This window comes from Saccostrea echinata, unplaced genomic scaffold (genome assembly GCF_033153115.1).
Source record: "Saccostrea echinata isolate AGI-Se365-2 ecotype Australia unplaced genomic scaffold, CSIRO_AGI_Sech_v1 ptg000002l, whole genome shotgun sequence".
Classification (NCBI taxonomy): domain Eukaryota; kingdom Metazoa; phylum Mollusca; class Bivalvia; order Ostreida; family Ostreidae; genus Saccostrea; species Saccostrea echinata.
Window position 1 is genome coordinate 28,509,540 of NW_026889751.1, and position 62,801 is coordinate 28,572,340.

A 62,801-nucleotide genomic window follows, 5' to 3' on the forward strand; every position below is an offset into this window, starting at 1 on the left:
GTATACACAACGCTATGAGTATCTTTTCTCGGTTGATTTAGTAATTGACCGCTTGCGTGTTTTCTAAAAGCTTAGGTAGCTGCTATCTGACATGCAGATTACATGTGGAGTTTGTACATTGGGAAATACTTTGATCCTTACGCCACCAAGTGAAAAAAGAATATCCATGGTTGGTTCCTCAAAACATTGTGAACATCGTATATATCTCTCAAAATCGTGTCATACAAATGTTAATATTACACTTTAAAGAATATCTTAATCACATCACATACCATTAAGAAAAATAAGCTCACAACATTTTTCCAAAAATAATTATGAATATGACATTGCATAAAATAAAGCATAGTTATGTTTACCAATTATGTAATTCGAATGATTCTTGAATACATGCACGCAATCATTCAAAACTTATATCTTCACGTTCATAAAAAATATATGAGACATCACAAGTATATGAATTCTTGAAGATTTTAAAACAAACAAAATTTTTCCTACCTCTCACTTTTACAGAAGTAAATATGACTTCTTCTGTATCCTTTAAGTTTTATCTATCTGATTTTAACATTTGATATCCTTCCTCTGCCAGGTCTGCTACATGATACAGCACCCTATCTGTCTAGTCTGGATACCCCTTCTTGTGCAATTTTCTACAGACCATCTTATTTATTCCTTTACTTTAACTTTTTTGGTATCTTTTGTGTGGAAAGACTGCTCATAGCTTTTAACGAATTAAATTTAATTTTTGCACTATAATTACAGGAGTATTTTCTTTCATGGGGGATTTAAATTTTGTTCTTTAATTTCTGAGGAACGTACAACCCAATAAAGATGGACTCTGTTAGTAGAGATAAAAAAAAAACTTAACAATGGATAATCATCAAATCGTTTTTTTCCCCTTGTCAATCCTAATCTATGGTTTTATACCTTTGGCAAGCGGTATTGACTTTTTATTAAGGTTACGTTTTATATTTATTAAAGTCAAGCAGTATTGTGCACTTAACGTTTCTTTTATTCCTAATAAGATTTTTTTTACTAAACCTACTGCAAATTGGCTGAAGTTGTACCAACCCTTTACCAGTCCACACAGTGTATATAAATATACCGAATCATTGATTACAAAAAGGGCTTAGAGAGGTGAGACATAATCTATTAGGGATCAAGTAAGAATGTTTTGTGTTGTTTATTCTGAACGTCAACATTTACGTACTAGATAATTTTAATGAGTCTCGACTCCACTATCATTGCTAAGTCAATCATTCATTAATGAGATTACGATTCATTCTTTTAAATACCTCTTTTAATGTGTTAAATGTGTTGTTACAAGATTTTATTTGTAGCTACTGTTTCTTCTCGGCACTTGAGTTTGAGTTACGGGTCCTTAAAAACCGAGGCCCCGTGTATCTATCTCTGCTTAGTGGTCCTGAGTGCCGAGCACCTGTATATGGTGACGTTTCATATGAGTGACATAATCTTGCAAGGGACACTAAACCACAACAATTGATCAATCAATCAAGATTTTATTTCATTACAACAGTCTTTTTTAGGGGTTGGTTGGGTATTATTAGTGTATTATAATATACATTGAAACAATGAAATAAGTGAAGATAACGAACAGTGTTCGATCTTTTATAAAAATCAATACTAATCTGTGAACAGAGCATGAACCCTCTAGAAATTCCAGAAGTGGGCTCAGATGAGTATCGAATAAGTTGGGAGATGTAAACAAAATATGCAAGTTATAGCTGAACATTACTACTTAATTAGGGAAAGTTGACGATGGAAAAGCTGAAGTCAATTCAGTTGTTAGTTGATCCCTATCTTCTATAGTCAGAAAACATCCAAATATGTAACATATGTGGCAGATTCAAGTTTACTGATATATTAAGTCGACATAGGAATGGAAGTAACTATTGTTAATAAATTGATAATACATCGTCGATATATCTAAATGTCGAATTGAAGGCCACAGCAAGTATTTTCTTCTCATGTAGACATTTTTGAATAAACTCTGCTGTATAGGAATGTAAAAACAGGTCGGCTTATAAAGGGGCACAATTAGTGCCCATCAAAACTCCAGCAGTTTGTTGGAAGACCTGGTCTCCGAAGACTACATAAATGTTGTCATTGAGGAACTCCAGCATCCTTTTAATATCGACATCAGAGTACTTGTGAGTAGAATCAGAGTGATTTTAACAGAGTAATTTTGTTGATGACCAATCACAAGATAGTATATTTCCGACTTCCATTTTTTATTGAAGACGCAGTTTTCTATGGAAGCAAAAAACCTAGTTTTTATTTAATCGCGGGGAATGGTTGAATAAAGTGTAGAAAAGTCGTATTTTTCGATGTTGCTGACTTTTGAAAAAAATGCGATTTTAAATTTTCTAAAAGTTCTTTCGAGTTCTTGAGAATCAACCTCTGATTTACACCACTTCTAGAATATGCTATAGCACAGTACGTTTGAAGTTTCTCAAATATTTTTGTAAGGAATACTAATGGTATTTCGTGAATCGTTTGAGCCATTTAATGCATGCATTATATCATGGGCTTCAGTCCATATTAATACCAAAAGTTATATTTGTTTCTTAATTTAAATTCGACTTATTTTTTTTTCAGTGTATTTTAAACTCTTAGATTTGATTTTCGTGACATCCTTGACTCAAACACCCTGAACTAATTGTCGTTATAAAGAATGTGTAATCTTGTATTTTACAAACATATTTTCTTCTTTATTATTTTTGTAATGAAATTCGATTGCTGTTGCTCTGAAGCAATAAACACAATTCACCTGTTCACTAGTTAGATACGTTTTCTAAAGCCATCTGTATGTCCAAGACTATCCGTTTCATGGCTCTTCCATCAGTGTAACGGATCGATAATACAATATTTAAAGTACTTTCATCTGCTTTTCCTAAATAATATACACATGTAAAGATACAGATATAAACAAAAAAAATGCTTTATTTTTTCTATTTTTAAAAAAAAACATATACTAATGGTTGCAATCATCGCAGAAAAAAAAATGCACAACCCATTTACGCAGGAAATATATAATACCGGGTTGTATTTTTTTTTGTGCAATGTTGGAAGCGTTCATCCCCGTATATATATATATATATATATATATATATATATATATATATATATATATATATATATATAAGAAAGTATACATGGATGTTCATTGTTTTTACCTCTGTGAACGTAAATATTTAATGTCAATAAGTAATTAAAATAAACATCCTTGATTGACAAGGTTAATATTATCAAAATGCCCGCGTATCTTCTTGAGAAAAAATGAAATGTTATTTTGCATTAATATGTTAATATACAATCCACCGTTAAAATCACAATGAGACCCGTATGGAGACTTGTTAATAGTAGTGTTGTTGTAATGTATTGAAAATAGTATAGATTATAAATGATGAAAATATAGAACTAAACTTTTTATTTAAACTTTTTTGATTCAAGAGGAAACGTGAAAATTGTAGATTTGTGTTTTAACAAATTTACTGTATATTTAATAATAACAATTTAGGATGTAGTTACTCCACAAAGAAATTAAAACAATAGTGAGTACATTTTTACTTAAGTACATTTCGAAGCTTTCTTATGGCCCATTAGCCAATAATCACATGAGGCTAGACATATTATTTTTGAACATGGTCTTTGTACATCACAGACACGTGGTCGTTAAAGTCGACAAATTTCTGTGTTTTAGAGCATAATAGCACCACACATTGATTATTTCCACTTTGATTCTGCACTACAAACCATAAACCGTAGAGAGACTCATTTAAAGCACACGTTTGTAAAATGAACCAAGCACTTTTGTTTGATCGAGGTCGACAAAAATCTGATCAGTTATGGACATCTGCTTTTTTTTTTTACTTCAATACGGGAAATCTGTTAAATTTAATTCACGTTCTTTATTAATTTAGTAACTGTTAGAGTACGCAGAGGTAAGATCGTTCTTTTCAGGTTCAAATTTTATAATTTATGAGAAATAAATAAACAACCTTCCATAATCTTAGTTAAATTAAAGGATCAATGTTAATTAGAAAATCTTGCAACATGTATGATTTCTTAAGAATGTTATAAACACATTGTTGTCTTCACTTGATATTTTCCGTAGAATTCATATATGTGATAAAAAACTTGATAGGTTCCTGGTTTAGGACCTTTAAAAAAATGGAAGCCATTAAGAATTAAAACTGCGTTGCTAGAGTAATTGATGTCATTTGTTGTAATATGTTTAGGTATATTGTGATAACACCTTAACAGGTGTACTAACTGCCTCCCCCTCCTTACAAATGAAGAATAATTTGATTTTACAATTTATCTTCCAGTTTCTTTTTGTTTATTGCATGCAAACCATAAAACACCTCATAGATTGATTGATTGTATGTTGCTCTACGTCCCATTCGAGAATTTTTCACTCATGTAGAGACGTCACAATATACCGGTGAAGGGTAGAGTCATTGAGCAGTGAGAGTTCTTTATCGTGCAAACGCCTACAGTGACAGGGGACCTCGGTTTTAAATCTCTCTAAAAGGCTCGTGACTTTTACTTCTAATGCCGGACGCTTGGCAAAGGAACAATCACTACCTATGTTTACGTCTTAGGTCTGACGCGGCGCAGCGAACGAGAATCGAACCCGGGCCTCCCGATCACGAGGTGAACGCCCTACCAGCAGGCTACCTATCTGTAACACCTAATTATACAATATGTGTTTGTGAAACACTGATGCCCCCGTATGGCAACTTATAGCGAAGGTTAAACTTTCTCAAATGCAAATCAAATATGTTGGTACCCAAAGTAAAGTCTTGTCTCGAGGAATATACCTGTGAAATATGGAAGCCCCAACAGCAACCATTGAATAGATAAGGAGAAGATTAAAATTTTCCAAAAGTAAGTCAAACATGAAGGTTAAGGTCAAATGTTCAAAATTAATGGTATCCAAACGAAGGTCTTGTCACAAGGATTACATTATATGAAATATGAGTACCCTAACACCACTCATTCAAAAGTTATGGCCAAGGTTAAAGTTTTTCAAACTCCAAGGTCTAAGGGTCAAAGTTGTTGGTATCCAAAGAAAGGTCTTGTCACAAGGATTACATATATGAGGTATGAAAGCCCTAGCACCAACTGTTCAAAAGTTATGGTCAATGTTAAAGTTTTCCAAAAGTAGGTCAAACTCCAAGTTCAAGGTCAAAGGTAAAAGGTGTTGGTATACAAAGGAAGGTCTTGTGACAAGGATTACACATTGAAGTATTAAAGTCCTAGCACCGATTGTTCAAAAGTTATGAACAAGGTTGAAGTTGGGTAAAATTTTGCAAAACTGGGTCAAACTCCTAGGTCAAGGTCAAAAGGTCAAATATGATGGTACCCAAAGAAAAGTCTTATCACAAGGAGTACTCATGCGAAATATGAAAGCCATAACTCCAACCAATTAAAAGTTATAAGCAATGTTAAAGGACAAACGGACAGACGGACGGACAGGGCAAAAACTATATACCCCCGAATCTTCTATTATGGGGACATAAAAATTTCCAAAGTATACTACAGAAAATATACAGAAAATATATAAATGTAACTTTTAGGTTAAAATGGATATTTTTTCCAAAATCAATAACATCAAAATTATGACTTTTCAACTCTTTACACAATCATTCTTCACAATCAGTTAAAGACCGAACTTTTTGACGTCAAAAACATCATATACAACCGCTTCTTTGATAATTATGTCACTAGGAAATTTTCATATCTTGGTATTGTTATTCTATTAATCATTCTGATTATACTCACAAATACACAGACGTTGATATTAAAAGATGTTGGAGTTCCTTAGTAACAATATTTATGTAGCCATAGAAAACCAGGTCTTCCAAAATTTTGTTCGAATCCGATGGACACTTACCATGCTTCTTTGTAAGTCGACCTATTTTTATATTATTATGACTCAGAAGATATTGAAAAAAATCTACATGATAAGACAATCCTCTTACTGTGGCCTCAACTTCCCCTGTCTATGTAGTAAAATAATAATGTCTCCCATGGATATAGAACATAGGAACATGTTCTGAGAACGATCAATTTTTAAACTGAGGTAGGTTAATGACAAAAGAGATGATGTTTCAGGACTTTCATCACTCTCGTATAAAGTCAGCATTTTGCAAATTCTATGGTCGTAATTTGATTGATTGATTGTATGTTGCTTGACATCCCATTCAAGAATTTTCCACTCATATAGAGACATCACCATATACTGGTGAAGGTCTTAAAATTTAGACCCTCGGCACGCAGGGCAATTAATTAAGCAGTGAGGGATCTTTATCGTGCCAACGTCTACAGTGACACGGGAACTCTGTTTTAAATCGTGATCGTGACTTTCATTTCTAATGCCGGGCGCTTGGCAAAGGAACAGTCACGACCTATGTATACGTCGTAGGTTTGAATCGGCGTGGCGAACGAGAATCGCACCCGGGCCTCCTAATCACGAAGTTTACGCCCTACCACTAGGCTGCCGTGACCGGTGCTATGATCGTTATAATGACATTGTTTGCAAAACACAACTTATGGTTGGGTCGGTTTTTTGTTTGTTTTATTTTTAATACATATTTCCTACCAACTGTTAAGCCATTGTTTTAAATAAGTTTACCGATTATGACTTAGGATCCCTCCGTTTACCTGATAATTCAGTGAGCTTACATTGGGTTTGACGGGTCGACAGGAGATGCTTACTCCTCCTAGGCTCTTGATCCCATCTCTGGTGTTTCCAGAGACTCTGGGTCTGTCCTAGTAACGATTAGTATTGTATACAGGGTTTTCAGATTGATCACTGTTCGTTCTCTTTACCTTTTTTACATTAAACTTTCTGTAAGTTGTGGGAGTTGAAAAATCAAGAGCAAAAATTCCAAATAAACAGGTCTTTAATGTTATGTTGTGTTTCATGCAATAAATGTGAAAGGGAAGAGGCAAGATTAATGAGTTTATATTAAAAATAATTTCTTAATATAAGTATCTGTTGACTATGAATTTTATCAATCGAACACAATGAAATTCTAATCTAAATCTTTGAAGTACAGCACGTTTAATTATAAATAAAACAATTATAGTAATAAAGGTATATAGCTTTGTTTGCTGAGTTAGATATTGACTTTGTGTAAATGTTGCACATGTTGCCTCAGTTTTGTCAGCATACATGACTGCACTTTGTTGATTTCTTTTCTATATCATCAAATTCTGCTGACAGCATTGACCCGCGATCAACAGATGTAAGTAGATTTTGTAGGTTTATTTAGTCAGCTAAACTTTATTTTCAATCGAAATTATTCTTTGTTATAAAGAAACATTCTTCGAATGATGTTATGGTTTCAATATAAGGGATAAATTCTTTGTTATTACATATTCTTTTCATGTCGGTCTCAACATTATTTCAAGACAGAAATTAAGATTCAGAAAATTGTATCTTATTTTCAATTGTGTTAAAACTGTTTCATGATTAGATGCATAAAGACTTGATCAAAGTTGAATGCGTATGAAAGATAGTGGAAAAGATTGCGTAAAATTATCTTGTCAAGAAATTCAGTTATTACTTACGATTTTCTTTAATATATTTATTTTTTATTAACATCTTATTATATTTTGAAAAGATAATATGCATTTCTATGAGTACGAAGCCAAATTAACAAAATCCGAATTTTTGAGAAAGGCACATGTATAAATTGTCAAATAACATATCTGAGAGGCAAGAAGCGTCAAAAAGTGATGATGTTATCATAGAAAGTTAACTCAAGCGTAATCTTCAGATCGTTTGCGTATACATATCAACATATGATTTATTCGTTGTGAGCTAATTATACGAAGTTAAACAGAACGCCCTCTTTATTTCCTTTTCATCGTATTTATTTTATAGATAACGATATTTTTGACACACACGAAGTTAATAAAAAAAAGAAAAACCCAAACAATACACACCTAACGAAATCGTATTGAGAGAGAGAGAGAACAAGTTGTTACAAGGGAAGATTCTTTTTGCTAACTACTGTTATCTGCAGAGCATTATTATTTTTATGTTCAGACATTTCACTTTATCGAATTCTGAATGGTTGAGAAACTTACGGTGATTAGATAGAAAGTACCCTTGTTAAATACAAAGTTACAAGGAATGGTTAGTTTTTCTGATTACAAATTTAATATCAGGTATTATTTGGGCACACTTTCGTTCATTATAGACATTAGTTCCATGATCTCCAATATGTCCATCTAAATACTCTAGTGAGGTTTTGAAATCCAATCCTTAAATTTCTTTTGGGGAAGAGGAATATTAGCATCTATGTTTTGATTTCTAAAGTAATACCGCTTTAAATGTACGAGAAACAAAATACGTTAATGTAACGAAGAACAACAGCTAAAGATTTGAGCACTAAATTTTTTATTTGTGAATATTTTGTCAGCTGTATGCAATGCAATATTTGTCTTTTGTATGCAGTGCAATAATTATTGTTATTGTAATTGGGTGAAAGACAGAGAGAAGGCTAAACAGTTATTGAATTCAGGCTTTACGTAATTGAAGTAATGTAAATCATGGACAATTTTTCTGTACTGAGAAAACATTACGGAATTTATTTTGTAAACACCTTCAGGTGTGTGAAATGTCAGATTACTAAGATCTCCACAAACATTTCTATCTTGTTTAAAAAAATATTTTGCAGTCTCTTAAAGAAAAGTCGTTATATATCTTTGTCATCTTAAACTTCTAGAAAATTATTTTTAACTTCGAAATTTCAATTACATAATTATATAACTATACTCTTTTGTACTCCAGTCCAAGGGTATTTTATAACAAACAAGACAGATAGAATGGAACCTTGAGACTACTTCCGAAATCGTTTTTTTAACACTTTGACCTGGGTAATGTTTGTTTTATAATAAGCTGTATTATTAATATCAATGCTGGTTTATAATTAAAAAAGTCAAATTTTTAAAGTTTATTTCATTTGACCTTTCAAATCCACCATCAAGTAAGAAATTATGAAAACAATAAAGTTAGAAAGATGTTGACAATTTAAATGATATATAGATATTTTTCGCCCGATCTATGAGTACACTAATATTTTTTACAATTGTTTCAGATACTTGCCTTTCCGAATGACTAACAGACATGACGTCAATTGGTGTTTTGGCCTTTTTATTTTGTTGCATCTGCCTGCTTGATGCTTATGCAGGTAAGAATTTTTTCATTGCAAAGTATTTTTTTTGAGAAAACAAAATTTTGGATATGCATTAAGACAGATCCTGTCTGTTGTTTTAGCTTTAATTTTTGGGATTCACATTTTTGATTGAAGCACAATTATAGCAACACATCTTTTGGATCATTGAATTATCTCACGTATTGTGTTTTATTTCTTTAATTTCTGAATTCTTTCAAAAAGACACTCAACATTCATTTCGTCGTTATTTTTATTATTTTTTTTTTAGGATTTTATTTTTTATTTTTCAAAACTCCCTCTATTAATTATTTCAAAAAAATACATACATGTAGTTTGAAGGTTATTTTTTTTTTAAATTACTAAGTAAATTGATTCTAATTTTAAAATACAAACACAAATATATTTTTCGGCAAAATGATAACGTAGATAAATTTATTTAGCAATCATACCATTCAGTTGGTCATGTACAATATAGTTATCAATATATCTGCTGCTTTCCTTAAAAAATCGTACAATAAAGTATGTTTCAACACAAAAAAGAAATGTATATTTCATGGCTGGTTTGGTTTATTTACCATTTACAGGGTATCGGTTCCTTTTCGGCTAGTTTTATAACATGTCTGACACTTTTATAGAAATGAACCGTTTAAAGAAAAAATAAGTTTCAGATTCTGAAACAAGTATAAAAATGAAAGTTGACGCTAAATACTTTGAGAGGGCAGACTTCGTGTTGGGTCTAGAAGCGTTCAGACATGCAAGGCACATTTTTATGTTACGTAATTCAATATGCATCGCAACAAAGGCTATTAATATTTTCAGAAGTCCAGATGGAATTTGCTGTCGAGATAATTTGATATTTTTTCCCACTGCGTTTCAATAAACGTAAACTACTTTGATTTTATGTGAAATTGAAGGAAATAGGGGGAATGATAGCACTTTGAAAATGATTTGGGAAAGTCCAATTACAACAAAACCGCTTAATTTTAAACATTCTATTGAATTAAGCACACTCTATCTGTTGCATGTATAGCACAATATATTTCTTACCTAACGATGCTATAGGAAGACCTTGATCAGAGATTAAATTTTTTTCCTCGAATTCAATTGAACCAAATATAACATTGATATATCTTTGGAAGGGTATTAGAAACCACCATTGTTTCATTCATAATTCAATCATGTCAACATTAAATTGCATAGTATAACAATTTTCAAAAGATGAATATCATTTCAAAATGAATGAGTCTAAATCGATTTATATATTGCTCAATATTCCTAGTTTTATAGTCTCTTAAAGTGGATATGTTAATTCTGATTCAGGATTTTTTTTTAGTTTTGAAAGTGTTATTTATGTGTAAATCACACAGACTTGTTACGTCGGCATTTTTCATAAAGCGCAATAGCGCTTCAGGAAAAATTCCCTATGTGCAAGGCTGTGTGATTTACACAATAATAACATTCACAAACTAAAATCCATTTTTTACATTTACATTTTAAATGTTTAAACCTAAAAAAACACACTCAATATTTGAATTTTTTGCTGCCTTTTATCGTTATATTTTCATTGACGGAAAGGACAAAATAGGCTAAGACCCCTTTTGGTCCCTAGTTTGGGGTGTCTTTTAGAATGATACAAAAGTTTATCAATTAAAAACCTGTTGTCACCCCTGCCTCAAAATTAGTATTGTTTCTAAGTTATGGGATACACAGAGGTCACAGGAAGGTCAAAAATGTCAATTTTCGAATTTTCTCACTTTTATGCAAATTTTCATCGATTTTACAGCACATTTTGGTTCAGAAAAAATAGAGCACAAGCTTGCCTATCTACCAAATTGATATATTTCATACACTAGTATCAGATGCATCTTACGTATAAAAATCTCAGATAGGCATGCTTGTGCTCTATGTTTCCCGATGTGAAAAGTAACTTAAATTTGACAAAATTCGGCCAGAATTGAGGAAATTCGGGAAAATGTCTCACTCCTGCACCCTCTTGTGGCCTCCGTGTAAGCTTTGAATCAAATTTAGTGCTGGCTTTAAAACAAACATCATTTTAAGTTCTTAATTACAAACTATCACAATTTTAACTGTGTTCTGATTTTTACATCAAATAAGGGGACAGTTACGTCCGTTACCATACCTCGTCTTTTATTGTGACGCTTTTTACGTTTGTATATTTGTTTACATACTGTGAAATCACTAATTTTCTCGGGGAGGGGGTTAATTTTTTTTGTTTTCGAGGCATGGAGAATTTATTACCACCACGAAATGTAAAATTTCATATGCATTAGTGTCAAACATTCACCAACCACGAAATCTAATCCCCACAAACCAATATTTTTTTATCAAACCTCGAAAATTTGACCCAACGAAGATATGTGATTTTACAGTGTATTGCATTAGATAAAGAAAGGGAGATCCGGAAACACTGACATCTAAATTTTGAAAAATGCAATTATATTAATTGAAAGATAGGTATACAAGAGAATGCTTCAATTTTTGCAATTGAGTACGACTTTCTTTGTTCTCAGTCTCTCTCAAAGCCCTTATTGCTATGTACAAGGGACCAAATGGTCTTAACATTAGAGAGATAATGCTACAAATGAAATTCTTAAAGCAGCGAAATAAGAGTATGAATAGCTTTTCATTTATGATTGTATGGATAAGTGGCAAAGAGAAAGTCATAATATTAAAAGTAAACTAAAACTTGTATGAATAGACTTAGATTATTCTGCATATAGTAACTATTGACACAAATTTTATATTGAAAATATAAACATATAACCTCAAAATACTGAAGTTACGAACTCAGATAAACTGTCACTTACTGTGGAATCATTTTAATTCGTAGGAGGCAATGTTCATGGAAATTCAACTTTTTTTGTTCTTGGGGATGTAATTTTGAAGGTAATTGTACATACATTGTACATGTACACAAAGTTATCGTTCGATGAGATAAAAATTGGTGGGAAAGGGGTGAAATCCTGGAACATTATTCCTCATGAATAATGATGATTTTATAGTATTAATGAAATCAGGAATTACATGAAGTATCCAAGGATTGACCCCAAAGTAATGTCACTCTTTAATAATAAGAACTCATCCACAATACTTGATGTACTTATGCCTCTAACTTTTTTTGACTGTTGAGTAAAACTTTAATTTAGATATCTGTAATATTTTATAAGATACAAACTTAAACCCGTTCTTAGGTTTAGCCAGTCGCTGAACCACAAGAAAATAATGATAAAAAATAATTTAAAAAAAAAACATTCGGAGGCCTTTAGTATGCTGCTTTCCTGAATTCATTTTCAGTTCATCCAAACATCTAAGTTTCTGACAGCCGTTTTATTTCCGTGCTTTGAAATAATCTTCGCAGCCAACTTGCACCAAAGCATCGTGCATTGAGCTGTACATTAAAATTATTTAGACTACGCAGGTGAGTTAAGACTAAGTATAGGCATTTCGATGCAAATAAACTAATTAATGTGCCTAAGGACTATATCTATTATACAGAGAAAGTTAAAACTTATTGTCTAATGCATACTTGGTACTCACGACATGAGACAACCAGTGCACATTATGACGTCACATTATGACGTCATTGTTCTTTACTACACAAGATTATAATGTACATCAACAAAAATGCTTCGGCGCAAGGGCATGCTCTATTTTATTTAACTGAAACAAGGTATATTTAGAAGCAAAATATTCCAAAGATTGCTGGTATTGCTGCACAAATATCAACAGCTCACTTGTAAACGTTTTAAGTTGAATCAGGGTAAAAATGTACAGTCCGGTGTAAGTTCCCTCAAATTCCGATCAAACGAGAAAATGCCTAGGATTTGTGCAGCAGTTTTATAAATCTATAGAATATTCTTCTCAGCATTATACATTTTTATGTAAAAATAAAAAGAGTAATCCCTTGCGCCGAAGCTGTTTTGTTGATGTGTTTTATTACCTCCAGTAGGTAAGTTCAATGACGTCATAATATGACGTCATAATGTGTACTGGCTATAACATATCCTGGGTACTAATTATGCATCAGAAAATAAATCAAAACTTTCTCTAAATAAAAAATATACCTCTTATGTGTTTTTATTAGCTCATTTGCATAGAAACGCCTATACCTAGCCTTAACTCACATGCGTACTCCACATTCAATCTGTTGTAAATTGATCTTCTCATGTACCGTCGGTTTCAAGAGCAAATGACGCTTAAGGTTGCCTGATTATCCACTCACTTTCTTTCTTCCTTGCACCTATCTATCTTTTAAATTCCATTTATAAGGTATTTTATGAAAGTTTTTTGTTTATCATTATGAAATAAATTATTTCCCTTTTTAGTAGTAAAAATTTCTCTGGTTAGGGTTTGACATTTAATCAGGTATCAAACTTTTTCAACATTTCCAAAATGACGAAGAAATGAGTGGATAACCTAAACGCCATCACTCTTGAATTCTAGGCTACAGCAGAAGGTTTTGCACAGGGAATGAAAATGAAACTTCAAATAATAATTTTAATAAAACAACTCAAAGCAAGACACATACTAGAACGATGGCATTGAAAATGGTTTAAGAACCCTCTATACACTGTCCACTAAAGAGTTCTGATTTGTGTTTTTTTTATGCAGACAGAGTAATCTGCCCTCTGATCAAGAATAAAATGAATTGAAATGCACAATTTATTACTTAATTTGTGATCAAATCAAGCATTCATAACATTTTAATAGGCCAAGTTGGATATATTGAACACTTCATTTGTAGATATTTTGCCCACTCATGTAAACAACAGTGATTTCTGTTAATCAGTACTTCATTGTCTTTAAACATTTTCCCTTGGGTAAATGCAAGGTACCCAAAGGAATTCTTGTTTTGTCATTTCCGTAAAAATTGATCTTGAAGATTATTTTACATTTATGATTGTGCCATATATAAAGTTAAAGATATGTATTATCCCGACAGTTGTTGTAGTTGTTGTATGAAATGAACCGTGATAATTCTCAGAAGTCCATTTAAACAGTACAAAGAGCCAACACGGACCTCTGAAAACAGAGATGGCATTAGGAGTTATGGAGGTGTAAGCATCCACTATCAACCGGTCACACCTGCCATATGCTCCTTGTCATTATCGGTTAGACGTAAAAATTCGTAGATAATTCAGTGTGAAAATAATGGCCTAACAATCTGGATGAAAAACGTTAGTCAACATTTAACTTAGAAACAGATTGTGTTTGAAAACACAACTTGTCAACTTTAGAATTTGTAAAATTCTGACTTTACGCGATTGTTGATATTTATGCATCATCCAAATTATTTGTCAATAGCCTGTCTCATTTTAGAAACTGTCCGTTTCTAGAACATGCTCTTGTACAATCAACTTGGAGACATAAACTTTAGTTGTTAGTTTGTCATCCATCTCCTTTTCTAGTTAAATATCAAGATATGAAACAGTATGTCAGACTCTGCAGTGTCTTGTATTGCGAGTTCAAAGGGATATATCAAAACAACTTAAGAAACGTATGATAATAAACATTGTTTATTGATAAAACGTAAAAATATCTAAATGTCGATCAAAAATTAATTGTACTCAGAGCATGCTCTTGCGTATCGAATCAGTTGGGAGACATAAACACCATATTCAGGTGATGTTGAAAGAAGTTCTTCCTTTCATGTAGAAGTTTTTTTTAATAAATCCTGATTCATTTAAATGGAAAAATTGATCTGCAAATAAGGTGCACAATTAGTACCCATGAGAATTCTAACAGGTAGTTGGAAGACCCGGTCTCCGAAACTACATAAAAAACGAGCATCTTTTCAATATCTAGTGTGTAGAATATGTAACACTTTTAACTTTGATAAAGAAAACCATCGAACAGAATTGTGTACCGCTAATGATGAGGTTCAAGCTTGCCCAGTGGAAACTCTAGGAATGTGTGTTTTATATGCTCTTAAAGTAGAATACGAACTTTACAATAGCTATAACTTTAAATAAGTTATATAAGATTATATTTAATATAATATCCAAACGATGTATTTGCTTACATGCAAATTTGATTGTTAGTCTCTCATTACACCATAAACTGTATATGCCAACATGATTGGAGAAATCAATGAATAGATGTAGTGTTTCATATTGTAGGGTATATTTGATGTAACAAATCATCATACCAGCAGAGATTTATACATACATATGTATTAGTAATTGTTAACTCAGTAAGCAGAAATCTGAATGAGATATCTACAGAACCTGTTGATGCTGTCTGATCTCTTTGATGTTATTGTTTGTAGATGTGATTTGTATGAATTCCTCCCGTTCTCAGATGACGGACGAGCAGAGGTTATATAAGAAGCTGATGTACAATTATGATAGAAACACAAGGCCCGTGTACAACGCCTCTCACTCTGTCCACGTCAACATTAGTATATCACTGACCCAGATATTTGACCTGGTGAGCACAATCAAGTGTTTTAATCTGCTTGTTTAGAGAATTATAAAAGAGTTAGGATTGCATGGCAATCTGGTCAAAGATTATGACACTTTTCTTAAATGTTAACAAAATACCATAAGTATTAGAAGTAGAAATTCAATTGAAAATCATCAGATATTTGACCTGGTGAGCACAATCAAGTGTTTTAATCTGCTTGTTTAGAGAATTATAAAAGAGTGAGGATTGGCAGTCTGGTCAAAGATTATGACACTTTTCTTAAATGTTCACAAAATACCGTAAGTATTAAAAGTACAAAGTTCATTTGAAAATCATTACCAGAAAATCCATAAAATTTTCATGAAATGTGAAAGAAATATGACATTATCATGATTAGTGAGAAGGATACATGATACTTTAAGGTTGCTAAAAAGACAGTGGAAGCAGAAATAAAAGATATAAAAGAGCTAATCTTACCATTGATAAAAAATTAAAATTAACCTCTAAGAGATATTCGCAGCATGAGTGGTTAATCAAGATATATACACATATGCTATTAATTTTACATTGTGTTAGGTATCTTCATTAATGATTTGTTTGGTTTCTATGTTTATGATTTCTGCTACTTGCACATCATTCAACATTATATTTGGTTACTCAATTTGCATGAGCATTACTGAAAAATGTACGTTAAGCAAACAAAATAACAATTTTTTCGTGCAGTGGTACTTTTGTTTTTGGTGATAGCCTATCATTGTAAAACATGTAAAAATAATACTAAGTAAGAGTGATTTTGATTGAATAATACAAACTGTAGTGATAATCGCCAGCCAAGGATTTTTCTTATAATGTTTAAGGTTTGTTTTTTTATATCTATAAAAGTCATTTCACTTGCATAGCCAATATGTAAAACTTTCCAATCTAAATTATGATAAAGTTATCCAACCCTTTTTTTCAGAAATGAATGAAGTTGTTTTTTTTTCTCAACATAATTGATCAGAATCAGACATGTCTAAAACTGAAATAGCTATCGTATCCTATTAACTTCTCTTCTGTGTTTCAATAAAGAAATTGAAGCCTTTGATAGCCGAACATCACAAGTTTAATAGATGGCAGTGGGCAAAAAGTAATAATGATAATCCAGTTTGCTTTACCGAGTTAGAAGTGATTGTTCCTCATCAGCCACTGGGATCTCTAAGCTTCATATAATATGATCTATATAATATAATATATTCATGAATGTTACCTATCTGAATTTTCACAAGCAGTTAAAATTGCATGGACCATTCAAATAGATTTATAAACTTAATACTAGAGTACTAGTTTTCAGAAGTGTAGACAGTTGTATGAATAAACTGACAAATATTAGAAACAATGAATATTCAAAATAGAAATTAACATTACACTTTCTATTTTAACTGCCAATTTCATCTATCGCATTTATCTCTGAAAGGAGGGTTCAATAAAACGAAGAATGATATACAGTTTCCTATAGGTAAAGAACTCCGTGTTATTTTTGGCACAGATACGAGTCTTCTTTCTTTCAGAAAGAAATCTCATATAAATACACTTTAAGTTCTTGTTTTAAGCAGTGTTTTATGCACTTTAGGGGGATAATTGTTTTCCAGTTTTTTCGCAGAGAATGAGAAATCAAGATGGTACCTTAACTTTCTAAATAATTTTTTTTATATTGTAGGATGAGAAAAATCAAGTCCTTACCACCAACATCTGGCTGGATCAGGTAATTGGTTGCTCGTAACATTTAGTTCCAAACTTTATTTATGATTTCTTCTTTATATGTCATACTTTGTATCATCATATAAATGTAAATCTGCATGTTGTTGAGGGTAACACTGAAAAGTTCCATCCCAATAAAACCAGTGTCAAACGAGGCGCAGCAAAAGATGACAATTATTTTCAAGGGGTGAAAATTTTCAGTGTTAGCCTCAGCTCCATGCAATTTCTATTATATTATACTGAATGTTTTATACAAATAAAATTGAAGCGCGTACATAGATTCTGAGCAGTCAATATATTTTTTGAACATCACCCGTCGTCAACAATGTTGACTGACGCTAAATTCTACCACGCTGGAGGGCGTGGTTTCCTCTTTCAGAGGGTGAGAGAGGTAACACTGTTTTTTAGATAAATGTTTCTCGACAAATAATATTTAAGTTATTTACATGATAATATGATATTCCGTTTTACTGTTGATTTCACGTAATCACGTGACGGTGTGATCCGACTTTCCACATTTTCTGAATCCATATCCCAATTCTTTAAAATTGATGTTGTATACGTACTACATAGTATTAATGACGTTCTTTCTTGCATATCCAGAAAAGTTTATTGAAAGTGTCTTCTTCTTAATACAAAACGTCGTATGATTGATCCCTTATATTTCCTTTTCATAGTTATCTAATAATAAAGGTTATATACACTAGACAAAATTGCTAATGCACCACCAAAGAAAATTTAATATTTAACTTTTCAAAACTTGGTTATGCTGTATTTTATATATAATAAAGGGGTATATACACTAGACAAAATTGCTAATGCACCACCAAAGAAAATTTAATATTTAACTTTTCAAAACTTGTTTCTGCTGTATTTAATATATAATTATGTAACTTAAGGTAGTATAAAATAGATAGGCCAAATTTTTCCTCAAATTTAATTTTTTTGAAACTTTGAAATTTTGTTCTAGGATACAAAATCTCTCTTTACATATAATTTGAAAGAAATTCCACCGCACATTTTTGCCCACATAGTTTGAAATATGCACTATCAGACCTCTGTAAGAAGATATTGTACTTTAGAATGTGCATTTTTTTTGAATTACCGATTGATCTATTGCAAATTTGAGTGATGCTTTTTTCATAAACACAACCTTTCTATTACTAACTTTCAGTAGCTTATATTGATACCGGTATATTTAAGTAAAATTTGACGAAAACATAGAACATACATAACCCAGGAATTGAAAATTCACATGTAAGTATGCTACACTTTAAGTTTTCTTAAGAAAAATTATATTATTCATTTTTTACAAAAAAATCAATAGATTGATTGAAATGGAATCCAGATTAAAATGTGTCAAAATGGGGATCATTGAACCGACTGTTTCATGCACTACCTTAAGTAAAAAATGAGGCATTTAAATGTCTTAACTAATAAATAAATACAATGTTAACTGCAGCGTTACCATTTCATAGAAATAATGAAATAGAACGCACGCTTTTTTGGAATAATAATTTTCTATTTTTATTCTTTGTATTTGTGTTCTTTATGTTTGTTCTAATTAAAAAATCGTTTTAAAAAAACACACCCTGTACGGCGTTTGACCCTGTAAGAGCGTGCAAAAGCAGCCAGTATAGTGTCTGCAGGGGGTTACTTTGGAGAAATAAAAAATCAATACAATTAAAAGATTATTCATTTCTCTAGTGAAAATTTGTTTTAAATAGATTAACAAACATTAAAATGTTTACTATAGATAGTCACGGCATTAAGTAAGCACCACGCGACAATTTCAAGATTGATCCACAAAATTTGGACAACCGGAAGTTGGGTGGACTAGGTATGGATACCGAGGCACTGGATGACTACTAGGCGATATGATAGTTAATCGTTGTATATTACCTGATTGTTAACTGAGAGACTGCTTCTGTTTGCAACCCCATGGACCACCATCGATTATCATCAACTTTGTATCTGGGCAAAAACGGTAGTCAATTCCACTGTATTTGAAAAGATGGCATATTAGATATACTAGTGCCGATTAGGCAAATGTTCAAATCACATATAAAGAAAAACAAGTGGTGCGTTAGCAATTCTGTCTAGTGTATATAATAAATTTATCATTATAACAGTCACTTGCTCCGAAAAGCCGGATCAGGTCTCGTTGACAGGCGCGGATCATCAGATCAACTCTGGAGTCCTTTGAAGACACAAAAGGTTCACAAGTTAAACCTAATTTTTAAAAAAAGCAAATTAAGCATATTTAGAAAATTTCTTTTTCATATAAAAGAGAGATATCCCTAAGGACCCTGGATGTAAAAATTAAATATTTATTTTGCAAAGTAAAGACTGATTTTTAAACTTTTTTGCGAAGAAGATGAAGCTTTTTGACATAAGAACGAGACAAAATGGCGTTAAAAATCAATGTAACATGTAGTTAAATGTTTATCCCTTGTTTTAATAGAAAAAGATTGTGGCTCAAACATACCCAATGTGAGCTTTTCTGATCGAAAAGTATCCGGTGTCTGTCTGTCTGTCGTTAATTTCAATCAAACTTGCCACAAAGCATCTTTGGGGAAAGAAAACCTTTTTTTCACATGAAGAGTCAAACCCTGTTTCCAGGGAAGATACTTAAGAATTAATGTAAAGGAGACGGGAACAAGGAGAGAAAAATGCCTATGATCAAGAAAGTGAAAAATGAAATACATACAAAAAGTATAAGAACAATATTCAAATATTCATATTATGCTTAACAAAAACATGAAGCAAGGACCTTAAAAATTCAATTTTATGACACAAAATATCCTTATTTTTCCGAGAATTACTTGAAGTTCAGTTAATCAAATGTCATATCACAAACAAGTTTTGTCGTTCGCGTGGCGCAGTGGTTAGATCGTTTGCTCTAGAGTCGCGGAGAGAGGTGTTGATCCTTACGTTGCGGGTTTGAATCCCACTGCGGAACGTACAGCCCGGTCCTTTGAATGAGACTGTATAAACCGAGATCCCGTGTCGCGATAGGTGCTGGCACGAAAAAGATCCCTCACTGCTCAAAGACAGTAAGTGCCGGGCACAGGTCTAAATTTGCAGCCCTCCATTGGTGAGTGATGGCGTCTCAATATGAGTGAAAATTCTCGAATGGACGTTAAACAAACAAACAAGCTTTAAATACCGCTATCTGTTATGAGTTGTGTGCTGTAGTGGTGAATGTGTCAGTCTCTAAGAAAAAGCCGATACTCAGGATTTTTATGGCATGGGTTCAATTCCCAACAAATCCTTATTTTTTACCAGAGAATATTTTTTTACTGGGAGAATTTTCAGCAGAAAAGTTTTGTTTGTCATAGTTTCATACCTTATCAATAATAAGAACTATGCTCTAAATACTAAGTTCATAAATTTATACATTTGAATCTAAAGGCATTTCGCCAATGTTGTTTTCTCCTCCTCTTTATTCATCTTCTCAAGAACAACTTGGCCAGAAAAGATGAAACTTATGTCAAAGTTTCATTACATAGTGTAGATTTACATGTAAGTTTGTTCGAATCCTGACCCCTGGAGTAGGGTGGGCCACAACAGGGAATCAAACTTATGCATAGGAATATACTTGTATAGGAAATATCTTTAAAAATCTTCCCTAGAACAGCAAATCCACGATTAGTCATATTGATTCAGAAGCACCCTACCCTCGGTAGAGCGTTCTCTCCGTGATCGGAAGGTCCTGGGTTCAAACCTCACTGACCTAAGTCGATAAAAAATTGGTAGCAACTGTTCCTTTGCGAAGCGCTCAGCACTTGCGGGTCTTTTGGATGAGAACTTAAAAACCGAGGCCCCGTGTCACGACAGGCGTTGGCACGATAAAGATCCCTTATTGCTCAATGGCCCTGAGTGCCGAGTAAAGGTCTCAATTTGAAGCCCTGCACCGGTATATGGTGACCTCTCTAGATATATATGAGCGAAAATTTCTCGACTAGGACGTAAAACAACAAACAATCGATCAATCAATCAGATACATTCTCAGGTATTGTAGATTTACATTTGTTCAAATCAGGACCCACCCGGGGGGATTAGGGTTGGGTTATAAATGGGGGTCAAAGTTACACATAAGAATACATAGAATCTATCTTTAGAAATCTTCGTCTCAAGATCAGCAAATTCATGATCAGTCATATTAATTCAGAAGCATCATCATGAAGTGTAGATTCATTTTTTTTTTTCAAATCATGATCTCGGGAGGTTTTGTTGGGCCACAACTGGGAATTACAGTTTTACCCCGGAATATATAGGAAATATCTTTGAAAATCTTCTCAAGAACAGCAAAGCCATGATTAGTCATATTAATAAACATATGAAGAAGCATCCCTGGGTAGTGTAGATTCAATTTTTTTTTAAATCATCACACCAGGGGGTAAGGTAGGACCACTTTCATATTTCAACTTTTAAATACTGAACTGATTTCTTTATTCTAGCCAAAGTGCATAGCTTATCGATGTAACCAATTGGCTTTTGTTTATTAAAGCAGTAATTATGATTTAAATACGCGTACGTATTGTATTAAACTTAAAATATTCGTCCTTACATTACGTTTTATATTACACGGGAGGATGAATGAGAAATTGAGCTGGGACCCGGCTGATTATAACAATCTCACAGTGGTTCCTAATTGACACGTCATTACATAATGTTTTACCGGTATATTACACGGTTGAGTGGATGAGAAATTGAGCTGAAACCCAGCTAATTATTTCACAGTCTTTCTAATCCACATACCGATACATATTGTTGTGTATTACAGAGTTGGATGCTTCCTAATCGACTCATTCTTACATAACTTTGTGTATTACAGGGTTGGATGGATGAAAAGCTAAGCTGATTATAACAATCTAACAGTGCTTTCCTAATTATATATTCTTACATAACTTTGTGTATTACAGGGTTGGCTAAAAGAGATGTTGAACTACAATCCAGCAGATTATAACAATCTATCAGTGATTCTTAATCGCCACGTTCTTACAAAACATTGTACATTACAGGGTTGGGTGGATGAGAAGTTGCGCTGGAACCCAGATGATTATAATAATCTGACAGTACTTCGTATTCCGTGTACCAACATCTGGTTACCAGACATAGTCCTCTACAACAGGTGAGCCAAACATACCTTAGGCCTTCAACAGGTACTCGTACATGTAAACGAGGTTCTTCAGAACGTTTTCGTATATTGGAAATTATATTAATGAAGAAGACAGATATACAGCTATGAATGTTGTCCAATCTATTTCTTCTTATTAAAAATGAATAAATGAACTGTTTAATTAAAAAAAAGCAAATTAATAAATCATATTAAAAAATGCTTTTTTGCATTGTTTTAAAAAATTCAAATATTCAGAAATTTTGTAATTGTAACATCAATTATCCGTCAGAGTAATCTGACCTTAGATTGATTGATTGTATGTTGTTTTACGTCCTATTCGAGAATTTTTCACTCACATAGAGACGTCACCATATACCGGCGAAGGGCTTCAAATTTTGACCTTTACTCGGCACTCAGGGCCATTGAGCAGTGAGGGATCTTTATCGTGCCAACGCCTGCCGTGACACGGGGCCTCGGTTTTTAAGGTCTCATCCGAAGGACCCGCAACTTTCACTTCAAAGTGCCGAGCGCATGGCGAAGGAACAGTTGCTACCCAGTTTTTATCGACTTAGGTCAGTCGCGGCCGAACTCACGACCTCCCGATCACGGAGCGAGCGCTCTACCGACTGAGCTACCGCGAACGGTATCTGACCTTAGATATATCCGTTCAACATTGACTAGTAGTACTTCCAATGACACAAGCTCATGAAAACATTTTATTGAGATGTTGAAATAGACAAATGTAATGTACGAAAGCCCATTAAGGACTTATATTCGTTATATCAATTTCGACAATTCGTTATATCAAATTCGAAAATATTTTGATAGATCCTAAATGGGCTTCCGTACAAATGTCCTCGGCTGAAATCTGAAAAAATGAGTGGGTGTTTGAGTGCTTTTCCTGGATCCAGAAAGTTTGCTATAATCTGAATCTTACGGGCTAGAAGACCACTTCTCTTGTTTTAATTTCTTGATTACCTTTACAGCTTTTTTAAAGTCTACATTTTTACAGAGATGTTCAGTGAAGATTTTTTCTTTGAGTATGTTTCGGTTGCAAATGGATGATGGGAATTAAAAAATATTGTGCATAAATCTTTTTAATCAATAATCTTAATTTTCTTGATTCTCAATCTTTAATTCAAGATTAAATCTCGTCTTTGTGGAAATTCTACTTTCGATTTATAACGTCTTATACGTTAATTATTTCATTTATTTTACAAGACATATAATATCATTAAGATATTTTGTGACTGTAGATTGTAAACTTTATATTAAATTTAAAGTAGACTTTTTAAAAAATAGATAAGGTTTGACTTTTAAACATCTATCGGTAGATGCGGATTGGTCATGTGCTCAAAGCCCATGAAGCCCAAAGGGCGTCAGTCCCTAATGATATCAATGAGAAATTACTTCAATTGTTAACAATATCATAATTCTTCGTAGTCATGTGACGGGCCTTTATTCAAAAAATGATAGGTCTGCATTGCTCTAATAGTGCTATATATGAAAAAAAATTTGCAAATGTAGATATAAAATTTTTTATATATCTTCAGTGCAGAGGACTACACAGAGGGATATATGGAGGCGCTGGCTATGGTGTCCTATGAGGGTCAGGTGTTCTGGCCCCCCATTGTCAAGTTCCGCAGCACCTGTGAAATCGACATCACCTATTACCCGTTCGACGACCAACTATGTAAGATGAAGTTTGGCAGTTGGGCCTACGACGGGTCACAAGTTGACGTTTTTAATACAACAAAAGGAGTAGACCTGACAAACTTTGTGCTCAATGGTGAATGGGAATTATTAAGTGTCAAGTCTATTCGTCACAACATCCGGTACCCATGCTGCTCTGAAATGTTCCCGGATGTAACGTTTTGGATCCACATCAAACGTCGCACGCTTTATTACACGTATAATGTCATCATTCCCTGCGTGATGTTATCTGTTTTGACAATGGTAGGATTTTGGATCCGACCCGAAAGTGGCGAGAAAGTATCTCTGGGACTTACTGTCCTCTTGGCATTTTCTGTCTTTATGCTACTCATTGCAGAAAACATGCCAGCCACTTCTAACTTTGTTCCATTGATAGGTATGATTTAGTTTCAATTATAAATATGTACATTGATTGATTATAGTCAAAGATGTTGAATTTCTGAAATAAGTTTACAGAGTTCTTTTTAATCATTTCAAGATAATGAGGATTTAAGATTTTATGGTAATTTCATATACACTGTACATATAGCGAAGTTGGTTCAAATGAGGTTAGAAGTCTCATTCAGAGCAAAGTTTCAATAGTATCAAGATAGTAAGCCGGACACAGTTCGTGCTCCAATGACAATATTATCACAACAATTATCTTGTATTGCCTTTGATTCCATGGTATCTACAGAATCTTAGATCTCGCATTCCTCAGTGGTCGTCCTATTTATTGAATACAGCTTTCGCTTCTGCTATTGCAAATTAAGAACCACAAAACACAGAAAGCTTGTCTATCCATCTTTATTTTCTAATTATAGGGCAATGGTTCATCTTCCAAACAATGAATAAGATATTTCCTGAATTTCTCAATGTTCACTAAGCATTAGCATTCATCATTTAGATCATAACCCAACTATTTCACTCAACAATTCAAATTGCTCTCCCGTATAATTCATCAAAGTCAAATTTAATCATTCCTTGCTAGTTGTGTTTTGTATCGTAAAAAAATAAGAAAAAAAGACTCAGCCACAAAAACAGACATGTAGACGGTGCAAAATACTAGTATTTCGTTGACTGCTATATAGTTTGTAAAAAAAAGTATGAATGGCATTGTTTTAATGGTGATTTCATTAGCATAGAAGTTTTAAGGACCTGTTTGAATAAAACAATGATTAAAAGAATGATTGTATGTTGTTTAACGTCCCGTTTGAGAATTTTTCACTCATATAGAGACGTAATGATTAAAAGATGATTAAACAGAAATAATTTTACTTTTCTCTCTTTTAAATCAGGTATTTATCTCACGACAGTGATGTCTCTGACATCCTTTTCCGTCATCATGGCTGTTGTGACGTCAAACATTAACGTTAGAGGATTCAAAGAGGTGGATCTTCCGAGGTGGTTCCGAAAATTAGTTATATTTTGTGCAAAGCTGAACTGTATGAAACTTACGTATGTAAGAGACACAGATTGTCGAGCGAAGGATGATGAACATGCAAAAGAAAAGTATTATCAGATGCACACGACTTTCTCAAATGATTCAGGTTGTGCTCTGATTGACTATGAAAACAACAGTACAAAGCAAAAGTGTGAGATGAACAGCAAAATTACTGGTCACGTGAGGGAAGTGGAACTCGGCAGCGATTCATGGGTGACCAGAGAAATCCTCTCTCGTCTCCAGCTGTTAGTAGATAAGGAGGAAGAGAAGGAGAGATCTGACCTGTTGTGTAAGCGCTGGATGGAGGCGGCAGAGGTCATTGACAGGTGTTTGTTCTGGGTATTTATCTTCGGTACTTTGTTATCTACGATCATTCTGTTGATGGTTATCCCAACTGTTCGCCCTTTTGAGCACCACGGCCCGCAGTTTGCTACGTGAGACTTGTGAAATACTTTGATAAGTACACAGAGTGTTGAGAGCTAGGAAACGTCTTATAAAAAAGGCACATTCTTCTGTGCCATTTCTGCTGCCCTAAAGTGACGTGCGCGAAAGGATGACTTTTTTTTCAAGACGCAACGGAAAACCATTATCTACATGTAAATGTACATCATAAATTCGAAATTACCTGGTGATCAAACAAAATTCGTCATTACAGAAGGACTTTTATCGCCTATCTTATTTTTTATCACAGACCTCTGCAGACAGGAAATTTTAACCAAGTGTTATTTTAAGCACAATCTGCATTTAAAATGACATTGTCCCACTGATTAGAAAATGACGCATCCCTCCTAAAATTCAATCTTTCATGTTTTACTACTTAAAAACACTTGTCACTTTGTTAAATAAGCCCCGATTTAACTCTCATCATTTAGAATCAGGAAAACGGGTCGAAAATAATATCAATGTAACTGATACACATTACACATATACAGTAAATTTAGTATGATACAACATTACCTCTCTATCATTAGAGTTTGATACATGTAGCTTTGAGAAAGTCAGAACTGGTCACGTGACTGCCGTTTAATCTTGCTTGGTGACCATCTGTACTCAACAGACTCTTATGTAGTGTACCTTGAAAGTATTACTATAAGTGTTCTTATTTGGACATAATCTCAGCGAGATTCGCCGAGACTAAAAATTTCGTACTGATGCCTCTTTTGAATCTCAGACCCTTGCCATACAAAGTGATTCTTAACCGAACTTCGGCCGCTTATTACTATTAATTGTTGAATCGAATCCCCTGCCCGCTTTAACTTTTCGGTTTCGACATCCTTTTAACTCTCTATCTCTATAAAACATTCGTTTCTTACCTTTAAAAGGTTTCTTTCTAAGAAAAAAATCAAGTTGTTGATTTTTGAAAGCATTGCCATATTTGTTTAAACCTTCGATTCCGAAGACTTCCAGTCAGAGTCATACTAGTAAATTGTCTGCTTCATAATACGTCGTGCTATGATTTATAGTAAAGAAAACTATGTGTGGGCAAGCCAAAACTTTGTCTCGATGAATCTCGGTGAAGATTAATTTGGGCAGAATTCATATTCTAATCTAATGCATTAATTAATGTGTAAGGTAATGCAATGTATTTTTAAAAGAAATCTTGACTTTTTGTTAAAGCATTTTGATATTTACAGAGCATAATACAAATATTATAATGTGTACTGTATATCTTTTTTCTTTTTCTTTTTAGATGCACTTGTATTTTATATTATTGACAACTTTGAAAAGAAACAAAGAAATGTCAATTAATAAATATATATTAACAGTATATGTGAAGTGACCTATCGTTCACAATATTTGTACCATGACTTTTAGCTACCATCAATTACACTGTTTATTGCATTGCAAATGATATGAGTGGTACTGTTGTATCAAAGATTTTTTTTTGTGGAGTTGTTTTAATGAACCTTTATTCATTAAAGGAACTTTTATTTTAATGCTACTTAATACCATTGAAATAAACTTCATGTATTATAAAAGCCTCGTTTTCTCTATTTACCTTCGTGTATTGCATTGGTAAATGTGTCCGTTGTCACTCTATTTGTGTATTTGTACACGTTTTTATAACAATTTTCGATTTGAAGTTTCTGATTTCATTTTAACCTGTGAAATTGTAGACTGACCCCACCATTTGCAATAAATCATGATTGTCATTATATTGCAATGTTACTAAAATAAGTTTCTTTATCTTTTTCAAAATCCTACTTGACCTGTACAATTAATTTTAAAGAAAGATTTTTTTGTTTGTTTGCAGTTTTACGTCCCCAGCAAGACTCGTATGAAACGTCACCAGATTTAAATTTAGATCTTTATACTCGGTACTCAAGGTCATTTAGCAGTGAGGGTTCTCTCGGTTTTTAAGGTCTCATCAGAAAGAAACACAATTTTCACTTCAAATTGCCGAGCGCTTGGCAAAGGAACAGTTGCTACCTATTTTATATCGACTGGGGTTTGTCGCAGTCCGGTTCCGATCATGGAACGAGCGCTCTACTCAAAGAAAGATGTTATGTTTGAAGAAATGAGTCTTTCAATTGATTCACAGTTCTTCTCTTCAAGTGCTTTTGAAGCATAACTTCTTGACAGAAACCTTGTATTATAAAGTCTGTCACATATAGCACAGCTATTTGACAGAAACCTTGTACTATAAAAAATTCTGTCACATATTTCGACGAATAATGCTATAGTTAAAAATTATTTTATTCTCACTTTCTCCAAATTTTCTTTCTATAATGTGTTTCTCCTTTTTGTTTGAGTGAAAAAGAGTAACTTTTCAGAAAAATGGAAAATCAAAATTGCAAAAGCGGGAGTGCACATTATGACCTATATTCCGGTTATTTTTTGAGAGTTTAAGTAAACTGTCATTTTCCCGGAAACTTAAGAATGTAAATGTGCTTTAGACACGAGTGATTACTATTATTGCACATAGTGAATTACATCTCTTTGTATGTAAGCTGAAAACTAAACCTTTTTATGACATATATTTAGGGATCCTAAAATAGTGTACACCAATAGGCGGGAGTATTGCATGTTTCCTTCTGGGACATCAGGAAGTTCAGTTTCTTGACAAACTACATAACATGATATTTTTAAGGACGGAAATTCTTTTTTCTAGAATGTTGCTTGGCTATTTTTCTTTGCACTGTATGTACTTTAATCAATCGCGAACTACATGACATTCAGAGATTCTAAAAAAGGATTAAGAAAACTGACAACTTCATATTTGATGTTGACCATAAAACGATAGATAAGTTTTTATGCCCTGTTCGCACGAATGCGCATTTAACTTTTACTAATTAAAGCGAAGTAAAATAATGCGAGTTTAATTAATTCGAATTAAACAGAGTTTACGTTTAATTAAATTAAACTCCCTCTGTAAACAGGGCATCTAATCACATTTGACTTATGTATTTCTTTGTTACTTTTGTCCTTGTAGTAACTGGAAATGTACAAAGGATAAAATTAATGAAGTTTTTACCTAAATTCACAACTTATTTGTCCTTAACACTGTATCTATTTTCTCTAAATTCTAGCAAGAATGATAAAATCCGTGCACCTCTTTTGAATATACTTTGCAAAATAGCGCCTCCATGTAAAAATAATAACTGTAATGTATTTTGTTGGTATAACTTGGGAGAAGAGGGAGCATTCTACTCTTGTTTTCTTTATGCCTACGTAATCAAAGAATCGGCGCTATATAGTTTTTGCCCTATCCGCAACGTCTGTCTGTCTAGCTGTCTGTCTGTTTGTCCGCAAAAAACTTTAACATTGCCAATAACTTTTGATTGGTTGGAGTTATGGCTTTCATACTTCACATATGTATTACTTGTGACAAGACCTTCCTTTGGGTACCAACATATTTGACCTCTTGACCTTGGAGTTTGACCCAATTTAGCAAAAAAAAAAAAAAAAAATACCCAACCTTAATCTTGGCCATAACTTTTGAACAGTTGGTGCTAGGGCTTTCATGTTTCACATGCATATTTATTGTAACAAGTACTTTCCATGGGTGTAAATATTTTTGACCTTTTGACCTTGACCTTAGAGTTTGACCCACTTTTAAAAAACTTTAACTTTGGCCATAACTTTTTGAACGGTTAGAACAAGGGCTTTCAAATTTCACAGGTATATTTCTTGTGACAAGACCTTCCTTTGGATACCAACAATTTTGACCTTGACCTTGGAGCTTGACCCACTTTCGAAAAACTTTTAACCTTCGCCATAACTTCTGAACAGTTGGTGCTTTCATATTTTGCATGTGTATTTCTAATTGCAAGGTATTCCCCTGCGTACCATTAATTTTGACCCTTTGATCTTGACCTTGGAGTTTAACGTACTTTTAGAAAACATTATTACTTTGACCGTAACTTTTGAATTGTTGGTGCTTGGGTTTTCATATTTACCAGGTATATCCATTGACATAAGGCTTTTCTCTTGACCCTGACCTTGGAGATTGACTTGCATTTGGGAAACTTTACCCTTCGCCATAAGCTCCCCCCCCCTTTTTTTGCTTTTTGTTTTGTTTTGTTTTTTAGTATATTAAATCTATCATTTGCATTTAATCAAGAAAAAAAAAGAAATTTTATATTTAATCAAATATAATTTTAAATCCGACTTTTATCTTTTTATTCCTTAATTCTATTAAAAAAAAAAACATTTTCAAATTACATGTACGTGGTTTACATGTACTAAATCCCTTTGAAAATTATATAGGGTCAATCAGGTACTTCAGAAGTTTATCAAGCTTAATGGAATTTTCCATCATGGATTAGTAGGAACATCTGAAATGGCAGACAGGAAAGATTAAAAAAAAAAAAAGAGAGGCCCATGGGCTACAACGCTCACCTGAGTAACTGGCCCTGCTGTTCTTTACCTGATTTCCCACCTTGTAGTACTTATTGTAAATGTAAAACTTGGATTCCCTATTGTGGGCCCGCCCTACCCCCGGGGGTCATGATTTGTAAAATTTAGAATCAACACTACCCCAGGATGCTTCCACATCAGTTTCAGCTCTTCTGGCCCAGTGGTTCTTGAGAAGAAGATTTTTCAAGATTTTTACTACATATTTCAATGTAAAACTTGGATTCCCTATTGTGGCCCCGCCCTACCCCCAGGATTCATGATTTGAACAATTTAGAATCTACACTACCACAGGATGCCTCCATGTAAGTTTCAGCTTTTCTGGCCCAGTGATTCTTGAGAAGAAAATTTTTTAATGACCCCACCCAATTTTTGTCTTTTCTTGATTATCTCCTCTTTGAAGGGGGCTTGGCCCTTTATTTTTAAATTTTAAACTCCCCTTTACCCAAGGATACTTTGTACCAAGTTTGGTTAAAATTGGCCCAGTGGTTCTTGAGAAGAAGTTGAAAATGTGAAAAGTTTACAGACGAACGGACAACGGACAACGGGTGATCAGAAAAGCTCACTTGAACTTTCAGCCCAGGTGAGCTAAAAATCCGATAATACGTAAGCTGGTTATTTCTAACTAAGCCGATATTACGTAAGCTGGTTATTTCTAACTAAGCATCGCTCATTAAAGAAATTATGCAAGATAAAAATCGTAACTATTTTTTAACAGCGATAAATGTGGATATCTTACTTTTTCACCAATTAAGACAACATAGTTCCCATTTTTCTGACAAGATCCACGTTGGAATTTCCAGTATCAAATGACACATGAACGAGGAATGTTCAGAAAGTTTGTGGACTGGGCCAAATCAATAATGGGCGAGAATATAAATTTAAAATATGATATTTTTCACTCATACATTGGACCATTACATGTACATATGTATATATAAAAACGAGACACTTTCTACATATATTCATTTCTGGCTGAAGTTGAACAAGGGAGGATCTAGAGGGGGTCAGGGGAGGAGGTCAGGGTCCCTCTGGAGTTTTCAGAGTTATTTAATTTCTATGTAAAAGTTAAGACAAAAATGACCTTGGACCACCTAGGAAACATTGATCGTCTTAGAATGTCAAGGAAAGCCATGGAAGAAAATTGACTTAGAAATGTGCCCACGTCTCTCTCCTCACGATCTAGGCTCTCCAGGTCTGTGCAAGTTGGTCACTTTTTTTGGCTCGTCAAAAATATCGGAGTCTGATATTTGTTAGAATTGATATGGATACCCCCCCCCCCCCCGAAAAAAAAATCCTGGATACGCCCCTGTTGGAGTACACTGAAACAGAATGTATTTGTGTCTCAAGAGTTATTATTATTTTTATTTTAAATGCTCAAGGACACCATTGGACTTATAAGAGTTCCCTAGTAATAAATCCAGAAATATATATTTTTTTCAAAATCAGCTTTATGGAACAATGCTACTTTGAGATCGAAATTATTCGAATTCATCAATTGATTTATTTTTATGCGGTATATATAGTACTAGGTTTCAGAGAAGCAAATGATCGAAAAGGGAATAATTTATTTTTAAAATTTCTAGATCTACTTCTAGAAACACGGTGGCAATATTGTGAAACACAAGTTTTAAGAATGTCGAACAAAGTGTGTAAATTGTACAGTCAAATTAGGTTTGATAAACTATTTGTATTTCTTCTTAGAAAAGAGAACAAAATAGTGTAGACCTATAGCAAGAACTTGTGCATCAAGGGCAGCAACTCTCATAATGAGAATGCCCACACAGTGCAGATCAATGTCAAGAATTTTTCCTTCGTGGATGGTGGTGCGTAAAATCCATGGAGGGAAATTGATGTTTGAAAGATGTAAGATCATATTAATTTGGGATTATCTTGCCACCCTTCAAAAGGTTTAGATTTAAAATAAAATAATTTTGAACAATTTAAAAAAAAAACACTATGTGTAATATATATATATATATATATATATATATATATATATATATATATATATATATATATATATATATATATATACAGTACCGACCGGACACAACCTAACACCAGAGCGAACCCAAAGCGCTTCCTGGGTTCGCTCGGGGTCCGCTGCGGGTCCGCTTTCAGAAAATTTGGGACCGCTCTGGGTGCGCTTCGGGTTCGCTCTGCGTTCGCTCGGGGTCAGCTCTGGGTCCGCTAGAGCGAACCCGGCGTTCGCTTTCCGGGTTCGCTTTAAGCACTCATGCGTGAAGCGGACCCCGCTTTAATCTTGCCGCCAGTAAGCCCCGCCCCTTGTATATTCCAAATACAGTAGTGAAATCGATCATTACTGTTTTTATGGCGATCGAAACATGTACATGTAAGTGACAATATGGAGAACGTTGATAATTTTTCAAGAATTTCACCGTACATTCGACGTAGAATTATCACATTTTAATTTTTCTTAACTTACAAGCTAAGTATATCTCAAAAGAAAAAGAAGAAAAGGTGTTAAATTCATTTTCGATGTATCAGATGGAGTGAAAATGATTAAAGTATCTTAATAAAAAAAAAAAGCTTTCAAATTCATTTGTTTACATTATTCATGCGTTTTAAAATAAGTTGGAACTTCCAATTGTAATGGCAATTGCTAAATCGTAATTTAAATGTTTGAAAGACAAACAACTGAATTATGATCTTATCTATGAGATAGCTGAGACATACTGTACACGTAAAATGCTAAGTTTTCATATTTAGCAGTTTATATTTAAGCTAGGTTGTCGTCCATTACATGTATATGTAGGTCGTGATAATCACTAAAAATTCTCATACAGTGTAACTTGAGTTTCGTTTTACAGATCATTTATAATTTACTTCCATGCTATAAATCATTGTTTTATAAGGCGAGTTTAACGGAAGACTTATAAAAAAAAAAAACAACAACCAAAACAAACAAACAAACAAAAACTAATAACTGGTCCACTGATAAGAATATATTAATTTTTTAAAGTTGTGTTCAAATACATGTAAATGATCACTTGAATAGTTTGTGTTCTTTACTGGTTCCTGATCCCCCCCCCCCCCCCCGCCCCACTACATACATGTACATACTGGAGCGGCGTGTTAACAAACAAAATTCTAAATATTTAAAAATAAATAAAAACAAGAAAGAAAACACACAAAGCAAGAATTCAATAACTGTAAACTCGCATGATTAAGTAGATGAAATTAAGATAATACCGCCCGATGTTTTTTATTAATTAATTTATTTATTTATTTATTTTTATTGTTTTATTTCGATGAGCCCCCACCCCTCTCCGTACTCGAATTGTTTTCTATGGGCCGGTTGTAGGGCATCATATGTAGGGGGAGTATATACTCAGGTACATGTATACCGTGACCATAGAGACAGTATACATCCACCTAGCAAGTGTCAATTAAAAAACCCCACCGCAATTGCTCTTAGCACCCGCAAATCTTCGAAACAGTTGGATGATTACCGACACGTGATGACCTTGGCTTCACTTTAAAACTACAATTATTAAAGTGTTAAAATTAAATAATTCTGACAATTACAAGGTTCAAATACAGGTACCTACATGTATGTAATGAAAAAAATATATGTCCGTTTTCGTATTAAGGTATCTTTGCAAGTTCAATTTACTAATGTTGGAATTACGTGTACTTTTCATGCACAAGTACAAAACGTACCCGTCTATTATTTTTTTTTTATATCCATATAAAGTATTTTGAAAATTACATGTAGTACATGTAAGAGGTTCGTGAACATATAAACCTGTATATTTATATATGGACGCGAAGGAAAGTGATAAGCATTTTTGTTTTTGTTTTTGTTTTTGTTTTGTTTTTTTACTGACTTGCAAGTAGTTACAAAAATTCAAAAACATACAACATAAGGTCTACATGTAGGACAATTAGAATTGACAAAATAATCTTTCCCAATATACTTGTATTTAAATCAAGATATTTATTAAATTTTGGTAAAAGATTAATTAAAAAAATATCATAGTAGTTAAAAAAATGAGACCCCCCCCCCCCCAATTTACGTATTGACATATTGCACATTTATACTGTACAATGTACATTTAATTTTTTTTTTCATGATCAATAATTAAGATCGATAATTCCGATTTTGATCTGGATAAATTAAAACGTGCATGCATGTAAATTGAAATAATGCATAAAAAATAATTAAATTAAAGCACGTACATGTTCTTATACTGTATCTTAAGATAATAAAATACTATAAAATATCGAAGACCAGTTTTTTTTTTTCTTTTTTTTTAGTAACAGTTGTTATAACCATTATTATCTTCTTTTTTTCTACTATGAATTAAAGTACAAATTGTCTGATAAATTTACGTAATGTATATTCATATATTAATGGATTTTAAAAACATAGAGAATATAAATATGTAACTATACATGTAACATGCTACCTGGATAATAAAAATATATAATGTATTAATAGATTTTAAAAATAAAAAATAATGAAAATAGATGTGTAAATATTGCATGTTGTCTGGAGAATTAAAATATATAAATGTAAAATCATGTTTAAAAAACATATTAATAATATTTTTACACTGTACATTCACACACTTTGCTTGTACAATGTTTAGGTTACAAACTGGCATGTTGACTGGTCGATGCGCTGATGGTCAACGCATTTTATCACTTATCCTGATTGACAGACCTGTTCGGCATGTTGATTGGTCGACGCGCTGATGAATTAATCGCTAATCCTGATTGACAGCTCTGTTACGCAACACCGAACGCACGTTCGCTTTCTGGGACCGCTACTGAATTTGGGGTTCGCTTTCAGCGTTCGCTCTGGGTTCGCTACGGGTGCGCTCCGGGTTCGCTCGGGTTCAGCACTAGCGGACCCAAAGCGAACCCGAAGCGAACCCAGAGAGCGAACCCGGGGTGCGCTCTGGGTTCGCTTTCTGTTAGGTTGTGTCTGGTCGGTACTATATATATATATATATATATATATATATATATATATATATATATATATATATATATATATATATATATAATATATATATATTCCAAATAGATATCTCTGTTCACATAAAAACATATTGAAAGAGTCAGATTATCAAAACAAATTAAGGACACTTTCTTTTTATTTTCAAATATTTTCTTATCTTTAACCCTACTTGTCAGAAGTGCACCGAAAAAAAGTACTAATGCAGGTGAAAAGCACATGTCTATTCCTCATCATATATTATGCAAATTCTTCCGCTCGCACCCAAAAATCCCATCAACAAAAAAAAAAACTAAATAAGAAAAAGAAGAAAGTCTTTTGTGTTTCTTGCACATTTGCATAAAATAATTAATTTCTACCTTATCCCCGTTACTGGACTTGTCGACCCGGACCCACACTTCCTCTCCTAAATAGAAACATTGCTATCTGAATAAACTTTTTTCCGGATTTTTTTCCTTCGAATGTGCACCAGGCTACCCGTTTGTTTTATCCCGGCAACTTTTTGTACTTTATTATATGTACCTAGTCACCCTTTGTTGTCAAATCCAGGACTGGGAACTCTAATTTAGATAAGGAACAGTCTGTTTTCTCTCCCTCTCTGACCTGACAAGTGTAGATTTACAAGATTACCTACCGTATATGCGAGATTTTAATCGTTTATTATATAAAATAAAAAGATTTAAGGATCCATTTCAAACGCATCCATTTGACAAAATTCGACACAATTTATTTCCTATTATTAGTCTTATCTTTTAAAACTTTTTTTTACTCCCTTCAGATTTTTTTTCTAAAAAAAAAAAAATCACTTTTCAATCCCTATTGGCTTTATTATACTTTTTATAATGAGTCCGTTATTCTACCTTTTAATCACAAGAAGTTCTCAGTTTGAGAGATGCTATTAATCATTATATCAATTTATTCCACAATGACGAACAAGACATATAAAACAATGATAAAGCTTTTTTTGAGTGGTCAATCATCTCTAGTCACATAAAGTTACATATGTTCAATTCAATATAAAAGAAACACTGTAACTAAAACTAGAGACATTACTCTAGACTTAAATTCAAAACCGTGTATATTTATTAGAAATATTACTAAAAACGTGCTCCCCGACGTAGTAAATATATTTATATATAATTGTACTATTCGCCCATCTCCATTCTCATGCATGCTATAAAACCTGTTTTAATTTGTCACCATTGTTTATGCATATCCCTGTATACATTGTAAAATTGTGATGAGATTTGTAAATTCAGTTCAGTTCAGATGAATTTTGGAGTTTCACCAAATTTTTCAATATTATTGTACATAACACTGAAGAATTTAAACCAAAAGATAGTATCTGTTTCATTATGCTTTTTTCTTCATGTATATTCTGTTTTTGGATTATGACAAGGTACATGTAAGTTCAATGATTTTACAAGAGAATTGCTAAAGTACAGAAATTAAACAAGAAGACTATAGAAAGGTTGGTATCAAGTATCGGTGTATATTGTGTGGACTTTAGAAAAGTACAAACAAATTTCATGGTCTATTTCTTTAGACCTGAAGTATGATTCCCTTTATTTAAAGTACTTTAAAATTTAATTCCTTATTCTTTCATGATTATCCGATACAATATCTTTTTTTCCTTTTGAAACAGCCACTTATTTCATTCAGAACAAAAGAAAAATCGTCAGAATTGACTGTCAATTTAAAATAAAAATCAAAAACATGTTCTTCTGAGCATACATGATGAAATTGAATTTTTAAGATAAAAAAGGGTATTCCGAAAGAATTACTGAGTTCTCTGCAGACTGTATTCCGTCAATAATCAATCGAAGCAGTACCCCCCACCCCCCCCCCCCACCCCCCGATTTTTATGTTTACGAACGTTCATTTTGATTAAACAAATGCATTGAAAAATTAAGTAGAGCAAATTCTATCTTTATCTTTATGAATTTTGATTTGTGAACATTTTACTCTCTCTCTCTCTCTCTCTCTCTCTCTCTCTCTCTCTCTCCTAAACATTACTTATTTAAATGAACTTTCCCCGACATTTCCTCTCACGGACATAACCACGTGGTATTTAATGACTATAAAATAATAATTTACCTTCGTCATTCAGGTCAGAATTTAAAATAAGGCTTTATTGATTTCTCACAAACGTAAAAGAGGAAGTGAGCACTGTTGTACGGTTTTCCCTACAAGGTAATCATACCGGCATAAATTTCCAATATGGTCGGGTGTGGATCATGGCCGCCTTGTTTTTTCATGTATAATTGAATGAGAAACATAAAATAATAGCAGACGGTCTTTACCATGGTACACGTGTACCCGGACCAAGGATTAAGTCTTTCCGTAAAAATGCGCAGTCTTTTGTTGATTTGTATAACTGATCTGTTTTAAAAAACCCTATTCAACCTGAACACAGGTACGTGTGTACTAATATCGGGTTATTTAATACCTAGCAGCTATCTAGTAAACCACAGTAAAGCAATATTAACGTATCGAGGCATTGGATGCAGAGGAGAGAGACTAACAATGACAGTGCTGTCTGACAGAGGACTATTACTCTGGACTTACCTACCACTTCAGTGTTAAAACAAAACCTGTACAAGGGTAGGATAAGAATCTCCACACAGACCTCTGGACTTACCTACCACTTCAGTGTTAAAAAACAAAACCTGTACAAGGGTAGGATAAGAATCTCCACACAGACCTCTGGACTAATCTACCACTTCAGTGTTAAAAAACAAAACCTGTACAACAGTATAGGATAAGAATCTCCACACAGACACCTCATCATGATAAGTGATTCCGTAGTCCGGGGATCCAGCCCCGTGAAAGTGACCCCCAGTCAGGATTCCAATAAGGAGGGAATTCAAGACGAAACAGAAGAACTGGAGAGAGCTCGAAGGGAAAAGAAACCATTCTTTTACTGTAGGCTAGTGGCGAAATACCCCGTCAAGTGTTTTGGTAAGTCTAATATATCATTATTACATGCACAATAAAAATAAGAATGTCTTTACTGTTTTTTGCATTGATTTTGTTAAATAATCTTATTAGTACAAATTTACCTTATCCGACGCCTTTTTTGATATAAAATTAACGGTGTGGTTTATTAATTTTCAATCTGAAGTTTAAAATGTTACCTGTTCATATAATTAATTTTAACAGCAGAAGAAATTTTTTTAAAAAGACTACATGTAGTACATGTCTGTGATATTTATAAAATTCCAAAGTCATTTCAAAAAAACGCGACAAATTATGAGGTGGTTGACAATAAAAGTATTATATCACAATGAAGTTTTATGGATTGTTGCATATGAATTATTCAGTACAGTTGTACTAGTGTAGAACACTAGAAGACGACCGTTACGTTTGACTGGAAATGAGGACAAATCCAATGTACACGGACTTATTACTTTAAAGCTAGGTCTCGATCATTCTCTTTGATTTAAAGGAAGAACATTTGGTTTATGTATTGCAGCAAAGTAATGCCAATAACCTGAAATTCTTTTTACTATGACTTACCCGAATTCGTAAAAAAATAAAAGGAAAAGTCTTTTTACGATGTCGATATTGTTACTACAAAACATACACTTATGTTAAGCTTAAAAGTAATTTCCATTGTGAAGAATATTTAACATTACTGAATAACTTAGACTTTAGAGGGCGCATAACCAGATTAAGAATTTCTTCTCCCAGGCTTAAAATTGAAACTAGTACTAGATATATTGGACTAGAAAGTGATAAAAGAATATGTGAAAATGTAATTTGAATGTAGTGGAAAATGAAATGCATTTTATTATATATAGATTGTCCTTTCAACAAAGAAATGAACATGATTAAAAGAATGAGTGCACTTTAGAGTGTCATTTGGAGCCTTTTCGGCCACCCATTTTAAGTATGGCACGCCGATTGCTTCAAAATTATTTTCTGCACAACGATCATGATTTTATACACGAGCTTGATGAAAAATATACACGAGTAAAATAAAAATGCACGTATCGGTAAAAATTGCACATAGTTTGAAAGATTTTTACACAAACATAACGAAAAATACACGAATCTGAAATTTTTTACACGATTAAGGGGTATTAAATGCAAAAACGTAAAATCAAAAACTGCACGAGCAGAGGAAACCAAAAATTACACAAACAATTTTACTGCGCATACAGCTGCGCAAATCATTATTATGCACATAGAATATTCATTGTGTTCTTGGTTTTCTGTACTCTTTATCTCTTCATGATTGCTGAATGTAATCGAGAGAAAATGGCGTTGACGATGATATGCATGTTTGTTTGCTTCTTTATTTCTTTGCTAAAACTCGATCCGATTTCTAGCTGATGCCAATCGAACGAATGAAGTGTTTTCTTGTGAACTGTGTGAAAAAAATTTAAAAGTTGTTCGGAGATATTATATTTTTCTTATATTGATCGAGATCCTAGCCAAAATATGGAGGTATTATATGATGCCGGACATAAATTGTGGCAAGAAAGGAATCGCATGTTTGTGTGTTATAATGCGGGGGAAAAAGTACCATTGCATATGATGCACTCGACTCCGAACTAAAAGCAATACACAGCAAACTCTAAATTCCTAACCATAAACAGATCTTGCTTTAAAAAAATGATAGAAATATATAGTTTTTTTTTTAAATATACGCTCTGTGGCCTTTTAAAATTCTCTGATAGATACAACTTTAACGGAAAGTACTTGTATAAAATATAACTAACATATGTATAATAAAACGATTAATGAAGTGGATTCTTCATGAAAATGATGGCATAATAATTTCTGATTATAATTCATTTTGGTACTTCTCAGTTGTACTAATTATGAATTCATTTGGGCAGATTTTTTCTTCATTTAGGAATAGGAAATTATTCAGTTGGCTGGATTTATTTTCTATTTTCAAAAAGATTGAAAAGTGGGGATTACCTGACCTTAGATATCCATAAAAGTATTTTATTTCTAATTACACATGTATCTTTACTTATAAAATATGAGGATATCAATTTTGGTTGGATATCTGTACCTACACTGTTATGAATTCCTTCCATGATATCGCATATTTTCAGTCATAAACTACTCAATAAAAAACAAGACATTCCTAAGGGTAACCGTTACCCTCATTCGTAATGGCGATTACTTGATATATGTTTTCACTTTTAATAAATAGGACCAGATAAAGGGAAAATATATATATATACTCTATGTGCTTTAGTACATGCAGTTTTGTGTTTTGTCCAAATGAAATAACAAAACTCTACTCAAATGATCCTGGCACCGGTAAAACATATCAGTGGCGGATCTGGTTCGTCGAATGACTGAGTCGCAACATCTGAATCTTTGTATTTATTAAAGTTTCAAATCGTTGGACCATAATGACACATCAGAAATTTTAAAACATGGTGAATTACTAAATACATCTACGTACAGTGTTACAAATAAGAAAATGGGAATGGATATTATAATAAATAGAAAAAACGTAGAATGTGTTTTATCACTCATGAATAATGCAAATAAATCATGTTCTTTATGGAGCTCGAGGTTTGACAAAAATATTCCAAGATAACAATTTCTCTTTACATTTCGAATTCGTATGCATAAAATTTTTATTATTTTCCGAACACTAAGTTTTTGTAATAATACTTTTTTTTACCCAAATCTATAGTCATTAGAACATGACTGTATAATTATAAAATGAAAATAATCTTCAATAACATTCAAGGAACATATTTGATACAAGATCCATTTTTTAAAAGATTATTCATGTGCATATCTAACGTTTTTGAAAATTCAGATTATGAGTTAAAAAGCCTGATCTATGCAGTTTGTATTTTGTATACATGTACAAGTAATTAAAATGTTTGCTTTACAGCAATATTGTACATGTACATCAATGGCATCAACCAGGTCTTGTTTAACTTCGAGCATGACTACGAATAAATATAAAACATATGATGAATATAAACCTCAAGAAATCTTTGTTTTATTACCTTGTGCAAATTTATTATTGTCAAAATCTGCATTGAAAATAAATATGCATGTGTAGCCAAGTCCCAGCTGGTTAAGTTCATCTTGTATGTCTTCTTGAATTTGGTCTTACAATATCTTTACAGTTCAGTTGAATTGCAATCCTGATTTCGATAGACTATTATATGTACCCTTAAATTCTTAAAAAAATATTTCAGGCACGTAGCATCAGTAGGACCCCCTCCCCACTTTTTTCCAAATATAACCTATACTTCTATTGTAAATGTCCACTGAAAAGCTGGTTGCACCCCCCTTTTAGTTGTAGTAATTAGTTTAAATCAAAGTAATTCGGTATTATAATGTGTTTCGAAAAGAAAGTAGAACCCCCCCCCCTCCCCCCACAAAATAGGATTTTCGAGTTTTGACACTTTACCTTTTTTTTTTGTTTATCAAGGTTTTTTTCAGGTAGGTTGTCAAAATAAATTTGGCTGCCCCCGTTTCAAAAAGATATTACGTGCCTGTATTTTATAATTTTAAATTTTCTTAACTCCTTTATATGCATTCAAAGTAGACTAGCGCCGGTACATCAAAAACAACATAAATTAAGCTTTTATTAATTCACATAAGTAAAACGACTGTATAATTTTTCTACATTTTCATGGAGTTTTATGAAATCACCACACGTTGCTCAAAAGTTAAGACTACATGTACTACTTTGTTACATACAAATATAAAAAAGTGAGATATGCATTTCAATATTAAAATTTAAGTTGCACAATTATTCGCTCGATTTTCTTTACTGTTGACTTCCAGAAAGTTTTCGGTCAAATTCCACAACCCAGACGATCGCAACATTGCTTCAAACTCTTTGTATGAATTGATAATAATCTTTAATCAAAAGGTATAATTGGTGTGTCAAATAGCTATAAATCGATTAGCGTACAAGTGCCTTTCGTTCCAGAACCATGCAGCAGGGAGGGATCTCTGTATGAAAAGGTCACGCATGCACATCCTTGATTATTACCAAAAGTACACACAGTGGGTGGTGGAGGAGAAGAGTTTGATTTGTTGTTGACTCCTGTATTATGGCACATGTTGTTTTTATTTAGGCCTATATGTCATTGTTTCAAACTTTCAAAAGAGGAATGGCATACTTTAAAAAATCCAACAATTAAACACACAACTGGTAATATGCATCCCCCTTTTTTACGTTATCTATACTATACTATACTATATATATATATATATATATATATATATATATATATATATATATATATATATATATATATATATATATATATATATATATATATATATATATAATATATATATACAGTGGCGCCGCGTTTATCCGGACGCCATTTATCCGGACGCTTCAACATCCGGACGATATTTTTTGAGTACCGATTTTTTCCACGTTATTTTGTCTCATTAATCCGGAAATTCGCCTTCCGTATCCGGACGGTCAATTTCTAGTACAAAACGTAATTGTTCATTGAAAAATGACTCGTTTATCCGGACGGTAATTTTTTAAGAAACGACTTTTTCACACTTAGCTTGCATTCGTGTTAACTGTTGTAAAAACATTGGCCATGCAGTCAGTTTGAAGGCGGTTACCTGTGACCTACAAACAATAGCGTCTATAATTAGCGTGTGTTTACCCCAATTCAATCACACGTTTATCTTTAGAATTTAGATAATAATCCGTTCAAAATCATATTGCTAACAGAATGTACATTGGTAAATTCATGAGAATTTCGGAGAGTTGTAAATAAAATGAACAATAAATAACGAGCGATTTTGTAATGCTCTTTATCATGTCGATTGCGTTAGTTTAAAATACTATTTTCCATTTCTAAAAACGTAGATGTATTTGAAATGCTTGTTCCCCACAAGACAGTTTAGAAAGGTACATAATTGAAGAAATATCTCCATTTAATGTACTACCGTTTACAAACGTCCATTACTTTAGAAAAGATATATAAAACTGGTGTTACGTACAGAAGTTGATTACGTTTATCAAGGTATTTTTAATGATCGAAATTCAAACTTAGCGTCTGTAGGAAAAAAAATATTGATAATCATGAAGATGACTTGTGTATACGAATGTTTTTAATACTTTGAGTAAGCTTGCAGTTAATTTTATAGAAACCCTGTATAATGAATATACGGGGAATATTCGGGGTTAGTTTATATTTGAACATTTTTAATGATGATGCTGAACAGTTCTGTCATATCATATGAGCTTCAATAATTATAATATATGGCAAAATAAAACAACTGTAGATCAAAATTTGCTCAGCCCATGAAGTCACAGGCCAAAGAGAAGGTGAATTAAAATAGGAGGTCTCAGCATAAAATTGCCCATCCATTTTTTTATTGTGTAAATTACATTTTAATATATTTTTTTTCTTTAATCAATTACTGCTTTTAAAACAATAAACCAAAATTTAATTTAAAAGTTTTTTTTCTTTGCTGTCACATTTGAAACAAGAATGTGCATAAATACAATGTACATGCTTAGAGAGTGCTTTTTGAGATGTGATTCAATTATCCGGATGATTCATTTATCCGGACGATTTCGTTGGGGACAGAGGCGTCCGGATAAACGAGGCGCCACTGTATATATATATATATATATATATATATATATATATATATATATATATATATATATATATATATATATATATATATATATATATATATATATATATACATATATATATATATATATATATATATATATATATATATATATATATATATATATATATATATATATATATATATATATTCCGTGTAGAATGTTTTTTTTATTCGGGGGTGTTCATATACTACAAGTTTAAGATTGTGTGCCTGTCAATTTATCTAAATGTATAATATACGTTGTACATATTCTTGAGAGTCTAGCGGAATTTTAAAAGAATTTTTTAAAAAAGATTACTAACACATTACTTTATATGTTTCAAGCATCCAAGCCACATTGAGCTGTTCTCTAATGAATATTAATGAAATGTGCGCAATGAGGGTGCGTTGCATATTATGTCGATATTGTATTCTCACTCGTGCAGTTCTTGCGTTTGTGTAATTTCCTCACTATATTGTGTAAATATTTAGTTGATTGTGCAGTTTTTCTATAGTTTGTGTAAATTTCAATAACTTCGTGTATATTTTCCTCACTTGGTGTAAGTTTTTACTTACTCGTGTAATTTTTGCTTAAGGTCGTGCAGAAAATAATTTTGAAGCAATCGGCGTGCCATATTTAAGCCTTAAATTAGACTATATTGCTAAATTAATCTATGATTATTGTGCATACATATGCTTTTGATATTTATACTTCGAATTTTTTGTTAAACATTTTGCTATAATTCCACACAACGTCATTGAAAAGAACACGTATAAGCCTTAAATTCCGGAAATTTGAACTGGACCACTTTCGAATTTAAGGTACCCGCAAATGGGCGGAGATATTTAAATCACATGGAAGTGGAATGTAAACATTTGCACATTATTTCCAGATTGATTCTACAGTATGAATTTAAATGGAGAAAAAGATTGTGTAGTTTCATGATTCACACAAATAATAAATGATTCAGGGCCATACATATTGATCATTTTCATGATTCATAACCATATGTTTGATGCCTAGCACCGAATTAGATCAATCTTAAGTTTTCGTATATGATAAAAAATGCCCCCTCTTTTTTCTTTAGCTTTATCATTTTTCGTTTTATATGCTGAATGCTTTTCAATTCAAAGAATGTATGTATGTTTTAAGAAAGATTCACATGTTCATGACTTCGATGTCACACTACATTTAATCGTAATTCACTGTACATGTAGTACGTAGAGTAATACAAACGTATAGTGAAACAAATTATACATGTATGTAGTACTCACGGTGATACATATTTTATTATATGCCTGTATAGATAAATAACATTCGGAAATGAAATATAAAATTTTAACTTAAAAATTTGAGTCTCTAGGTTAACATGAAAAATTTTAACTTAAAAATTTGAGTCTCTAGGTTAACATGAAAACTCCAAGAAATACAAACTATCTGTAATTTAAATTAACATTTTATTGACGGAACAAGTATATTTCAGATTAAAAAACATGGTCAACGAAAATTCTACAACGTTACTATATCGATAATCACTCGCTTATGTCTTCAATATCTCTTTCATTTCGGCAATCCAAATATTGTCAGGTGTGATACTAGTGTTTAGGGATGTGTCTGTAGATGTCTGCAGACCATAATACAGAGGCGACATGAGCTAACACAGCTATATACTAATCGTGCACTTGATTTGCACTGGCAGTACCAGAATTTCCCTCAAAATACCAGACAAAAAACACAATTTAGTGAAAGAAGACAAGGTAAACTTTAAGACCCTAATAAAATTTTCGCAAAATTCTTGATTATTTTGAAGTTGTTCAGGCCGGTATAAACGGTGAGATTTGTAGTTACTGTATAATACAAGTATTATATTTGTATTGTAATACTTTCCTGTACACACGTTTATACGTTTTATTAGATTGTTAATAGACTTTAGGGATTTCTACGTGTTTCCCTCGCAATATCTCTCTCTCTCTCTCTTCCAATAATGGAAAACGAGGTTCTGTTAGCAGTATCTGTTATCGTATTATGCATTGCATTAAAACTGAAAAAAAAACATTGTAATGGAAACAGCGGCGGAACACTCGTATATGTACTTGGTGCACACAATGCATCGCTAGGTGAGGTGCAAAGAGAAGACCCCAGTAGTTATAAAAACTTCTTTAGAATAGATAACGCTGCATTTGAGCACCTTTTACAATTACATGTAGTTACTCCTTTTGATCTTCTTCCCATAAAACAACGAATTTTTTCGTTATTTTTACTGCTAAAGTCGACCATTATTTACCACGTGCTTTTTTTTTGTTATGATAAAAATAGGATGACCACAATGTGAGTACTTTTGATTGGTTTAAAAATGAAAGGTAAGTTAAGACTTGTATTAAGAAACAGAGCATTGCCCTATTCTTAATACAGTTTTATAATATTCGAAAAATCTTAGGATTCACCGTATTAAAAGTCTATAAATAGTCAGATTTTGTACTTAAATATACATATCCGTGTGTACAGCCCTGAAGTCCATTGATAGACACAATGAAAGCATATCGAACAGTGGAATGTCACGTGAGTAAAGTGATTATAATATCAAACAGGTCAAAATAGGTTGACACTCGGTGACCTGTTAATTTAGTAGCTAACCCGACCGTAGTTTGGAGATTTTTTTTAAAAAATTACATATGAGCCGCAAATTGTCCAACATTGCCCTTTGGATATGTATAAGTTTAAATCAAAATTCACATTCTGTGCAAATGAGAAGAATGGACAAATTGCGGCTTGATGTAAACAATGTCGTTGAAAACTGGTGTGCATATGAATAACAATAGAAATGTGACAAAACTGCTAGACTCCTGTCGCAAAAACCAGTGTCGCTCAGCATTATTTAATATTTTTATGTGATATAATATATCAAACCCTGCTCTTAAGATATTGTTTAATAATTCTGTTTCAAAAAGTTTATAAATTTCGGAAATTTATCATTGGCAAAGCACCGGGATCCAACTCTCATAGCTTAAGTGCACTCATCCTTTAAATATCATATATAGTTCTCAAAAATATTTTTGGATCATTAAATGTGAACATATTAATGTCTTACTTCAACTTGGAAATTATCTCTCTAATCATTTAATATAACATTGTAAAGCACGGCGACTTGATTTGTATGTATGTTACTTTTACACAATTTTATTTTATCTCATAATTGATTACTAGTACTGCCTTCGTTTATTATGGTATCTTTCATGCCTCTCTGGGGGAGGGGGGGGGGGCTTGATTGGAAATAAACTATAATTGTCTATACTTGTCTATTATTGTCCAGCAACCAACAAAACCTAGGAAGAGGATCTAATTAAAACGAATTTTAAACATGTACTTTGTGATTTAGACTCTTCAAAATGAATGCCTCGATTATATTTTCCTTTTTGAAAGTACATCCATGATTTTTTTTGATATAGTTAGGTTAAACTATAATATAGCTATTAGTGTGGAGCATAGAGTTAGCGATTTAGAAATTCATTCGACCAACAATCTATAGTAAAAATGACCCTGCATGGTTTACTAATTGCACTTTGTGTAACCCTTTAAAATTCATGATTTTGGCACTCTACTTATATCTTTTCAAAATCAACAAATTAATTTCTCCCCTTTTTTTGCAGTAATAACTTTGTCGTGTCACATTGCCATGGTGATTATATCCGGAATTCTCCTAGCAACAGGGTTCAACCTCTTTCCAACAAACTTCGAGAAACTTCCGATGGAGCTTTATGACATTCCGTACAGAGTAAGAGATTACGCTTGGCAGGACAAAGACAGCTACAGCAATAAAATTAAGAGGACTCTTTCACAACAGGTTGTGCAAGAGAGAGGTCTTTTTTCAGTGTTCTCTTCAATTGACTTGTTTTACGACACAGACGGAGGAAATATCTTCACGAAAGCCAACTTGCAGAGGATACATAATATTGAAAACGATCTGGCCAGTTCAACATCCTATTCCTCTGTTTGTATGACGCACAACGACACACTAGCTTGTAAACCTTTTAAGTCTGTTTTGAGGTATTTCGATGGAACATACAAACAAGTTAGCGCTACATTAGACGACCCTAACTTTAATAACATAGCTGCCGTTCTTTATGAAGCTTTCACAAACAATGCCACTAAGGAAGATTTTCAGTTCTTTCTTCCCAAAGGATATAGCTTGACTGCTACACATGCGCATGGAACTATCACACGATCAATTTTGCGAGTAGGATGTTCCATAAATGGCTCTACTAAGTGCTTAGCAGATACATGGAAAAAGCAAGCTTTGACTTATTTAAAAGATGGTATTCAGACAAAACTGAAAAAATATGTAGACGAGTCTACAGACGACTTTAAATTTTACTTCTTCTGCACTAATTTGTGGTTGTCGGATACTCTCAAACAAGCCATTTTGGACATGTTATGTGCCGTTGGCAGTATGCTATTCATCTTTTGTTTTATGTTGTTTCACACCAGGTCTTTTTGGATCGCCGGATTTGCCATTCTAAGCATTCTTTTAAGTTTTTTAGGAACAAATATTATATATACGGGTGTTATTGACTTTCAATATTTCGGTTTCTTTCATATCTTGTCCATTTTTATCATTTTGGGTATTGGAGCGGATGACCTTTTCGTGTTTTATGATAACTGGCGACTTACAGCGTTTTCCACGTACCCAAGTCTCGCACATCGTCTGTCAGATGCTTACTCAAAGTCCGTCCTCAGCATGTTTATCACGTCACTAACCACGGCCGTTGCCTTTTTCTCCAGTTCCATTTTTTCACTTCTAGCCACTCGATCCTTTGGTATTTTTTCCGGAGTACTTGTTATTTACAATTATATGTCTGTGATTATATTCTTCCCTACTGTGATAACAGTGTATCATTTGAAATTTGAACAGTGGAACTGTCCTTGTTGTCGAAAATGCAAGGAGAAAGAGGATGAAACCACTTCAGAGAAGACTAAAACTGGCGTAACTAACGAGGTGTTTGTTATAAAAGAATTAGAATTAACCGTGGAAGACACAAAGTTACCTAAGGGTGGCACTAATGGAAGTGTTGTTAATGTTACCGTCAATGGAAATCCCGTTTCCAACATTAAAGAAAAATCTACGCTATCAAGTAGCTATGCCAATGGAATAGCAAATGGCAAATCCGCTAATCTGAATGGACATGCAAATGGGTTTATTGCAAATGGTAAACCTTCTGCTAACGGAACTATCATAACGTCAGAGAACAAGAACACACAAGACTCATTGGTTGTCAAAGCCTTGCATAAAAAGAAGCAGAAAAAATTGACAGTGTTTTTCAGAGACTATTACCTCCGCTTCATAACGAACAAAATCACAAGATGTATTGCTATTCCCGTCTATGCTGTCGTGGTAGCGTTCCTCGCCTACTCTGCGTCCACTCTACAGCCAGATAACGAAGAGGTTAGATAATGCTACATGTACAGTACTGTGGAATCATTTTAATTCGCGAGGGGTGAATGTTAGCAATCAAAGTATTAATGGTTCTGTTGGGGGTATTTTGTATGTACAGAAGATTGTACAGAAGATTTAAATCGCCCGCGTGGCGCAGTGGTTAGAGCGTTCGCTCTAGAGTCGCGGAGTAAGGAGTCGATCCTTACGTCGCGGGTTCGAATCCCACTGTGCGACGTGGAGACCGTCCTTCGGATGAGACTGTATAAACCGAGGTCCCGTGTCGCGGTAGGTGCTGGCACGAAAAAGATCCCTCACTGCTCAATGGCCCTGAGTCCCGAGTATAGGTCAAAATTTCTAGCTATCCACCGATAAGTGGCGGCGTCTCCATATGAGTGAAAAATTCTAGAGAGGGACGTTAAACAATAAAAAAACAAACAGAAGATTCAATGAACTGGTACGTTGAAAAAGTTATCGTTCGATGAGATGTAACTTCGTGGGTAAAGGTGACCCTCGAACATTAGTCCCCCCACGAATATTGATGATTCAGCAGTATAATGTGTATTTACAGTATATTGTGTTTGATGAAGTTGTGACACTTTGATTAATGTACACTGAACAAAATCTCCACAATATGACAAATAAACATAAGGATCTCTTTCATTCATTATATTGATATATTATGCAAATCTTTGAAAACAGATCTCGATGTTTCACTTCTATCCTACAGGCACTTGCCACTCGGCACGAGAAAAAAGAAAGAGTGGAAAGTGCCGATCTACTGTCGTCAAAGATGTCTAAAGTTTTTTTCTTCTATATCTTTTAGCTTCAGATCTACAAGAAATCTCACTTCTACACAAAAGCCCAAAACAAAGAGTTGTATTCATTTGTTAAGAATGTGGACGACAATTTGGTGAAAATCTATATTGTTTGGGGAATCTCTGAAAAAGACCGGAGTGATTGTCATTTCTCATCCGTAGATTGTCGAGGTAACCAAGTGTACGACTCCTCCTTTAATCCAAACCCTCTAGACAACCAGCTGGCTTTAATGGTTTGTTTGATGATTTTAAGTCTTTAATTCCCTTTCCGTTTTTTAACTAATATGTAGACAACTCATAATTTCTTGTTATATATTTTTGACCTTTTTATTCCAGAGTTTCTGTAACTCGTTCTACAGTATGTCACCGTCAGAATTGAGTATGTACAAAATAAAAACAGACATATCTGGGAATCCAGAAGTCGCTTGCTTCACAAGAGATCTTGATACATATCTAAAGGTAAAAACATCAGTTGTCAGAGAAGATCCGAATCGTTGCATAAATACCAAAGTTCCAGTTTGTATTGAAGAATTTTTTTGGTCACTTGTTGGCGCTTTATGTCTTATCACTCCCACACTTTGATTCTTATTTGTTTCTCTAATGTAAGAAAACGAGTATTTGATCGGTTGCCATGATAAGCGAAGTAATAATGTACATATACGTTGAAGTAATTGAGTTTTGCAAAAGGAGAAAAAGGTACCATAAAATGTGCTCGTTAGTAACAGTTTTTTCTCTTACTCCAGTTCCTTAATCTTTGAATGTCAAAACAAATTCGGCAATCTTTATGTCTTTTGACAACTAAAAATGTTTAGGAACTTGAGTGCAAAAAACGGTAACTAACTCGCACAGGTTATGAAACCTTTGTATTGGAGTTGCGCGTGAGACAAACATAAACTAAAAATATCTTGTGGTTAAAATATACATTTCCAACCAAGACATTTTTATCCGAATTCGCGAAAACTTTAATGAAGTGTATGATATCGAAGTGAAATTTTCGAAAGATATTGTTCTTTTGAACTTTACTGGAGATAAAAATTTACGGCTGTTAGAAAATGTAATTATTATAAATTAAAGATGGGCGAACATGCCAGAAAAATGCCAACGGTTGGCCAAATTAGAAAGTGAAAAATTAAATCTCAATTATAACAATTTTCTTTGGTATTTCAGTTAACATTCCCCCTCAACGAAATGGGTTTTTCGCGTTTTTAGGTCACCTGAGTCACTCAGGTGACCTATCTCTATCTATTTTCGTCCGTCGTCGCGCGGGTGTGCGTCGTGTGTAAACTTTTCACATTTTCGAATTCTTCTCAAGAGCCACTGGGCCAATTTCCACCAATCTTGCCACAAAGTATCCGTAGGTAATGCTGATTCAAGTTTGTTCAAATGAAGGGCCAAGCCTTTTTCCAAGGGGAGATAATTAAGAATTAGTGAAAAATTAATGGTATCTTTTAAAAATCTTCTCAAGAACCGCTGGACCAGGTAAGATGAAACTTATATGGAAACATCATCAGGTAGTGTTGACTCAGGTTTCTTAAAATCATAACCCCCAGGGGTAGGGTGGGGCCACAATGGACGATCAAAGTTTTACATAGAAAAAATCTTTAAAAGTCTTTTCTCAAGAACCACTGGGCCAAGAAAGATGAAATTTATTTGGAAACATCCTTAGGTAGTGAAGATTCAATTTTGTTCAAATCATGACCCCCAGGGGTAGGGCGGGTCCACAATGTTTGATCAAAGTTTTACATGGGAATATATTGAAAAAAAAAATCTTCTCCAAAACCACTAGGCCAAGAAAGATGAAACTTATATGGAAACATCTTCAGGTAGTGTAGATTCAAGTTTGTTAAATTCATAACCCCCAGGGGTAAGGTGGGGCCGCAATGGACGATCAAAGTTTTACATAGAAAAAATCTATAAAAATCTTCTCCAGAACCACTGGGCCAAGAAAGATGAAACTTATATTGAAACATCCTTAGGTAGTGAAGATTCAATTTTGTTCAAATCATGACCCCCAGGTGTAGGGCGGGTCCACAATGTTTGATCAAAGTTTTACATGGGAATATATTGAAAAAAAAATCTTCTTCTCCAAAACCACTGGGCCAAGAAAGATGAAACTTACGTGGAAACATCTTCAGGTAGTGTAGATTCAAGTTTGTTAAAATCATTACCCCCAGGGGTAAGGTGGGGCCGCAATGGACGATCAAAGTTTTACATAGAAATACATAGAAAAAATCTATAAAAATCTTCTTCTCCAGAACCACTGGGTCAAGAAAGATGAAAGTTATATGGAAACATCTTCAGGTAGTGTAGATTCAAATTTGTTAAAATCATGATCCCCAGGGGTAGGGTGGGGCCACAATGGACAATGAAAATTTTACATTGGAATACGTAGGAAAAATCTTGAATTTTTTTTTTCTCAAGAACAGCAAAACCACGATTGGTTATATTTACATGGAAACATCCTCAGGTAGTATAGATTCAAGTTTGTTCAAATCATGACTCTGGAAATAGGTAGGGCCACAATGGACGATCAAAGATTTTCAAAAGCTTCTTCTATCAGTTTATTTTATACTCTATAGATCCTCTATGGATTGTTGTTTTATACTCAGATGACCGTTAAGGCCCTTGGGCCTCTTGTTCATTTTTTCTTTTGCTTGCCAAATATTTTTGAGTCGAATTTTCTATTCTTTTAAGTGGTTATTCCTGGATCTGTCTTTCATCTTTATCTGTTGCCTTTACAGTCGCTTTCTATAGGCGGGTTGAACCTGTCGCTGCCCTGGGATTCAGCAAGAATGCTGTCATTCATGAACGCTCAACCAACCTATTACGACCCTACTGGATTCTCTTCATATACAGACTGGCTGTCGGTAAGGGCAATGATTTTTTATATATATATATATATATATATAATTTAATTTGTATCATTATATTTTGTTTTCACATTACTACATGTATATAAAATATTTTTAATGTATAATTGTTGATTCTCTCGTCATCAGTGTTAAGTAAAGCTTCAGTGTTTATTGATTTTACGTTTCAGCATATACTTTGTTAAGTGATATTACTTCATTCACCCAGAATAAACCCAGGTGATAAAAGTAATTCGTTTGTTCTGAATTAATATCCATTTTTATACAATACTTCGTTTTTATACAGATACACGCATACATAAATAATTATAAAAAAAACTCTACGTGTATCAAAATGTAAAAGGCTGGGTTTTCAGCTCACCTAAGCCAAAGGCTCAAGTGAGCTTTTCTGATCGAAATTTGTCCGTTGTCTGTCGTTGTCGTCTCGTTGTTTTTGTAGCAAACTCTCACAATTCCATATTCTTCTCATAACCACTGAGCCAATGTCAACCAAACTTGCTACAAAGCATTTTTGTGTGAAAGGGAGATTCAAGTTTATTCAAATGAAAGGTCATACCCTCTTTCAAAAATCTTCTTCTCAAAAAATACGCACCAAGTTTGTTCAAATCTTGATCTCCCAAAGTAGGGCGAGGCCACAATAGGCGATCAAAATTTAGCATAGGGGTATATAGGAAAAATTCTTTTAAAAATCTCTCAACAACAGCAAAGTCATGGTTAATCATATAGTTATATATGGAAACATTATCAAGTAGTTAGAAGTTTGTTCAAATCATGACCCCCTAGGGTAGGGTGGGGCCACAATGGGCAATCAAAGTTCCATATAAGAATATATAGGAAGAATGTTTCAGGAACAACAAAGCCATGGTCAGTCTTATTTATATATTATTTTATATGGGAACATCCTCAATGTGTAGCCTTGCCCTCAACCTTTAGAATTAAAAAGTAGAAAACCAACATGAATCATTATTGGACGTGAACTATTTTGCTCAAGAGCAGGGTAAAAAAAAACTACCAAGGCGAGTTGTTTCGGCAGTTGTTGAGTTCTGATTCAAGAGCAATGTAAATTGTCCTAGGGGCGAGTTGTCTCAGAAGCGACTTGTTTAGTATATTGGCGCATGCACAACATAACTTTTCCTCATAGCATCCGCTTTAACCTTATATATCTAGGATAACTAATTTATTTTTATATATTTTCCTTAAATATATTTTTGGCATCTGTTTTCCGTCTGGCTCAATGATTTACAGTGTACCTATTTAAAACAATATAATTATTTATATATGAATAAAAACAGATATTTCACTCTCCATTTAGATGAACAACCCTTCCTCAATTCAATGTATTCTTTTCTGCACTTAAGATCATATTTTTAAATATAAAAAATGGAAATAAAACTGAGATTCAAGAAAACAAAAAAGCATACTAACATTTGAAAATATGGAGTACAATTTGAGGTAAAGCAAGCAGTAGGTTTTTATACAGGAAATTGATTGAAACCAATTTTAGGGTTATTTCTTTTAGCACAAGGTTATAAATTCTTAAATTCAGAATGTTGAACTTCTGCTATGGTGATATTTAATTGGTTGAAGAGTTTGTTATACTAGTATGGGGTTGTACTAGTTTACTTAATCTAAATAGTTTCAAAATTCCTTTGTCTTCTTTTATTGATTCCTGGCTTTGGTTTTTCAGATCCCTATGCAGTACTGGATGTATGCGGGCTATTCTGGGAACTACACGGCAGACTACGGTGTGTACAATGATCTGTTTGGAGAAGAAAAGACAACATTCAGCAAACAACTCAAAACAGATAACTGTGAGTGTCCATAAAATAAAAACACCTTTTTTACACTGAAAATGATAAACAAGTTCAAGAACTTATTTCAGTATCTCGTATTTGCGCGGGTGTAAACGGTCAATAGGGGTTTTTCACACTGTTACCCCAGTCATTCAAACACTATGTACCCTTAAAAATGTTATTCTATACAATGACAAGGTTTTCCTCTCTCTTAGCAATATACTACGGGAACAAGTTGAAATACCTTGCTGTGCAGGTGAATACTACCATCAATAAACGGATAACTGGGTACTCGACTGGTATACCTTTAATTGAGAAGTGGGAGAAACTCATTGAAAACAAGGTGTGAAAAATAATAACTATATATATAGAAATAAATAAAACACACACCTGAAATTAAAAGGTGCTGTTAATCATTTTAGTGCGAGTACATATTAATTTTAAACCGACCTCATTTTAATGTCCACATAAACATTTAATGTGATTACTGATATTTATAATTGTCACCTATTTCCATAAGTTGACAGTAATTCGGCTTCTCTCGTTAAATATTGCTCTGTAGAGACAAAGTCAGAAATTTTATGTATTCAACAACTGCTCAGTCTGGCAATTTTAGTTCGAAAAAATGATATACATGTTATTACCATCATATCACGACAAATGTAGAAGCATACTTGAATGAAAAGTATTTTTTCCTGGATCCGAACCATAATTAATGAAGGCTGATTATATGACGTTAATTTTTATGCACTTTGGTTTTAGATGAAGACAATGCCAACAGGAGTCAATAGTGCCGTCCAACTGACCAAACAAACATGGCATTGGATCTATGTCCTTAAGGTCAGCAAATAAACAGTAAATCATGGTTACAGAGAACACGCTTATAATGTACATGTATTTACACTTACAGCGAAGTCATTTTTATTCCCTGTAGATTTAAAACTACTAATACTAGTAATAAAAAGTAGGGGATATAATTTATTACGTTTATAACGAATCAAAATTGTTTCTTCCCTAGCACTTCGATTTAAGCGCGTTTTACTCTGTAGACTATACAGTTTAGATGTCTGCAGAATTGATTGGTTAAACAAAAATTATCATTAATAATATGTATCTTTGGTATTCGTCCATAGTTCTGCATATCTTTTTTTTCATGTGTTACATTCATTGTTAATTTATTTAACTTGCAGAAACTTGCAGACAACGCCTTACTTGGAATCGTGATCGGGGTGTGTCTCGCCTTCCCCATTCTCTCTTTGTCCACCATGAACTTCGTGATCGGTTTCCTCGCCACATTTTCTATCTGTTGTACCACTGTCTGTGTCATTGGGGTCATTCCACTGGCTGGCTGGAAACTAGGGGTAGATATACATGTACAATTTAGAGAAGATACTAAAAAATATGGATTTTGTTGGATATCAACAGTCTCGTTTGAAGTCATCTTTTCGCAAGTTTTTCCATCGATAAAATGACCTTATCAGCACATACAACCTATCATTGAGTCATATGCTGACTGATGTTTTTCATACAAATTGTAAGGCCATTATTTATACACTGAACTGTCTACGGATTTTTCCGGTTTTTCCCGATCATGACAAGGAGCACACGGCGGGTGTGACCGGTCGGCAGGGGATGCTCACTCCTCCATGGCACCTGATCCCACCTCTAAATTTTGAGGTCCGTGTTTGCTCTGCTCCAAATTTGTATCGTTTCATTGGACTTCGAGATTGAATACTGTTCGTTATCTTCATATTTCATTTAAAAGTTAAGAAAAAAACCCTGAAATGATTATTCTGATTACATCAAAGTTTTTGAATTTTATACTATTTCATTTAGTATTAATTAGAATGTTCCATTGTAACTCTGTTTCAGTTGTTGACGTCATTAAATATGTGTCTGGTAGTCGGCCTAGCGGTGGATTTTGTTGTGCACTTGGCGGAAGGATACACTCTCTCTCTTCACAAAGACAGATACAACCGGACACTTGACATGCTAGAGGAAATGGGGTCTTCAGTTTTCTCCGGCGCATGCACTACTCTGGGAGCAGCTTTATTTATGTTTGCGGCAGAAATCCAATTCTTTATGCAATTCGGCGTATTTATGTTTTGCACAATCGGGTTTTCTCTTATATTTTCATTAGGATTGTTTACATTGCTAGTGGGGTTACTCGGCCCACAGAACAATACTGGAAATTTGAAAGTCTTGTTTCAAAAATGTCGTTCAAGGTGCCAAAGGACTGATTCCAAGCGATGAAGTTGATCCACTGATCCTTGGAAATGACGGGAAACGTCGTTAAATATTGTGTCGTTTCAAATCGTTGTGAGATTGTTCATTGTGTCCATCATTTCAATATTTGATAGAATCTCTATTTTTATTGTTGTCCGGGACTGAGTAATCTAAGTAGAGAAGTCCTTGTTTTTGTTAAACTTTTATTGTTGGCATCATGCTTTAAATCCTAAGAGTGCCAGAAAAATCCAACCGTCGTGTTGATGTACTGTGAATGTTATACCTTTACATGTATCTGTCAATGGATGGATGCTATATTTAAATGAAAGGCCAAGGGTATATTTCAGTTCGAATTTATCCAAAATTTTTTTAATTGTTCCTATGAATGGATTGTTTCCTTGTTACTTTTTTAATAAAATATGAAATCAATGCGTTCCCTTCTTATGAAAGCTGTATATTTCTGAGAAAAAGAACAAATTTTCGGTACACAGAGTATAAGCAAACATGATAGGGTAGGAACAAAACATGTACATTATGCTGTTAAACATCTAGTTATGTTACACCTTAAATGCTATTTTGATATTTAAATTTTCAGAGTTTACAGAAGTTACTGAGGGATCATTACTCCAGGTAAAAAAATTAAGATTGTTTAACTTTAGGGGGTAGGTGAGTGGCTGGAATGGGGGGTGGTTGTTGAGGAGAGAGCTCCCTGAAATCTGCCTTTAGACATATAATGAGTACATTGTTAAAATACTTCTTTGAACAGACTCAAAACAAGTCTCTCTCTCTCTCTCTCTCTCTATAACCTTAATAGTACAAACATGCGTGAAATAATACATGCATGAAAATAAACTACACATATCAATTTCAAAGATTATGCATTTACCAAGATATATGGATTAGACGATGATTAGGTGATGAATTGTGTACTGAAATTGCTTCAATTCCTGACCATAGAAAATCAAAATTGCTTGCGAGAAATTGTAATGAAGTTTCAAGAAAAAATTAACGAGAACGTATTATGAGAGAAAACATAATCTTCAGATAATTCATTGAGCAATGTCCTTGATTCAGACAGGTCTTTTTATTTTTTTGGAAAAAAGCTAAATTAAATACAACATGCACAAGGAATTATCTATTTGAGACCATGGACTGTTAGTAATTTGAGAGGATGTTTTTTACTCATTGTCGTTCTAAGAATGACCAAATAAGATAAAAGGAATGGAAACTTTATGAAATAAAAACAACAGATAAATGTAGCCCGATTTAGTAGTTTATTTTGACACGTCAGATATTTTCATTGACTTAAGAATAAAATGTTTAGGAACAGAGAACACTCTCACAAATCCTTTGAACAAAACGTGAACAGGGCAAAACATGGACTCCTGGAAACACCAGAGATGGGATCTGGCCTTACGAGGAGTGAGCGCCCCCTGTGACCGGTATCACTGAGAGTCTATTGTACAGACTAATCCGTAGTTAAAATTGTATGACAATCAAGAGACTCAGCAATGGGTTGTATTTCCAAACAAGGTCATTATAACGACTTGTAGTGCAAAGGATTATATCATTTAATAATTAACTGTTATAAGTTACTGCAGATGTGCCCCCTCTGTGAACTATAACATTGTGTTATGGTGTAATTTATCAACTGCCATTTTACACACTAAATGCATATTGTATATTTTTTTTTCTATTTATCATTAACATCGAAATAAAGAAATAGAAGGACTTCGTGCAGTTTGATTCAAAATGATTGTTCCAACCTACTCAGATTTAATGAATGCTACTTTACTCAGAGTCAATAAAAAACAAGTTCTTTTTCTTTAATCTTCTTTTTATAAATAAAGCGTTCCACATCAAACTGAAATTAGTTCGTGGTGTCAATAGAAGGTAAATAACATGCTTTTTTTTTTTTACTCAGGACAATTAATTTAATCTCTTGGTAGATTTGTTTATTTAACTTACATGCTTTTTAAAACCGCTTTTACTATACATAATTAAGTAATCTACATTGCTTGAGGGATCTCTGTGAATACCGGAGCGATTGTCATTTCTCCTCCATAGATTGTAGAGGTACCCAAGTGTACGACCCCTCCTTTAATCCAAACCTCGAGACAACCAACTGGCACAGTCATAGTACCTGTCGGTAAGGGTCATGAATGACGTCATATACTAATTGACTACCCTGCAATGATCAGTTTGTTTATACGTCAAACAGGTGTCATAACCATCAATAATTTGAAGTTCTAATGATCAATCTCTGTATGTAATGAAGTTATTCCAATATATCCGTGACAAGCTAATGTTTCATCTCTGTTTGTAACGACGATTTAATTTGTATCATTATGATTTATAAGATTTTTTTTACACTACTGTTGGTTCTGTCGTCAACAGCATTAAGTATACGTTTCTCGGTGTTTATTGATTTTATCTGTTACATCTTCTGTTGACTGACATTTTTTTTCTAAGTTCAGTATACGCTTTGTATACTGATTTTATGTATTACTTCACTCGGCTAGCATAAACCGACATTATAAATATAATCCGTTTGATATGAATTAAGATTCCGTATTTTAAGAAGATATTTCATTTTATATCATATTACTAACTTTATTAAATAATTTTATATCAAAATATAAAAGATTGTCTTGTATTTTTAATCAAAGAAAAAATACGGACGTTGCAGTTATACTTAAAAACTATTTAAGGGTCCTTATTTAATGGGATGCGAGAAAACAATGTTGATGCCATACCCTTTGTAGTCTCACATTAGCTATATTCAATCAATTAAGATTGTTTTTGTACATTGACCAATTTCTTTTTGTATTGTTCACACTGAATTAACCACAGATTTCCACGCCTACCCGATCATGACAAGGAGCACACGGCGGTTGTGCACCGGTCGGCAGGGGATGTTTACTCCTCTATGGCACCTTATTCCGCCTCTGTTTTCAGAAGTCCGTGTTGTCTCTGATCATAATTTGTATTGCTTATATGGACTTTTGAGAATGGTTACTGTTTGTTATCATCACATTTCATCAGATGAAACAATTTTGATCCCCGCTCTCCGTCGAGATTATTTTCAAAACTTAGCATACCAAAGTTTAAAAGTATGCAATTTGAGGCAAATGTATGTTTAAGTTCTAAGTGTAAGGAATATGATGAACCATTTAAAGAGGTATTTCTCCTAGCACATGGTCATAATTTCTAAAAATTAGAATGTTGAATTTCGGCAACTATGGTATTTAATTGATCGACTTCGTTAGCATCATCTTGCTTAATCTAAATACATATAGTTTCAAACTCCATTTGTCTTTACCGTATATTATTTCTGCCTTTTGTTTTCAGATTCCTATGCAGTACTGGATGTACGATGCATATACTTTGAATTTCACGGTGGACTTCGGATTGTACAATTATCTGTTTGGAGAAGAAAAGACAACATTCAGCCAAAACTTTAAAACATATAGCTGTAAGTCTCCATCAGATTATAACAACTTTTTTGTAAACTGATTGATAAATATGTCCAGAACATGCAGGTTTTTCACATTTTAAACAGTCATTGCACTATGAAGGGGGCATTAAATGTACTCTTAATAATGTTATTTTATTCAATGACAAGGGATTAACCTCTCATTTAGCGATATAGGACGAGAACAAGCTGAAGTACCTTGCTGTGCAGGTGAAATCGACTATAAACAGACGGACAATTGGGTACTCCACTAGTATACCTATAATTAAAAAGTGGGAGCAACTCATTCAATGTGTGAAAATAATAATAAATTAAAGAAATACTGTAAAACGCACACCTGAAATTTAAAGGTGCTGTTAAATCATTGTTGTGTGTGTACATATTAATTTTAAAGCGATCTCATTTTAATGTCTATATAAACATTTAATGTCATTACTGATATTTTTTAATTGTCACCTTTTCCCATAATTTGACAATAATTCTTCTACTCTCGTAAATTATTGCTCTTCAGAGACAAATTCAGAAAATTTATGAATTTTGCAACCTACCCAGTCTGGAAATCTTTAGTTCGAAAAAATATTATTATCATGATATCATGAGAAAATGTAGAAGCATACTTGAATGAAAAGTATTTTTTCTGAATTCGAAGCATAATTATTCAAAGCTCATTAGATGTTAATTTTTTATGCGCAACAATTTCGTAAGCAATTAGAATGTTCCATTGTATCTCTGTTCCAGTTGTTGACGTCATTAAATATTGTCTGGTAGTCGGTATAACGGTGGATTTTGTTGTGCACTTGGTGGAAGGATACACTCTCTCCCTACAACCGGACACGTGACATGCTAGAGGAAATGGGGTATTCAGTTTTCTCTGGCGCATGCACTATTTCGGAGCAGCTTTATTTATGTTTGCGGCAGAAATCCAGTTCTTTATACAATTCGGGGTGTTTCTGTTTTGCACAGTCGGGTTTTCTCTTATGTTTTCATTAGGACTATTTACATTGCTAGTGGGGTAAATCGGTCCAAAGAGCAACACTGGAAATTTGAAAGTCTTGTTTCAAAAATGTCGTTCAAGGTGCCAAAGGGATAACTGTAAGCGATGAAGTTGATCTCACTGATCCTTGGAAATGACGATAAGCGTCGATAAATATTGTGTCATTTAAAATCGTTGTGAGGTAGTCCATTATATGTCAATAATTTTAATATTTAATAGAATGTCTAATTTTATCGTTGTCAGGGACTAGAATACTAAGTAGACAAGTCTTTGTTATTGTTAAACTTTTATTGCTGGCTTCATGCTATAAATCCTGAGAGTGCCAGAAAAATCCAACCCTCATCGATATACTTTGAATGTTATCTGTCAATGTCAGGAGGCCATGTTCGAATGAAAGACAAAGAATGTGCTTCAGTTCGATATTTTCCAAGAAAGTTTTAATTGTTTTTATCAATTTATTGTTTCCTTATTATTTTTTAAATAAAAGTTTAAATGAATTCGTTCCATTCCATGTGTACGATAAACACTTAGGCATCCCATGCTGTGGAGATCGATTTTAATTTTGTTTAATGTTCAATTCTTATGTGTTGGTGCAATAATGAAACTTAATTTAAACTTAACAATAACAATCAAATTTTCACAAAAAAACCCTGGATAAATCACTTTTTTACTTTGCATTAATTGAAAATATTGTTAGATCAAAGCATTTATTCAATGCGAATACATGTATATGAGTTTCCATCCATTAACCAATATTCTATATTAGACTGATACTTTATTCAAAGCAACTATTTATATGTAGACTGATGAACAAAAATTTAAACGGACTTTTTTTTGGAGCATATGTATTTCCTTTTACGATTTTTTACGTAAACAGAAATACAATATTCTAGTCACGAACGACGAAACTCGCATAAGATGAGAGATTCTGAAACCTATAGTTAAGTAAATTGATGAATAAATGACTTCGAAATTTTTATACTTGTGAAAAACAAAATTTGGGTACAAAGCGCTATTACAAGCATGTTGGGGAGGAATCGAACATGTTGATTATGCTTTTAAACAGATATATGTTATGCTTTAAATACTATTTTGCTGTTAAAAATAAT

At 33.3% G+C, this 62,801-nt stretch overlaps 2 protein-coding genes across 2 annotated transcripts; both read left to right on the forward strand.

The window, feature by feature from the left end:
* The first annotated feature begins 9,160 nt into the window (after positions 1–9,160).
* LOC133202367 (neuronal acetylcholine receptor subunit alpha-5-like) lies at positions 9,161–27,323 on the forward strand. The gene is made up of 6 exons (XM_061338186.1): positions 9,161–9,230; positions 15,505–15,665; positions 17,338–17,382; positions 22,406–22,515; positions 24,057–24,592; positions 25,494–27,323. The coding sequence occupies exons 1-6, from the start codon at positions 9,167–9,169 to the stop codon at positions 26,075–26,077; spliced, it is 1,500 nt and encodes a 499-aa protein (XP_061194170.1). The 5' UTR covers positions 9,161–9,166; the 3' UTR covers positions 26,078–27,323.
* A 10,744-nt stretch (positions 27,324–38,067) lies between these two features.
* LOC133176475 (protein dispatched homolog 3-like) lies at positions 38,068–57,652 on the forward strand. Its single transcript, XM_061311592.1, has 10 exons — positions 38,068–38,447; positions 47,736–49,528; positions 50,343–50,567; positions 50,671–50,793; positions 53,076–53,201; positions 54,892–55,015; positions 55,213–55,340; positions 55,760–55,837; positions 56,188–56,358; positions 56,870–57,652. The coding sequence occupies exons 1-10, from the start codon at positions 38,276–38,278 to the stop codon at positions 57,248–57,250; spliced, it is 3,321 nt and encodes a 1,106-aa protein (XP_061167576.1). The 5' UTR covers positions 38,068–38,275; the 3' UTR covers positions 57,251–57,652.
* Positions 57,653–62,801: the final 5,149 nt, after the last annotated feature.

Coding starts and splice junctions, on each gene's coding strand:
- LOC133202367 (XM_061338186.1), top strand. CDS start 9,167: ATGACGTCAATTGGTGTTTTGGCCTTTTTATTTTGTTGCATCTGCCTG. Junction 9,231..15,504: donor CCTGCTTGATGCTTATGCAG/GTAAGAATTTTT, acceptor TATTGTTTGTAG/ATGTGATTTGTATGAATTCC. Junction 15,666..17,337: donor TGACCCAGATATTTGACCTG/GTGAGCACAATC, acceptor TTTATATTGTAG/GATGAGAAAAATCAAGTCCT.
- LOC133176475 (XM_061311592.1), top strand. CDS start 38,276: ATGATAAGTGATTCCGTAGTCCGGGGATCCAGCCCCGTGAAAGTGACC. Junction 38,448..47,735: donor ATACCCCGTCAAGTGTTTTG/GTAAGTCTAATA, acceptor CTTTTTTTGCAG/TAATAACTTTGTCGTGTCAC. Junction 49,529..50,342: donor TACAGCCAGATAACGAAGAG/GTTAGATAATGC, acceptor TATATCTTTTAG/CTTCAGATCTACAAGAAATC.